Source organism: Corylus avellana, chromosome ca3 (assembly GCF_901000735.1).
Source record: "Corylus avellana chromosome ca3, CavTom2PMs-1.0".
Lineage (NCBI taxonomy): Eukaryota > Viridiplantae > Streptophyta > Magnoliopsida > Fagales > Betulaceae > Corylus > Corylus avellana.
In genome coordinates, this window is record NC_081543.1 from 31,380,059 (window position 1) to 31,446,782 (window position 66,724).

The following is a 66,724-nucleotide window of genomic DNA, read 5'->3' on the forward strand; positions in this document are numbered from 1 at the left end:
TAGTTTTGAAGCCCAAAACGGTGTAGTTTTGGAGCCTAAAACGACGTAGTTTTGGTTGAGGGTATAATGGGCACAAAATATCGGTTTAACGGTGAAAACTAACAGAGGAAAAAAAAAATGATAGAAATTGAAAGTTCAAGAGGGTAAAGTGAGAGAGTTTAAAGTACAAGGGTATTTGTCAAATCAGCTGAAAGTTCAGTGGGGCTTACTGAAGTCTCCCCAATATATATAATTAAAAATTTTAAATCATGTGAGAATATATATATATAATTCTTCTTCATTTTACATGTGAAATAAAAATTTTCTCAAATTTTATGATTTATATTCCGTACAATTATTTTTTTTTTATTTTTCTTTTAATCTTTATTTAAATCATTATTTTGAGGATTGCGTGAATAGTGAGTACTAGACTACTCGCCATACATCATGTCATTATTTAGTTTCACATGAATCACATGCATGCCTGATTGATCCCGAAATTCATGGATACTGCGTTTACTTCTTTCAACTACTAAGAGCATTCCCAATGTTTCTTTAAAAAAAAAAAAAAAAAAAACATTCTCAATGGAAGAGATAAATGTTACTTTTATCTAAAATGGCTCTTTAAATGTTTAAAAAATCTCCTACATTTGATTAGCCAAAAGAAAATGTAAAATAGATATTTGATTGGAAGAGTTAAAACAAAAGCTAAATGTAACAGCACTTTTCAAGGGAGCTATTTTATTTTTCATTGTTTCTCTCACCTGTTTTCTCATTTTCCCAAATATTTTCATATTTTTTCTCTGCATGTTCTCTTTTTCCCAAATTTTTTTCCTTTTTTCCTCTCACATGTTCTCTTTTTTCCAAAAATTTTCGTACTTTAATAATATTTTAATATAATAGATAAAAATATAGCTAATCGGATGTAGAGACATTTAAAAATGGCTTAGCTAAACTAGATAAAAGTAAGTTTTGAGAAGCCATTTTACATAAAAATATGGCTCCTCCATTGGAAATTGTCTAATTAATTTATTATATGTTTCTAAGGGCATGTTTGGGATAATATTTGAGGGATTTAAAAGTATTTTTAATACTTAAAAAGTCTGTTTGAAGAAAAAAGTACTCATTTGGTAAAAAAATTAAAAGCGCTTTTAAGGATTCAAAAAGGTTAAAAATTGCTAAAAATCACTTTTGATAAAAGCTTAAAAATGAAACTTTTGCCCAAAAGCTCTATTTCTCAAACGCAATCCCAAACAAGCTCTAAAGGGTAGCTCAATCGGCTATGAATCACGTCTCATAAAACAGAGATCAATAATTCGAATCCTCCATTCTTCTCTTATGTGGACATATATATATATATATATATATATATATATCCTTTCAAAGTTAAAAAAGTTATTACGTCACTTGTTATTCTACCTACCTCTTTCAGGTACAATATATGTTATATTCCAAAAAATTATAAAAATACAACTATACTCTTTTATATATATATATATATATATGAAGAAGAAAAATATCGCTAAACTAACCACAGCAAGCCATAGGTCCTTTTTTTTTTTTGAATTTTTTATTTTACAAAGAGGTATTTTTGTCATTTATGCTTATTTCATTAGGATTTAAAAAATAATAAAAATAAATAAATAAATAGATAAATAAAAAACAGAGTGATTATTAAAAGGGGCTAATAGAATAGCATCGGTCATTTTATAACTTTTTGAAGGATAAATATAATCTTCCTAAATTTATGAAGTATGGAACCCACTCCCATATCATTGCCGCACCACTTGCTCTGTGGCGGATCCAGGAATTCATTTAACGAGGGGCGTCAATAAAATAATAAAATATAATGATATATTTTTTTTTTTTTGTTCTTTTTATATATTATATTTTTATTCTAATATGGTAAATACAATAAAAAATAAAATAAAATTATACTACAATATATGTATCACAAAAAGCATATGTATTTGACTTCATAAATATTGATAAATTGGTATATCAGTTACTATGTAGGCACTAGTACAAAAGTAAAGGAAAATATAAAATATAAAATGTCTAAAGTTGCATTATACGTACGCTGTCTTAGACAAACAAAATGATGAAAATGAAAGATATATCTCAATTAAAAAGCTTAAATTATAACCGAAACAAATTAAGGGTGCTGTCATAACCAAGACAAATTAAGGCCTTAATGGCTTTAATTATAAACTTTACTCTCAACTTACTCGATTGGGTTATGACAGGAAAATGCCAAATGTTTTTCTTTTGACATATTCACACAAGAGAATGGGGAGGATGGATTCGAACTAGTGATCTCCGCTTCATGAAAATGTCAAATATTGATAAATAAACATTAAATTTATTGACTTTTTTTTTTGGTAATATCAAACCAAGAAACCGAAACAGCCGAAGAGGGAAAGATTAGAAAAAGTCTGAAAAACATCAAACACGTTACAAGAGAATGAGAGAAACCAAGTTCTTTGACTTCTTGGACAATTGAGTCATTGACAATGCACAGAAAATGTGAGAGAAACATCAAACACGCAATGACCGACGCACAGACATCAAACAATTAAAAATTAACAGTACGCTGCACATCGAATTGAATTAAAAATTAACAGTACGCAACAAACCAAAAAATTAAAAATACCATAATCTTTTATATTATATTGCTTTAACTCATCCCCATATTATATTATATCTTATCATATCATAATCTTTTTCTTCTTTTTTTTCTAATCATATCATATCATATCGTAAATTAAATTGCTTTAACTCCCATCTTAATAAAATCTCATACAACTAAATTTTAAAGATTTGAGATGACACACATGAAATAACTAACTCTACACGTTATTTAAATTTTGTTTAAAGATATATTAATATCGACTTCATATATATTGTTAAATACATCCACTTTAAATCATTGTCACGAAATGAATATCATCCATTTTATTAGAAATAGATAGCATCATATTCCTTGGTAGCCAAAGGTGCTAATTTACATCCGCTATGGAATTTATTGCTAGATGAAATTGGTCTTAGCTAATATAAGGTATGCTTTGAATTTTCATCAATTTTTTCTTACATTACCATCAAAGGTGGTGGTTCAATGGCCAAAGGAAATTTTCAACGTGGTTAGGCATGTACTAGGGCGTGGGTTTGAATATCCGCAATGAAGAATCCTCACATATGCCTGATTAGTATTAGTCGCTTTGATTCTCATTGATGCCTTAGTGAGGCTGGGTCAGGCTATAGCTAAATCGGACTGGAATGAGCACCTACGATTCTCACCGTCTAGGCCCTTCCTATGCAGCTCCCAGCGAGTAGGTACGCCTAGATAGGATAGCCACAATTGGTCTCCCTGGCCTACCTTTTATTAGGAAAAAAAAAAAGGTGAAAGTGAAAGTTTATATGGGTCTATCTATCCCAACAAATATGAGGACATTTTTATAACTATTTAGACATATGAACCTCATAAAAACTCTTACATTAATTTGCTGTTTAAATTACTATTAATTAAACAATAAAATTGCTCGATTTCTCTATGCAATAAAGCGCGGAAGAATAAAAGGCAATTGCAAGGAGGAGTGACCTAAGAAACTTTAACTTAGGTATGGTTTTCCAAGCTCCATGATACCTAAGTCTCCCTTTATTTAATGTCTATCCATAAAAGGTAAACTTCTACCACGAGATGTTGATAAAAACAAAAAACAAAAAAAAAGCAATGTTATAACTTATAGGCATGGGGGATCCGTGTTTCCACACATATTTGCTTCTCCATAACAATTGTAATGATATAGATAATGAATTGGCGGTGTGAATTCCACATAATTCCGACAGTCCCATAAAAAAAGGGGTATTGGAGCTTAACCTGAACGAGTAATGCTATACACGCTCTTATTTTTACATTTTCATTCTCACATGTTTGTGGCTTTTAAAATTAACATTAAATCAAAATTCTGAATGATAATTTTCAAAGACACGTCAAAGAGTATGAAAATGAGAAAGTGTGCAGTATTTAATAAGAGATTTTTGTCCGTTAAATGGAAGTATGTTGCTTTTGCTGCTTTGGTCTATATACATGGCAAGAAAAGGAGGTGATGTTTAGATTGATTTGAGATTAGGGGTTTAATCTTGTTCAGGCTTTCTTTTCTTTTTTTTTTTAAATACATTCCATTGTATTAAAAAGAAGATGGGTTACAATGGTCAATGGAACAAAAATTCAATAGGGGTGCACATTCAAACCAAACAGTTTACCACGCAAACAATGTCAATTTGGTACGGTCACATCAATTTTGTGAGGAAAATAAAAGTATAAGAATGTAATTTGATTGAGTCATGTGAACTGTGCAGCATTGGCCGACTAGTTACAGGGTTTATTATATCATGATATTGCTGCAACTTGTTAGTAATTAAGCTTTGTATTTAAATTCAATAATAATTGGGAACCAACCGCTGGTATTAATTGCGTACATGTATGTGCCCCTTGAAATGGAAGTCGGATTATCTTTCTTTCTAAACAAGATTGTTAAAACGTATTGAATGGGTCACACCTTCTCTTTCTATGGGTTTCTCAGGAAAGTGACAGAGTCGGAGAAGGAAAATTATAGAAAATAAAGTCAATCAACCGGTTGTTATCATTACCCTTTTTTTAATCCATTAATTCATGCTGGGAGTACGGATTTACCCTTGCCATCACTACTTATATCAGACCTACCCCTGTGCTGCATATATACTCATTACTCACAAACATTTGCAGGAAATTAAAAGTGAGTATTAATTGATTATTTTGGTCTGGATATATACAAATCAACCCATTAAATGGGTTTATAAAAGAATCACAACATGAAAACAAATTAATAGTAATCTCATACACACAACATAACTCAGTACGCTAGGCCGCTACCACCAATTCAATTATCAACTTTCCCACATGGAAAAGTTTCTCCTTAATTGGCAGGTGTATTTGCTGTTTCTTTTGTATTGTTAATTTTGTTCTCTTGTTTGTTTCCAATCTGATCTGTAAATAATAATTTTTAGTAGATTAAGAAAGACAGTAGAACATAATTAATAGTTAGAGGAAAATATACGTATTATTTCATCGTTCCCGAAGTAACACGTGGTTGTTTGGTAATTTCGTCTTAAATTAATTTCCGGCCACCACGACGTACATTCATGTTGAAGTTAATTTTCCAAGTAAAACACTAAAAAGGCGACACGGTCCATGCCCTATGCGACAAGTAGAAAGAAGCACACAAGTGGCCCTCATTCTCGTGGCTAGCTTGTTGCCTAAATCATTAATATATATAATATTAAATTGGGAGTCAAGATCATATAGTGTCGAATACAAGAAAGGTCATCACAAGAATCATCGCATAAATTAACCATAGCTACCCGCTGAACAATTTCCTAATACTATCAAAAAAACAAGGATCGATTTCCAAGGCACACAGCAGAAGATGGAAAACGGGCATGGAGGATCTGCAAAGACTGCCGGGAAGGTCATCTCTTGCAGAGGTAAGAGGTTTTTTCAGCTGCCATCATGTTTTTCTTGTCTACAGTCTACTAATAATGTCTGCTTCTCCATGGCGGTGGTGGTGGTGAAGCTGCTGTTGTACATGGCCCGGGAGAGCCTTTTGTGGTGGAAGATGTACGTGTCGATCCCCCTCAAAACATGGAGGTGCGGATCAAGATCCTCTTCACCTCCATCTGTCACACTGATCTCAGCGCTTGGCAAGGCGAGGTATATATATATCAGAACATTCGAAAACTTAATTATTCGCCATTACTCTGTATATGACCCCACAATTTTGTTTGATTTTTGTTGAAGAATGAAGCACAGAGAGCATACCCACGAATTCTGGGGCATGAAGCTTCCGGGTAACAATCAATATGTTTGATACATTTGTTGCATTACTAGCTATAAGTTTTTGAGGTTTTTCACGATCGAGTTTCGTCGTCGATCGATACAGGATTGTTGAGAGCGTGGGTGAAGGTGTGACGGACATGGAAGCAGGGGACCATGTGGTGCCAATCTTCAATGGAGAGTGTGGAGACTGCGTATACTGCAAGTGCGAGAAAACTAATATGTGCGAGAGATCTGGGGTGAACCCCTTCAAGACGGTGATGGTGAGCGACGGGAAGAGTCGGTTCTCCAGTAAAGAAGGGAAGCCCATCTTCCATTTTCTCAACACCTCCACTTTCAGCGAGTACACCGTGCTCGAATCCGCCTGCGTCGTCAAGATTGACTCTCAGGCTTCCCTCAAGAAGATGACATTGCTCAGCTGCGGTGTTTCTACCGGTAAGAACTAACAACCGCCTCTTTCTTTTTTTTTCTTTTTTTTTTTTTTTTTTATTTTTGTTCGCGTGTGGGGTTTATAATTTAATTAAATGAGATGACTTTGAACAATAATTTATTAATTTTGTGTAGGACTCACATTAAATTTGCCGTTAAAAACTTCTAAAATAATAATAATTGTCTGCATCTTGCTATCCATACCTATTCCCTATTCACAAAAACTATTATCAATTTGGCTGCGAATAATTGTTTTAGGGTATGTAGTTGCGTTAATAACTACATATGCATTCTCTTTATATATAATATATATTTATGTTTTTAGTTTTGGAAGAAAAAAAAATTTAATGTTTGAATTTTGGAATTTTTTTATTTATTATTTGCTGGATTTGTAATTCATTTTTGATATATTTGTTGGGTTTGTAGTATAGTTGGATTTCTGTGCTATAAAACTCTCTTAATTTGTTTTGATTTAATTGCCTAAGCTATAAAACTCTATTGATTTGTTTTCATTGAATGCACTTAAATGTTCTTTATTTTATTATTATTATTTTTTCAAATATACTAATAGATATATCTGTAATAACCGCGCAAATATAAATACCTAAAGTGATAGCCTTACTATGTAGATGCGAATATTGCTAATTCGTATTTTTACTCTTAAATTCTGTTATTCGTCTAAAAAATTCTCAACTCTTATGCGGCGTCTTAATATATGTGTATAAGACTATATAAAAAAATCTTAACTTATTTAATTATAAAAATAAGATCTTTCAATCTTATCCGTTAATTTCGTAAACATTCACCATTTATAAAAGCCTTTTAAATGCAATTCAAAGTTCAAACTTGGCAGCTTGCTCCTGTCAATAGGTCCTGCATCTCAGGGTCAACTTGTCCAAGTGCATCCTTTCACGCGATCACTTTTAGGTTCAAGATATTCTTGAATTTCTAAAATAATTTTTATAAATCGATTAAAAAAAAAAAAACTAATGATTGTTTTTACATTAAATCACTCTAATTTTGGTTTATAAATATTTTTTTTTATGCTTAAAATATGATAAAATCTTAGATAAGATTTATAATAGGTATAATTGAGATAGAGATCTTCAGCGAAATTGTTCAGATTTTTAGCAATTCGAATAGCAAATATCATAAAGTAAAAAAATTTTAAACAACCTGTTCATTGTTAAAACACGCGGGTCTCATAAAAACTCTTTCACATTTAATATCGTACTTGCTAGCCGACCGAACGTCAAATTACTACAGATCTGGGATATGTATTATTGTATCCAACGTGGTAGTGAGGTTGAAAGAATGCAGGATTGGTACCCAAATGGCACCATCTTGAAAGATATTCTATGGGTCCCTTGTGCTTTGAAAATAGTACAAGACCTCGGTCAGCTCCTGGGGGACCTGCATTAATGGTTTCCCTGTCGGTAGGCTTACAAACCAGAAGTTTGGTCCCTTCACCCTTGTGCTTTGATATCTGATATCTCTCACTTTCGCTGTGATTGTGCATCTGAAAATCATGGCCACCTGATCAAAGGAGTTGGAGCTGCATGGAACAGTGCCAATGTCAAAGCCGGCTCAACCGTGGCAATTTTTGGTTTGGGTGCTGTGGGGCTCGCTGTAAGTACAACTTATTCACTTCAATAGAAATTTACACAAGTAAATTTTGGACTGTAAATTTTGCTTGAAATCCCTCCAAAACTTTTTAACAACTCCGACATTAAATATGAGATGTGTGTGTCCTTCAACGCGAATGAAGAAACAAGAATGATGTTTATCCAGGTTGCTGAGGGGGCACGGGCACGAGGAGCATCGAGAATAATTGGTGTTGATATCAACCCCAACAAATTCATAAAAGGTATTTAATGCTTTCTTACTTTTATTTTATTTAGGGTCAGCGCCGACCGAATATGATGTTTTTGTTTACATTTGTGTGTGTTCGTGACAGGTCGAGTGATGGGAATCACGGACACTGTAAATCCAAGTGAAATCAAGAAGCCGGTGAATGAGGTTAGTGAATTTACTATAATCACAAATTAAATTAGGGGATAAAATTGGGTTAGAAATTTCTCGACAAAAGAACAAAAGAGAGAGAGTAGACTTCAAAGATGACATATGTTGGCTTGTGGGGGTGGGGTGGGGGTGGCAGATTATTAGGGAAATGACAGGAGGAGGCGTGGATTATAGCTTTGAGTGCGCAGGCAACTTGGACGTTCTAAGGGAGGCATTCTCGTCAACACATGAGGTACATTGAATTCTACTTTGTTTTTTGTTTTTTTTTTGGTCTTTTTCAAAGCTGTCTTATTCTGAAAAAACATTGGTCTATTGATGAGCAGGGATGGGGATTGTGTGTGATATTGGGAATTCATCAAACCCCAAGACTTCTTCCTCTCCATCCAATGGAATTGTTCAATGGTCGCATGATAATCGGTTCTGTCTTCGGAGGCTTCAAAGGGAAGTCCCAACTGCCTCATTTTGCCAAAGAATGCATGAACGGGGTCGGTTACTCTAAATACTCTCTCAATTTTAACGTCCGCTTGGTTAAGCAATTTCAAAATGTGCAGTTTTAAAATATCTCGGGGGCCAAATAGACGGGCCATTAATAAAGATAGTTCCCATTTCTAAACCATCACCCTCACGTTTGTGCCATTTCGGTTATTTTCAGGTGGTGAATTTAGACGAGTTTATTACGCACGAGCTTCCATTTGAGAAGATAAACGAGGCATTTCGGCTGCTCGTGGATGGGAAGTCATTGAGATGCCTTCTACACCTTTAAGCTAGCCTTTCTTGCAGGCTGACATAAAGGGCAATCAGAGGGAATTTACAGGCGTGCCTATTCTACATTACTACTCCAAATAGACCATATTTCGAGTCTTTAATAATATCATTTGGATGTACTATTTTACAGTACCCTCCTTATTTCCTTATTGTATTTTGAATTAATCATATCATTCTATGCTGGCTATTTTTGTTACTTTCCAAGTACTCAAACTCAACATAAACTTAACTATGACTGTTAAAATTGACTTATACAATCTTATAAACATGTTTCAACATAATCTAAACTCGACAAGCGACAATTAGAGCTGACAATTTTTAAAATGACTCACAAACCCAACACAAAATTAACAAGTCATGGTTTAAAGGTCTAACCCCTTTACTTAAATAAGTGAGTTATGATTAACCTATGTAATCTCATATTCATGACTCAACACAACACAAACTTGACACGCCAACACAAATTACCACCTCTAGTCCAACTACTCAAAATTTGGCAAGTCTATGTCCTGAAGACACAATTAACAGCAAGTCCCCAGCTTGCATACCATTCAGATCAGTAAAGTAATTTAAGACTACTTGATACATAATATAAATGGTTAGCACAAGCAATAGTTCATAGACATAATCAAGCCATCAGTTTAAAGCAACATAAAGCAGGGTGACAAAGATCCTCATAAAACAATCAGAATTAAGAATAAGAGAGAAAACACAACTTTGCATGTGCACAAGAAGCCAGCCATATATAACTGGCAAGGTATTTTTGAAACACCTAATCGGTGAAAACACCACTTTGTTAGTGTCACAAAGAGACTATTAATAGGATCGTCATGAGTCAGAAACTTCTGTATAGGGTTTGATCTAGGGAAAATCCCAATCCATATCAATGAGCGGTATACATTAAATCTCCCAAAGCCTCGGAGGTTCTGTCCAACTCTATATGCTAGGATGCTAGGACAAACAAAACATAATCCCCATGATAACAAAAGATCGCACGGCATTGAAGCAGAGGACAAGTATACATACTAAATAGACCAACCAGAGATGGAAAGCATCTTTACATGGTTTGTGTGTGTGTGTGGTTAAATATATATATAAACTGCAATGTTGAATCAGTCTGGGGTGCCAAAGATGTTCAATGCATGGGAAGACGAGGAGCACGAGGGCGGACAGGTGTCTTTGACGGGCTTACCCTGGATTTACACAACACCAAAAATCAATTAGATAAAGAAAGCCAAATCATTATACTGCAGAAGTTTTAAAATGAAAAAAGGTGGGGAATGAAAGAGCAAGCAATCAGACCTTATTGGCGAAGAACCCAGAACCACACCGCTACAGTTGAGAGCAGCAATTGCACTTTCAGCCTGCAGGCAGAATAATATATTACATCTATAATTCCATACATTGCAACAATCAATATAGAGGTCAAGGCAAATTGAGAGGTCTTCCTCAAGAAAGTCATTGAATTGTTTAAATATCATCCGGAGCTCGGTTGATTACATTGCAAAAATCAATATACAGATCAAGGCAAATTGAGACTAAATATTGCATGCGACTTAAAACCCACTTAAATAATCAATTTTATGGTCATTAGCGATAGAAGGCAGGCAGTCACAAAAACAATGAACAACATGACTTGTGCATGTGATCCTTACCACTTTAGTTCTGGTCAATAGCAAATCATTATATTATACCAATAGTACGCCAAAGATAACACACATGCACATATCAATGCAAACATGGGACTATGTTTTTATATTGTAATTTTTAAAATATATTCTCTCATAGGAATATATCACTCCCAAGATCCCCGCATTAAGTGGGACCAGATTGGGTAATGACCCTTTTAAATATAAATCAAAACTCCTAAATGGGATTCAACCTCTGACCTTATTATCCTTCGCCCTTTATTTATGGGTAGGGGAGAAATCATATGGTCCAAAAGCTAAGGGCAAAAGTATCATCTCAGATTAAAAGGTATAAAATAAGCAGAAATAGGGAAACCAACTATACTCAGTGCAACAGGTCATATTTGCCTTGTAAATATCAGAAACAGACTTGATAATCCAGGTTAAGAACAGACAGAAAATAGTACGGTTAATGAGCTTGCTCTTGCTCAAGTTAAGAAATATGGCATTCTTTTAGGTCAATAACATATAATGTCTATTTAAAGAATTGTGCCACTAGTGTCTAGTGTGCTTGGGACCACAAGAGGGATCACACTATCCAAATTGCATACCATGAGGGCAGTAATGTTTTGAGGTAAACAAAGTAAGCTAATAAGCAAGGCAGAGAATATGCACGCCATTGAATTTATTGTAGCCAAAGTGGATTATATCTTGCCAACACATGGATGAAAACTAAGTGAATATGTAGGCCAAAGTATGTTGTTTGTGCACCAACAAATGATTAAGATACTTCAATATTGCACGCACCATTTCATTTTACCTTCAGCTTACCACAATTCTGGACTGATAGCACCAATTAATTTTTAGTGTCAGTCCACCTAATTTATCAAATTCGATTACTCGTATCTTGGTCCGAATTTATTCCCCACTATAATTGCCATAAAGCTCATATAATTTTCATGACGCACAAAGCAACCCATAGTTTTACCCCACTTAGGAGTGGAAACCACCATTTTACTTTTCCATGATATTAATCGCGAAAATTATTTATCACCTGACAAACTTACAGCCAATAATGTTTTGGCAAGAAAAAATATTGGTGCAAACAGAACTATGAATGCATTCCCACAACATCCTTTAGAATCTTCACACCAACTAGAACAAAATGTTCCTCTAAAGATACAAAGGAAAGCCATATCATTTAACATCTAAGAGCACTAGCATCAACTTCTCTTTGACTTTTCCTAAGTTTAGGGCACAAAACTACTTTTTACTTCTCTATAAAAATGTATTTTACAATAACTTCCTTTACCTTTCCCTATACTATTAAAATATTATTTCTTTACAAAATACAAGTTTTCTACCTACCTTCACTTTTTTTTCACAAAATCCCAACACAATCCCCAATTAAAGACAAAAGGATAAAAGAGGAGAGAGGAAAGAGAAATGTTTATATTAAAATAATGTATTGGGAACCACTTTTGGTTCCCTATACATTGGGAAACACTGTAGCAACCCTTGAGGATTTGTTAAATGTACGGAATCTGATATGAGTAGGTTTTTGTGGTTTTTTTTTTAATTTTCCCTAAACATAAGGGAATGGCATATAGGACATCTACTACTAGTGCTCTAAGTAGAAAATAGCACAAATTATATACTAAAACTGTGAGTAGGTAGAATATTATATACTTATCTTCCTACCTTCTAGAGAACAATCTACCCATCCTACAACATGTTCAAAGCTTAGAATAATAAGATCATCTCAATTAAGAGTTAAGAGTTTACCCTTAAAGATACATGACTGTTGAACCTTCCTAAAACAGAAATTACCAGTATGGACTACAGACATGCATTTTTTTAGGACAAACAATACAAACTAAATAAAAATAAAAATAGTTAATCACCAATTTCTATTATACCTTGATTTTACTATTGTTGATAAACGGTATACCACTAAATAAGATGCGTAATCCACAAATACTATCGTTGATAAACATTATTCTTGGCTGCTATAATAAAAAGAAAGAATTTTGATCTGTTTTATGAAAAACATTTATCAATTCATTCCCAACAAGACGAAAAGCTTATTATCACTAAATTATAATCCAACCTCAACCACAAGTCTTGCAGAAAATAGTTTGACTCTCACTCCAATCCTAATATAATCAAGATTAATTCAAGGTGAGTAGCAACCAATGTTATCAAGAGCGGTCCTGATGATTTTCTCATCCACATAGCTCAGAACAATCTCTCTCACATCAGAGATAAGTATAACTCAATCTAATCTCCTAATCCAACACCCCCACCCCCCCGCGCGCGTCCACCAGAGATATTTTCCTCAACCATTGAGAGGATTTACCCTGCGTTAGGATCTAGAACTAGACATGGGTACAGGACCCTTTACATGTAAGACCCATTGCTCATGCAATTTGGGATTCTCATTTTGGCCAACCAGCCATGGAAGCTTTTACTTGGGGGGGTGCTCTTGAACCAGTAAATATCGCTTATTCTGGTGTTTATCAGTGGTGGTATACAATCAGTTTACAGACTAATGGAGATTTGGTCATTTAAAAAGCCTCTATTTCTTTACGAACACTTTGCTTAAGCTCCAATTGCTTTTAATGATTAGGGGAAAAACAACATATGGGAATGAAAAAAACCAGCATGCACTAATAAAGAAAAAGAGGCAATTACCATCACAAACTCAACAAAAGCAATACGAGTGGAATGGTGATAGTCCCCTAGTAGCCTCAGGCGATAAACCTGCATCAAAAAAGTTGTCCTCATTAACGCATTCCTTACAACTGATGGTCAAAACGTTGAGAATATACAAAAGTTTCAGAATCACGACAGTGATAATCACAAACCTCTCCACAGACCGTTTCAAAAAAGAGTTTGACATCAGCTTGAGAAACCTGCATAAAACAATCCGTACAAATTTGTAATATGGGTTTCTGCAGACCACACCATGGGGCACATTCAATGATAAACTACTGAAAAATCACCTTCTTGTCAATATTTGTACAATAGATAGTTCTTGCACACATCTCACGCTCATCTTCAGTCTGAAATCCGAAGAACTAATCAAATCAACACATACTCATGTAACCATGGATAATGAAAAATGCATTAGTTAAAATAGCTAAGCCCTCTCACCCTTGGCAAAAAAGTTGGATTAACTGGTGCAATAGCTGTTTTAGAAGGCAGCACTCTCACGGGGTAGAATCCAAGCACCGTCCCCGCCAGTTGTAAAGCAGCCCTTGCACCTTCTGCATAACCAACAGAGTAATTGATTCGAGTGACCATCACAATTTCATTACCACGCTGGAAACTCTTTAACGATGCACCACAGAACTTCACATTACCTTCATCAGTAAACTCAACAAAAGCAAAACGAAGCACAGAACTGGGGTCACCACATATTCGGCAGTCAACAACCTTCACACATAAAAAGAAATACTTCAAGACCACCATTTCAACCATCCTATCAGAAAACCGTTAGTAGAAAAATAAATCCATTACCTGTCCACAATTGACAAACAGAGCTGCAAGCTGTTCTTCAGTAACCTATGTCCCAAACAACCAACACATCAATCTAACACACTGACACACACACAAACATAAACCCACCAAAGACAGATAACAATGGCAACCAAGAATTGATTCTATACCTGTTGATCAATGTCAGACACATAAACAGTCCTCCGAATTGATTCCTCTCGCTGAGCCAAACTCGTCCTTGTGTTCAACCTCCGTTTCCCTTGATTATAATTCTTCCTCTGAGACAAACACGCACCAAGAAACCTCTACACATAAATGCTAAAACCCAGAATCTTAACATTAAAACCTGAGAAAACAACACCCTCAACTCAACTAAACACAAACACAAACTTATCGTGCTACAAAAAAACAAATACTCCAAGAAAGCTATCATTTTTAGGCTCTTTGTCCTTCATTTTCTCAAGCACCAAACAAAGGGTCAAGCTCATACATACCCGTCGGCCATTGTTTCCGTTAGCAAAGCCATTCCTGTCGCTCCCGTGTATCACCAAGCTGTTACCGTAAAACCCACCATTGTTAGCCAGTGATGGAGGCACAAACTCCTCGGCCATGGGGTTGAGCTTCGAGAACAGGTCCTGCAATTCCCTCATATCCCGGTTGAAACTCTCGCCGGCGTCCCCATTCATCGACGAATCACCGCCGTTGGATCGGTGGGCCCCGATCTTCACATCGAAGCTCTGCTGGGTCTTAATGTACAGCCCCTGATCGTGATGGGGGTCGATACGGTGTCGCACGAGGCCGTGCCTGGCCTGATCGTGACCGTTGGATGACGGCCCACCACCCGATTCCTGCGACGCCGCCTCGAAGCTCCGGCTAGACGAGCCCACGCTCAGCCCAGCATTTTCAACAACAGCCATTGATTCACTCACACACAGTTCTCTGATCTTTGATCATAAAGAAGAAAACCCAAATTACAAAATTACAAAAATAAGTCAGAAATGTGTTCGAAAAACAAAAACAAAAAAATCAAAGCTTAAAACTTTTAAAAGCTCGAATCTTACTTGGGGATTTTTGTTTTTGTATATTTTGTGGAGGTTTTGTTTTTGGGTTTCGGAGTGATTGTGTGAGGGAGAGAGAGACCGAAGAGGTTCCTCGGATCGAGGTGTGGATCTGCTTCACATCGTCCTAAGAATGGCGACGATTGTTCGACTCAGATACTGCTTTGCTTTGAGAGAGACACAGAGAGAGAAAAAGAGAGAGACTATACTTGGAGGATGGTATGTACTATCCTTCAACATCTACATGTATGCATGTATGTGTGTGTAGATGAGGAAGCTCTGGGTGATGGTAGAATTTTCAACAAAATGTTAATTATCGTTTTTAACTCATTAATAAATCTAAAAGTATTTTAATATTTATAACTCGTAAATATTCTTTAATTATCAAATTTTTCTTGCAAATCACTCTTTAATAATTAATGATCTAAGACATTCAATTATTATAGTTATTCCCAATTTTGCTATAAATATTTTGTTAGTTAATATGTTTTGGGAAGGTTTTTTTATTAAAAATAAAATTTTAAAACATAAATGTAAAACTTATTTTTGTATTTTTAGTAGTGTTTATGTTTAGATTGTTTGTTAATATTTTGGTTTTGAGAAGAAAAAAACAAAAATGTTAACAAACAAAACCAAATTACCCCTAATATTCAAGTAAAAGCATTGTCGTTTACGTCTAACTAACTTTATAAACGTGAATACACATGAATAGTAAGAGTATTTATCTGGCTCAACAAAATAGTTTTAAAAAAAAAAACAAGTTTAGTTAATTCTTAAGCGAAATTTTTTAAAAAAAATATTTTACATTTAGCTCAACAAACTAGTTAAAGATTTGTTGATATGCTATTGTAGCTGTAGCTCAACAAATTTTTAATTATTTTAACAATGTCAATAATGATTAAAAAAATATTGTTCTCTCTTCTTTGTAAATAAAAATAATATTTTAAATGAAAAAAAAAAGTGAATAACTAAAAAGTTAATTTTTATATACATTGTTTTAAAATAAATAAATAACTAAAATAGAAAAATGCAGTTCTTCAACTCAAATTTAGTTAAAGATTTAAATAATTTAATTAAAAAATGACAAAAATTTCCTTTAAATTTGTGTGGAGGAAATATATTTCAACCCATTTAAAATAGTGATAAATTATTATAAATATTTAAAATGTTAGTCTAAGTTAATAAATTATTATTAATGATATTAAAAATTTATTGTGCGTTTTAAATGCTTATAAACACTTAAATGAGTTTGGTATATATTTTTTTCAAAAAAATTTCTGTCCTAAAAAAAAATAATTAAATATGAAGAATTCTACTGGTAAGATCCGTAGCCGGTAGCCCATACCCGTTTTGGATAGACACGAGCGTGAGTAGAAGCGTGAAGCCTAGCGCTAGAGCCTAGTGGCAATGTTTCGTGATTTTGAACAGTCGGGTGTCGGGTACCTACGTGGCCCGAAACAAAAAGAGCCGTATTCACAGCAGTCAACTTTTTTGGCAGCCACTGCCTTTTGGCTTTTCTTTCCCATTTTTATTCTATTTTATTGATATAATCTGCTAATCAGTTGAATGCCTTTATGATTAAAAAAAAAAAAAAAAATCAAATTGAAAAGCTGAGTGACAATGTCAGATTCCTAAAATGGAATAAGTAAAAAATCATATTTCTATTTTATTTTACTGAAATAATATTACAGTATTTTTTTTTTACATGTCGACATAAAGAAAATGAAAGATAATTCAAGCTAATGATTTTTGTTTCATAGGGTGTAATTCCCAGTCGATTGAACTAGTTCTTAAAAACACTGATGTAATAGTGTTAATCAACCTTTATGTTAAGAACATAACTATAATATGAGGAGAGGAGGAGACTAAACTAAAACGTTAGCATTTTTGGAGGTAAAAAAATTGATTTTGGGAGGTCCATTTCATAAAAATGCATAAAATTTAAAATAAATGTTCAATTTTGTGTGCCATTTCTAAAATTTGGTGGGGGCAAAGACCCCTCAAAGGCAGGGTCGGTTCTGCCCCTGGGTAGATCAATCTTTGTTACCAAAAAAAATAAAAATTAAGGATAAACGGGCATTGCTACATTAACCCAACAAAATCAAAATAAGATGGAGTGTAGTATTTAGCATTTATCTTCTCAAATTACCATATTGGTTTGTCTAGGTAAGATTACTATGCCCAAAAATATGTGTTTGCATTATTCGGGCCTTAGAGTTTGTAAGTTACGAAAATTTTAAGAACACTCTCATTTTACTCCAATCTTTTATACTCTCTAGCATGGCAATTGCCACGTCAAGCTCCCAAAAAATTAAATGACATGTCACTTTCACTTTAGCTTTGAAAAATGCTCGATCTTTGAGGATGGTTACACTATTTCCAAGCTATAAGAGTGGTAGTGACAATTTTTTATATGAAATTTGGTTGCCATGGTCCAACCACCCCCTTATGTGGTGGGTGAGGGTGGCACCCATCAAGACATAAGGGCAAATTATTTATTTGACGTGACATGCTGCATAAGAAAGTAAAAAATGGGGAGTAAAATAGGAGTCTTCTTAGCATTTACTCGTAAAGTTAATGTGAAATGGACAGGACATGTAGATACTGTTGCACACGTACAAATTGATGTTGGACAAGGGAGACTATTTAGTTCTTGAATGATGTCCACCATTGTTGTCACTAATGAGAATGAAAGATTTATATTGGTTTCATGGCCACGCAGCAATAGTTGTGAAGATGTTGCCAATTGGGCTAAAATGGCATTGTTTAGGGTGCTGATTTTTGGGACATTAACCAAGTAAGCAAAATATGTGGAGAGGAAGGCAAGAAGGTTAACTCCATAAGATCTTCTCTATTTCACATATTTAATATGAGATATATGTTACCATATTATTTAGATTTTTAATGACATGAGATCAAATACAACAAAATCTTAACGAAATATATATATATATATGATCTCTCGATTTCACCTATTTTAAGACTTGAAACCCTAATATACGGACTCGTATCTAATATTTGCATGCCAATTTTTTCATGCCTGAGTTTCACACTCATTTTATATCGGTTGATGTTGAATATTTTAAGTGACTTTTTTCAAAAATAATTGACATAAAAAACTACTTCAAATACCATGTCAGCCAATATCTCACCAATATGAATGAATGCAAAAAGTAGGGTGTATATATATATATCATTCAAGCAACAACATGAAATAGTACAAGAAAGTATTCTTAATTTGCAAATATTTATAATTAATAAGCAGTTTTTACTTTGGGGTGAAAGGCAACTCAGCAATTTATGATTTAAATATGGTTGATAAACCCTACAATTACGAAGATGATGATATTGGATAAAAAATTGTTCATGTGTTTTCATTTTCGTTGCCCTCGATTCCTCAACCAATAATGGCGTTATTTCCCATCTTGCTGCGTATGAGGTGCCAATGGAATGTTAAGAAGCTAGCAATTAAAAAAATAAAATAATACAAGTGAAGATCGAAGAAGCACATTGAACATTATATGGGTTTGCTTCCAAGATGAAGCAATGCATGATTTTGACAAAAACAATACATAATACAAGTAATATATTACCCCCACACCAAAATAAAATAAAAATCTAACATACCAATATTGGGTATGTTTATTATTGTGTTTTGAGTTTTTTTTTTTTTTTTAAGTTTTATAATGTAATATAAAGGGGAATATATATATATATATATATATATATATATATATATATATATATATTTGTGTTTTGACTTTTGATGAGTGTTTTGGGTTTTGGGTTATTTCTAATGTTTCTTAATGTTCAATAATAATTCATGTAAATAAAATAATTATTTAATCAACTAATCATTGATGTTTGGGTGGACAAGCTTAGGATGTTTTTGTTGTACCCTATATTGTAATTTGGTAATGAGACATGTATGTATCTATCTTCCATCTAAGTTGAGATTAAAAAAATAGCATTTCTCTTTGAGAATATAAGTATATTTTGATATGTCCATTGGAATCTATGTTAAGCTCAATAAACCTTAGGACTATGAGCTAACATTAAAACATAATGCAGAAAAGCTTGGAAATGTGCTCAAAAGGTGTTACTAATAAAAGAACAACAGGTTGTAAATATAAACTTATTGACCTAGCTAGCACATAAATTATTTTATATATATGTTGCATGATGTATGCATATATAATGAGATGATTTCATTTATAATACTGAGCTCTACGTGTTTAAATATGTTTATGAAGATGAAACCATGTGACCATGTGTGTTTACATGCTTTAAATGAAAGTATGTTTTCTTGAAGGATAGAAAGAACAAAATTAAAGGATTTATGAAATTTATGGTAGGAATTTTATGGGAAATGTAAGGTTTATGTTATGAATATGTGAGTTTCCTTAGTTTAAGAAAGGTTGTATGCTTGAGAGTTGAGAGTTGTATGTTTGATGCCTTCGTTTGAGTAAGGTTGTTTGCTTGATATGTTTTATTCTAAATATGTTATTGTTATTATGTTATTATGCTCTCTATTAAGAGAATGACACCTCAGTTTGAGCCAAAAAAAACAAGTGATATAAAAATACCATATTTTTATCTTTTTATATCCCTCGTCAACAAAAAATCTCTATTTTACCTCGTCTCCTTTTTTTTTTTTTTTATTCTTTCTCTTAAAAATAAAAAAGAAAATTCTTACTATACTATGTCACCGCCGCCGCCGCACGCCACCCTCAAAAACCCAAATTCCATCTATGCCTTATTTTTTCATGTGTGAGGTTGAGTTCTTACCTCGTTGTCTTGTTTTTTCATGTGTGAGGTTGAGTTCTTACTTACGAAAAAATTAAAAAGATGAAAAATGAAAGAAGAACGAGAGGATGTGTGGGCCGTGTAGCCACCCTCTTAAAATATTTATATAAAAAGTTGTGAAGTTTTTGAAAAAGAAAATGCGTACGTGTTGTGTTTTAATTTGAGAGATCAAAAATAAACCCTATAAACATCTCAATCCATTACCATGTTAACAAAAGGATGTGACCAATAATTTCAAGTTCCGTCTAAAGGATATTAATATTATCCGAATTAAGATTCTCAACAATTTCTAAGACATGAAGATATAAAGAAAAGATTCAACAATTAATCTCAAATTAGAGTAATGCTATAAGTCTTCCTAAAGTCCTTTTAGAGTCATACAAAATGTGATGTGACTTTTAAAATCACTGTTAAATTTGAGATGTGATTTATTGACTTTTGATCTATTAGTGATTTTAAAAGTTATATCACATTTTGGATAACTCTAAGAGAACTCTAAGAAGACTTATAACATTACTTTTTAAATTAGGTCAAAAGAATATTAATAGTGTCAATTCATAATTCTCTAGGATTGTTAAGATATAGTGAAATACGGAAAAAATGTGACAATTGGGAAATTCTATATATATATATATATGAATCATAAAATGTTATTACAATGTGATGTGACTTTTAAAATCATTAATATTATGGGTGTTCAAGCGGATTGGTTATAACATACCTGCCAACCGATAAGTGATTATAACCGATAACCGATAACTGCTAACCAATTTGGAAGTCGGTTATTAAAAACCGCTAACAGACTAGGGCAGTTGCGGTTAACAGTTTTAGGGGTATGAAAATGCAGTAATAACCGATAACCGTCTTTATTTATATATAATAATATAAATATATATTAATAAATATCAATATTTATTATATTTATATTTGCTTTGCTTCCATTTGATTTGTATTTTGTAATATGTATCCAGATTTGAGATTTGTCTTTTTAATTTTTTTCATTTGAATTTGGATTAATGGATTTGGGCTATGTTTTTTGGCTAGAATTTATTTAGTTATGTTTTTTTTCATCTTTTTTGGAACATTTTGGCCTTAAACTCTTAAAATATGACAAAAAAATAGCAAATTAAAGGCCCAAAACACTTAAAAAGCCCATTTAAACAAAAAGCGGTTATTGGATTGAATAACCGCTAACCGGTTATAAAATAACCGATAACCGCCTAGACGGTTGCAGTTATGAAAATGCGGCGTTTGAACACCCATAATCAATATATTAACTTCTAATAATGATAATTTTAAATTCAATAATAATTTTAAAAGTCAAGTCATATTTAGGATAATACAAGTCATCATTCTAACATTAGTCCTGACAGTCTCAAGCTAGGGTAAATAATATTAATACTATCCGCATTAAGATCTTGTAGAATTATTAAAATATAAATATACAACCTCCATAATCATCTAAAATTCTTAAGGTGTGTATAACTACTAGATCTAATGTTATCAAGTCGGGTATAAAACGCCTCCAAGGGATAATTTAATGGGCTAGAGACTACGTTTCATGAAGTAGGAGGTCATTAGTTCAAATATTTATCTCTCATTTCTCTTTCATTGTGCGGACATGTAAAAAAAAAAAAAAAAAAAAAAAAGTAGTCAAATATAAATGATGGTAATAATATTTGAATCACGATGATATAAACCATTATGAGAATGCCGTATATGTCTATCTAATATTTAATATTATATATAATAGCATAAACTATAATGCTAAAAGGATGATTAAGTCTTCTTAAATGTGATATAACTTTTAAAATCACAATTAAATTTAAGATGATTACTATTAAATTTTAATTTATTAGTAATTTTAAAAGCCTCATAATATTTGGGACGACTAAGAAAAAACTAGCATTCCTTATAGCATTACTCATTCCATCAAATATTGTGCCATTAAAATAGTACTTTTGGTTGTTAGGTTGTTTCTAGGTATTTTTTAAGGGAAAAAAAGCTTTAGTGGCGGCGGTGCGATCTTCCGGTGGTTCCTATGGAGGAGAAAAATGACATGTCTTTGGTCGTATAATAAGTGTTCAAAAACGACATATTGTATACTCTTAAAAAAACAATGTTCAATACTATAATATATATCTTATATTCATTCAACAAGCGTGACCAGCACTCATAGTTAATCCTTGTATTGATTCTTATTAAATAAAAATATATACATATATATAATGCATGGTTAACTAGTATTTTTATTAAAAGATTTTTTTTTTAATTTTTGTTTAACACGGAATGTATTACTATCGGTAGTACCTGACACCGGACAGTCTCATTTATTTAGCGTAAGAGGCCTTAACGCAAGGTGGGCCGGCTGGTCCAAGCCGAGCCTAAATACACAGTGAGTCAAACCGAGACGGACGCCAAAACAAGCCCACAATCCGAGTTTCCCCAAACTCTCTTTCGGTTCCGCCGATCTGTGCGCGAGAAAGCCGTCTCGTGTGGATAGAAACCGGAATTGGCCGAAGTCTCTCTCTGTATCTCTCAATCGGTATTCATAGCAATCTACAACACATCAACGAGAAATCTCGGGGTTCCATCAGGTACTCACGCGTATTCTATATCTAATATGACTCATTTTACTTAATTTTGGGCGAGAATAGAGGAATTCAAATTTGGGGATAGGTTTATCCGTTTAGGACTTTGAATTGTTGTGCAAATTGGAGGGGCATTAGGGTTAGTGGGGTTTTAGCTGTTATGGGGCGGTCGCACAGGTACCAGAGCACCGACCCACCAGACGACTGGGTTGATGAATCGTGGACCGTGGACTGCTTGTGCGGTGTGAACTTCGACGACGGTGAGGAGATGGTCAATTGCGACGAGTGCGGCGTGTGGGTGCACACGCGGTGCTCGCGTTACGTCAAGGGAGACGATATCTTTGTGTGTGATAAGTGTAAGGGAAAGAATGGTAGTAATAGGAATGATAGTGAGGAGACTGAGGTTGCGCAGTTGTTGGTGGAGCTTCCCACCAAGACGGTGAGAATGGAGAGTGGTGGGTATGGGTCCAATGGGCTGCCGGCTCCAGCACCAGCGCCAGCACCGAGGCGGCCGTTCAGGCTTTGGACCGATATCCCGATGGAGGAGAGGGTGCATGTGCAGGGGATTCCGGGTGGTGATCCGGGTTTGTTTGGCGGGTTGCCGTCAGTGTGTACGCCGGAGCTGTGGAAGTGCACTGGGTACGTGCCCAAGAAGTTTAATTTTCAGTATAGGGAGTTCCCTTGTTGGGATGAGAAGAAAGAGGGAGATTCTAGGATTGAAGAGGAGAATGAGAACCAGGTTGATAAGGGTGCCGGCGTTTTGTTCTCCTTGTCGAAGGAGAGGGTTTTTGCTGCCCCTGTGGCAGCTTTGGTCGGAATGAGAGGAAGGAGCGAGGAAGAAGGTGGGTGTGATAGGAAGGTGGCGCCTTTGAAGGAGATGAAGACGTGGGATAGTGAGGAATTAGATGCTAGACGCGTGCAGAATGGTGGTGTGAAAAAGGAGAGGAGCTTACTTCGACCTTTTGTAGTACAATCGACCAAGCGCAAGAAAGAAGATTGGGGGACATCCAAAGATCGGAGTGGGAAGAAGAAGGCTAGAGCTGCTGAGAAAGAGGCAGATGCAAGGAAGAGAGGTTCACATTCTTCTAAAACAGGTGATTTGGTGTACCCTGCAATGCTTTTGGAGTGTGTATATATTTGTGTGTGTATGCATAATGTATATTTTATAGTACAAACCAGTGTTATCAATTATTTTCTAGCTTTACATTAATTGCAAAACTTTTGATGGTGCACCACATCTTGCAGCGGTTGACATGCGCTTGTTGACTTCAATTTTTTGTTTTCATTTCTATTACTAGCGTTTACACCCACCAGTGAATTTTATGAAGACAGAGGTCCGAAGTTTATCAAAGATGACATTAAAAGTATTAAGAACAAGAGTTTGAAGGATGCTGTGGTTCCAGAGCACGTACCAGATGGTTATCTTGCAGTAGACAATAATGTTGAAGAGCTTAAAAACAACTTACCTGCTACTAAGCACTCTTCAGAAACCTTACCTTCTGACTTGCCTAGGTGTGTGCTTTCTTCTGGAGCTGTTCTCAAGGAAGAAAAAGATGGCCATCAAGTACCTACAGCGGTTGAGAGTTCTCCAGGAACTGTTGTTGGTGTTGCATCATCGTTAGAAAATATTGATGCTGGTGGTGTTCCTGTAAAAGAAGAGGTATGGTTCATTGCTGCTCACTCATATAGTGTAGTAAAAAGTAAATTTCCATCTTGTACTTAGGGTAATTTCGAGTACTTTGTCTGTAATATTGCAAAGCAAGGTAGTCTTGAAATTAGCTTTATATTGCTATACTCCACTGCCCCTACTGCTAAACCATTATTGGCCTATCGCCAATGGTGCAGGTACCACTGCCATTCCCGGTTACCTACATGAGGTAATCACCCAGAATCTGACTGTCCAGAGTGTGTTAGAAGCAAGGCTGTAAACTCTGCAAAATAGAACTTTTACATTAAAGGTTTCCTGATACTGGGTTTAAATTAGGTTTGACAGCCAACATCCTTTAATAGCAAGGGTTTGGAATTTAAAGGGAGCTGGATGATAATGGTCTGGAAGAGTTTTGAAAGTTGAGTTGATGACTAGTTTATGAAAGTTTATGTAATTAAAGCATCATTTATGCTGTGAAGTTAAAGAAAGTCAAAGAAGATGGATAATTTAGAGGTGGAGTGAGGATGACATGGGAGATCAAATCTAGGGTGTTTATGCGATGTGTTTTGAGGGGAGGTTAGTCACAGGCAAGTGGGAATGTGTGCATGCGCTATTGGTAGTACTTAGTTTTAATCATTACTTTGTGACTTTGAATGTATTAATATGTCGCTTATATTAGGTAACACCTGCAAAGCAAGGAAACCAAGTGGATTTGGACCATACCTATTAGACTGCCATTAAATACTGACCCAAAAAAAAGGAGGGGAAAAAAAAAAGAATAGGACCCCATTCATAAGTGACAAATGTTCAACCGCAATGTAGGCTTAAAACTGTAGTCGAATGAAGCCCAACCCTGTTAATGTTAAAACCAAAATTTTTAACTCTCTAAGCTAGTTATAACTAATACAAGGCTGTGTACATTGAGACCAGAGGTTTTGGCATTGTTCAAGCTGGCTGACAGGCCTGATTGCATCTTCATTAGCTGTCATTCTTAAAAGTTGTATTTTTGTTATTGTAGTGAAAAGTGTATCGTGGAAGCCTCATAAGCAATTGATTGATTCTGGTGATTATTTTTTTCCTTAGAAATGGGTTCTGAATACAACACACATGTTGTAGTTTTGTTATTGTAGTGAAAAGTGTATCGTGGAAGCCTCATAAGCAATTAATTGATTCTGGTGATTATTTTTTTCCTTAGAAATGGGTGAATACAACACACACACACACATGTTATCTGTGTTCATGTATGCCTTTGTGAGTATGCTTTATATGCTTTTAGACAACCTATTCTTTTGGGATGGTATCTCTTAGAATAGAGATCTATGCTTATCAAAAAAAGAATAGAGATCTATGTCACATTGACTCATGTTTGGTGTTGAGTGCTGTATTTTTTTTTTTTGGGTGTCTGATTTTTCCACTATTCAAATCTTAGGATATGGGATTTACCTAAAAAGGATCCAAATATTGGATACTGGTATGTGGACCTGCCATATCCTGTTTTAAGTAATTGGTAGTATACTTCTAATCACACCTGTTACATGTTTTGCTTAACTAAATTTTATTATGTATCTCGTGATTTAGTGGATGTAGCAACTCTAGTGCAGAAACAACTTTTAACCTTTTTTTTTAAAAGTGAGTAGTCTAGAGTTGTAGTTTTTAGATTCAATTGCTGATGCTTTTTACAGGAATCATTTAATGAAGCCCTGTTTCTTGTACTTAGAAAAATAGGTAAAATAGAAAAAGTTTTCCCATGGCAGTAGACTTGGCAGTTATGTATAGCCAGTTCAGCAATGAAAGTTTTATGTTCTTTGCTAACTTTCTATCAAAGGTGTCTATAGCTGGTTGCTTAGCGTGGCATGATGTGGTACTTTGTGATAAAATTTTTTGTCTTCCCCAAAAATATTATTTTTGGGTTGGAAGCAGCCACTGTTGTGTTGACCCAGGTACCTTGGGACAAGTTGCGGGGTCATGTATCACAGATAGGATTGGTTTGTTAGTGTGTTAGTGTCTATCAGCGTGTGTGTGGGTACATGTGCTGTGTTTGCGTGTACGTGTTTGTTTGTGTGTGCACATGTGTATGCTCATATTATATGCTTCTAGACTTCAATTTGAGTGATACTTTTGTTTCTTAAAATAGGGAGCTAGCGAGGAAAATGATAACTTAGAAAATAGTGCAGAAGGTTCTGCTAGACCTGTTGTGAAGCCTCCCATTGCAGATCTGGCTAGTACTGCACCAGAAGTTAAGGACAATCAGATTCTTCATGACTTTAATGGTGACATGTCACTGACCTCTGTACAACCAAGCGTTAAAGTAAAAACTGAAGAAGATGATACGAATTCTAGGGGGATCTTGAATACTCAGTCTTCTCCTCTAGGTGATGCAAAAGATACAGGAATATCTTCTGATCAAATGTCTGAAAATTCTAAAGTGAATGATGCACCTTTAAGCTGTTCACAATCCAGTGACCATATCCAAGATGCGCAATCGAGTGACCATAAACAAGATGCTGAAAGAAGTTCAGAAGCGGTCAGTGATTACCATATAGATAAATGTGATGAATTATCTGGTGGTCCTTGTCAGCTTAAACGATTGGAGGACTCAGAATGTTCTGTGGCAGTTAAAAAGATTCCTTCCGAAGCCAAACATGTGTTGGGATTTGCTGAAGAGTGTTCAAGATCTGATGTAACTATCTTAAACTCTTCAGCACAACCCAGCCAACATAATATGGTAGTATCTATTGGAAAATCTTCTTCCACTTCATCCACCATTGTGCCGTCCAAATCATCCACTAGTGACGACTTTAAACCTGCAGATACTCAGAATCCAAACCCTATCACTATGCAACGAGCAACATCTGACTGCAATGTTAGAAATAAGAAAGATCGTGCTTCCAGTGATGTGGTCAAGGTTGAAGAAAAGGATGACTTGCCTCGGAATACCGTAAAAGAGCGTCCGAAATCTTCTGAAAATTCTGCTTTGAAAGCATCACACTCGAGCAGGATTTCACATGATTCTGTTCCAAAGCGAACTGTATCAGATTCTAAAGATTCTGTCCTCCACTCATCTTCTAAATCCACTTCAGCACAGAATATTGTTCCTAGTACTGGCTCCGGTGAGTCTGCTGGATCACTGCACCATCAGAAGTCTTTACATGCACAAAATAAGATTCCAGCTTCAGGTCAATTTCAAAGAGTTGAAAAGTTTAACCATGCAAATTTTCCGCCATCATCTAAGATGAATCAGAGCCATGGACCTTCTGGGCATCCTCCAGCTTCAAATTCTCCTGCGATCCTTAGCGATGAAGAGGTGTGAGCAGATGTTTCTCATATTAGAGATTTCACTGGATTTTGTGTTTGATCCATCTGTATTTATCTTATTTTCCTTTTGGTTTTTGGCAGCTTGCTTTACTTCTGCATCAAGAACTCAACAGTTCTCCTAGAGTACCTCGTGTGCCACGCATGCGCAATGCAGGTAGCTTACCTCAGTTGGCTTCTCCAGGTGTGACAAGCATGCTAATAAAGCGTTCATCTAGTTCTGGAGGAAAGGACCACAGTTCGGTAAGATGTGTGGTGTTTTTGAACTTCGAAATTTAATGAAAAATATAAAGCACTCTCTTCTTTCTACGTAGTTGAAGTCTTTGTCAACATGAATAGTTAACGTGAGGGTGGCTCTGGTAATTGATCTTATTATTGATACATTTTATAGGTTTCTAGAAGAAAATACAAGGATACATCCAAAGATGGATTCCGGAGTTCTCGAGAGATTGATGATGAAGCTAAAAAGATGGACAGAGTGCCATCTTCTCCTGATCGGAGGAGACAAGACGTAGTGCATAAGGCGGATGCTTCTACCAAGAAGGAGGAGAATGGATCCCCAACAGGGTTGCTTTCTGTTAAGAAGAATATCCCTTCCGCCTCCACAACTACAAACAGTGGCCCATCTTCCTCCACTGAGGCTAATGAACGCAATTTGTCTTCTATTCGCAATTCACCTAGGAATACCTCTGATGATGATACAGGGGCAGTTGGGGGTCCTGTTCATCGCACTTTACCAGGTAGCTGCCTGTTGGGGGGGTATTATATTTTCATCAAGTGTTTTGGAAATCTCTATTTCAATAGGATCAATATAAAATGAAAAGCATCTTCTCCTATTTCTTTTTTATTTTTGTGCAGTTTTCTTTTCGTTGTTCTCTCATCCTTTATATCTATATGTAGGCTTGATCAATGAGATTATGAGCAAAGGCAGGCGCATGACTTATGAGGAACTCTGTAATGCTGTCCTGCCGGTATGTCACTTCTATTGCTGGCTAATTTTCTATGTATTTGTTAGTTTGCCTTTGTCAATTTAGAAGAAAATTAATTCCCATTCTTCCTCCACAGCACTGGCATAACTTGAGGAAGCATAATGGAGAGCGTTATGCATATTCAAGTCATTCTCAGGCTGTTCTTGATTGCCTGAGGAACCGTCATGAATGGGCTCAGTTGGTTGATCGTGGTCCCAAGGTATGCATGGAAATTTTTTTTTTTTAATAAGTAATTAAAATATCATTAAAAACAAAAAGCTAAAAGTGCTACTCAGGTACACATGGAGTATACAAGAGAAACACCTAGCTAGGGTATGCATGGAGAATTCTTTCAACAGTATTTAATATCCTGTGTGTGTGGAGTGCTTAATTAAAATCTGTCATCAATGCCACTGTTGAAACCACTAGTTTAATGGGAAAATTGTAACCCAAACTTTTAGTAAATGATGAAACTTGTTGTAAAATGGCCTAATTGGCTTTCACCAGTGCTTTAATGGTAGTGACTGAAACTAATGAGCAAATTTGGATCCTGAATGTCCATTAGTTGTTAGCTTTGCATGTCATCTATTTGCAAGAAATTTTATTCCCCTGAAAATTACAACATGGCTGCAACTATTTTAGTGATACCTTGTAGTGTAGGTGGTAAAAACCGAGCTTCCCATGTGGCCTTTGTGGTTAGGTCAGGATTTATGCTCTTCTAAGGCTGGCTTAGCTTGGTAATAATGATGATAATTTTAAGAGTCTCAAGAAGTGTTGGGAGAGACAATGGAGTGGGTAAAATCAGGGAGTTAAGTGTGGAAATTTTGATGTAAGCAGGTTCGAAGTAGTTTAAAAGTTTGTCTGGACTATAGTTAAGTAGTTTTGATTCCTAATACCTTATATATGAAAGTATAATTCAGTAGACTTGCACTCTGTCAAAACTCTTCTGCTTTGCTGCTTGGCTTCTTGATGATTTTATTGCCTGAATTTATCTGCACTCAGTATCATTTCTCTAAATTTGAGTGTACTCTATTTTGTACTAGACAAATTCAAGCAGGAAAAGGCGTAAGTCAGATGCTGATGAATCAGAGGATAATGAATATGGCAAAAGCAGATCTACGAAGGAGGTAGAAGGTAAGAGCCTTGACTCACAAAGAGAAGAGTTTCCCAAGGGCAAGCGAAAAGCACGAAAACGCAGGCGATTGTCTCTCCAAGGGAGGGGAATAAAGGATGTGAGAAAGTCAAGGAAGGCTGATTTGCTCACTGATGATGATGTTGGACCATTTTCTGATTCTAGCGAGGAGAGTATGTTCAGCGAGGATGAGATTCAGGGAGGTGGGGCATGTCCTGCAGGGAGTGAGGCCTCTGCTAGTTTAGATGATACAGGGACCTTGTAATTCTAGATTACTAAACATTTAAAAAAAAAAAAAAAAAAAATTCTAGATTGTTTAACGTTTGGTCTTTCTGCTGATTTCAAGGGTGGTTCTTGAAGTGGCGACGACTGTGTTGGATGGCCAGACAACCTGTCGGCGAGAGCAGTCCAGCATCGTCAATGTAAATTTGTAGTGACAGAGCTGGCTATATTGAGCCACCATTGTCTTATGGCCTCAAAAGGATGATGGAGGTCCATGTAGAGACCTATGATGATATCTCAGTCAGAGCGCTCTTCCACCCTGTTGTAGTTGATGACTTTTGTGGCCAGTGTTAGTGTTGCTGGGCAAGGGCAAGGGCAAAGTGCTGGGTAGATACTTGGTGCCAAATTTGATGTGATTAATGTATATTTATGTACATATGACTTGTATTCTGTGACCCATATCCTAGAAGCATTTTTGTTTTTAGTAGATTTTCTGAAATTTAGAAAAGCAGTATGGTATCTATCAGCTATTGTGTTGGTGAAAAACTCTTTTTCTTTTTTCTTTTTTTTTTTTTCTTTTCTTGTTTGTTAAGCTAAGCTCGAAGCACTGTTTGTTAACCCTTTTGTTTTTCTTCAACAAACAATTTAGAAGTAGAAATTATTCTTGGAAGCACAAAAAGTAGTTTCCGTCTTTATTTATGGGGAATCTGCCAATCGCAATTCGCAAGCTTTAGTTTATCTTACTTTTACATGGCTCTGACTGGCTCTGGCTGGTCATGAAATTTCTTTTCTTGTTAGTTACGTCAAGTCGTCAAGTGATCGATCAACTTCTTTGTGGTGTGAGCAGCCTGGATTTTCTTTTCTCTTCTTTTTCTTTTCTTGTTGGTTACGTAATATTGCATTACCCCAGTGGTGGGTTTGCACAGCTGTGTTTGGTGTTTCTTTGCTCATTTTCTACCCCTGCCTGAGCACTCAGTTACCACACTACGGTGGTTGTTTTCACCGTCTTTAATTAATAACTTCGCCAAATGCATATTAAATTAATATTTATTTTTAGAATATGTAATTCTTGCACATATTTTTAAAAAATACGAATTAAAAAAAAGCTCAGTTGTTCACCTTATAGGCCAAGTTAGTTTAACTAAGCTATGGCCTTCAACCCGAGTTGGGTATGGTGGGGTTGGGGAAGTGGCGTCGTGTCATCGCAGTGGAACTATTTCTGATTTTCTTCTGTGTTGCCATATATATATATATATATATATATATATATATATATATATATCTTGATTCTCACCTTTTGGGCTAATTTTATGTGTTTTCTTAAGAACAAGGAAAGGAAAGAATATACTTTCCCCAACAAAAGGTTCTTAATAGTATAACATCCCATGTGTAGTTGACGAGAAAAGCAAACTAGATCCATTGCTTTTCTGCAAAATGATAATAATAATAATAAATAAATAAATTCATTGCTTTTCTTGTCCCTTTTTTATTTGTATATATAACATGGTGTACCATATAATAAGCCTCTAAGAATTGGGTCTTTTCAACTAGTTAGCCGATTTAAGAAGGTAAAGCTTTTTAGGTTCATCGGAGCTAGTTTAACCAAGAATGACAAGTGTACAAGCATTAAAAATAAGTTACATTTACTATATCTTAGTTCTTGCCACCTAGACTATTAACATTTTTTTTTGTACATGTCCGCACAAGAGGAGGGAAGAAGAATCGAATTAGTAACCTCTGCTTCATTAAGTGTGGTCCCAGCCGATTGAGTTACCTCTTGGGACTACTGACATTCTTTTATTCTTGATACAATGCTCATAATCATCATCTACCCATTGTCATCCATTGCCATGTGCTTTTTGTCATTTGTATTTGCCAATTTTATCATATCCCTCAAATAACACCATTTTAGTACAATTTCAATCATCATTTATTTTTCCTATATTACAGCATCACTTCTCTTTCTCTCTCTTTTATATATATATATATATATTAGCATACAACCCATATCATAAAACACTTGAAATTATTTTCATTTTTATATCAATTAAAATATTTTTTAAAAATAAAAAAATAAACTCTCAAAAAATATTAACAAACATTGCCTTATGGGTGTGAATGAGGTATGCATATGCCACCACACCCGCACCACTAATTTTGTACTGCTGGATCTCTGCCACGTATAGAACATCCAGATCTACCATATTATATAATGGATGCTACTTGATTGATCAATTATGTATATCATTTTGATGATTAATTTCTTGACTAACATTCACTATCCATTTTATAGGTTGTAAACACCATATAATATCTTCACGAAAAGGTATTCAATTTCAGAATCTATAGTAAATGGCTCTAACTAAATAAAAATAAAAGGCTCTAACTAAATATGCATTACTACTACTTAATAATTAATATTATAATATCATTATGATAAGATTAGAATCCTTAGATTTTATATAATAATTAATTATAAAGTAGATTTTTAAAAATTTGAAACTCTAATCGTTTTTCTATCAAATGCTTCAAATTTACCGTCTTTTAAAAATTATTATATTTCATTAAATTACATATTAAAGTGATAAAATCTAAATCTTTCAATAAAAAATAAATTAAAATTTTGAGAACTCTGTCTTAAAATTATAGTATAACATTACGCGGTGTTAAGTACCATCAACGTGTCAATTAAAAAAAAAAAAAAAAAAAAACCCATCAATTTTTGCTTCCAATTTTTTATTTATTTAAAAAACACATAAATAAAAACAGTCAATAAGTCAATAATAATAAGTATTATGGAAATAATAGTAATATTTGGCATTTGGGCCTCCTCTAAAAGAGTAATGTTGTCTCAAGGAGTAGTTCAATAGGCTATAAATCATGTTTCGTGAAATCGAGGTCATTAGTTTGAATTCTCTTTCTCATTCTCTTGCGTGAACATATAATTTAAAAAAAAAAAAGCCAAAAATTACTATTATTATTATTATTATTTTTTTATATTTTTAAAGGTAATATAACTTTTAAAATTACTATTAAATTTTAAATAAATTCTTAAATTTTGATGCGTTAATAAAATTTAGATTAAATGTTATGCGAACGTTCCTTTCTTGGAGGCTTCAAAAGCGTACGTGACTCAAAAGATAGGACACGGTAGTTGAAAAGACTGTAAGATTTCCCTTGGCTTTTGATCCTTTCTCTCAGCCCTGCAATCTAGGGTTTTCCCAAAATCCAGTAATCTTCCAAAATCCTTCAAAAGATTCAATCTTTATTGGCTATTTTTTTTTCTGGGTCTCCGATCTCTCTCACCCACCAATTCTTCTAAGCTGAGGTTCGTCCAATTCCTCAAATTTCACGCACCCTTTTGGATCAAGGCATGCTTTTGTGTATATTCCCAAATTTGGGATTTTTATTGGAAGGTTTTGGGTCAATGGGGCGCGGATTTGATCGTTGATTTCGTTTTGGATTTGAGATCTTCATCCAATTTTTCAATTTGCAGGTTTTGTGATTGATCATGACGATTCCTGATTCGGGTTTTATGATGGAAAACGGAGCCAGTTGCTTGCCGCACCCGCCCGAGGAAGAGAAACGGATCGTGACGGATTTGATGAACAAATCAGAGGCTAATTTGAAAGAAGGCAACCTTTACTACGTCATTTCCAATAGGTAAATTTTTCTTTTTTGGGTTTTTCTATTATGCCCAATCGAAATTTTTGTGTGGCAGTGCATTTTTTGATGTCTGTGTGAGGAACACTATGCATATGCTGCCCTAAGCTTATTATTTTCATGGGCATTATCATTTTTTTTAATGTTTTTGGGCATGATGAAAATTACATCTACTACGTCATTTCCAATGGCTTTTCTTTTTGAGTGTGTTTTTTTCCTTATTATTTCTGTTTTTGTATAGTACCCTATTGGAAACCTTGTATGGCAGTGCATGTTTTGATATTTGTGTGTGGAAAAGTATGCATGTGCTGGTCTAAGCTTATCATTTTCTTGGGCATGATGGGCACTACGATATTTGAACACATATATATATTTTCCTGAGCTACTTGCCATGAAAATTGTGCATTTGGGTTTCCTATGGTTGAGTTTGGGTGTGCGTTAAGAAATGATGGGAATTTTATGAAGATTTCTATGATTGGTGTGGTTTATAAAATGCTTTAGTGGATGGTGTAAGGTGTTAAAGGTTGTCCTTTTTCTGGTTTTGGGGCTTTAGCTTGTTGGGGCAGATTGTTATTCTAGGAGTTAAGTGCGGGCATTGAAGGTTTTACATGGTAAAAATGACGAGTTGGTACTTTTGTAGAATTTTCCTTTTAAAAAAAGAAGAATAAATTTAAACATTCTTTGGACATGCTTGATTTTGTACGCAATGGTCTTCTTCTTCTTCTCATTCGTTTCATTCTTTGCATGTGGGTTACTTTTTTCTTGGATGAATTCTTCTATAATTATATTTTCTTGGATTGAATACATTGACTAGATGTTGCAAATTGCTAGGAATAATTAGTAACCAGTTCAGCTGCAACAGAGTAAATTACACAATATATAACTCTTATGACATATTAAATGCGGGACATGCATTTGGTTATTGTCCAAGTACCTGTAATACTGCCTGAGCAATTGGTTGGTGTCACTAATAATGCTTGCTAAGTCGCTTTTGGATTCTCTTCATGTTGATTTTTTTTCATAAAAGGATCATGTTTGTAAATACAATTGCTCTGGCGTTTTCTTTAGGTGGTTTACAATCTGGCAGAGGTATGTTGGGCAAGGCACTGCTGAATATTCAACTGATGAGCAGTTATCTGATTCTCAACATTCGAGTGTGGTTCCTTCAAAAATGGCAGATAGACCTGGACCAATTGATAATTCTGATATAGTTCTAAACAGAAATGATAGTGAGTGCAGTGACTTAGAGCTCCTTAGAAACTTGCGGGAAGAGGTGGACTATGTTTTAGTTCCTCAAGAAGTTTGGGAAAAGCTTTTTGATTGGTAATATTTATATTTATGTTTTTCTCTGATCTAAATACTGTTGCTGTCTGATTCTTCCTATCTTTTTCTATTTTGAAGGTTATTTGTTGATTTGAAGAGAAAATAAGAAAGATTTCGTTGGAGGAATACTGTAATGGTAGTAATTCAAGGAAAGGAGTCACTAACATACTTGTCTTTGTTGTGCTCAGGTACAAAGGAGGACCAGCATTACCAAGGAAGTTGATTTTACAGGAGGGTGTTAAACATCGGCAATTTAATGTGGAGGTTTACCCACTTAGTCTTAATTTGGTTGATTCAAGAGACGACAGCCAATCAGTTGTAAGGTTAAGCAAAAAGGTACTCGCTTTTTCTTTTTAATGTGTGTTGGCTGCTATATTTCTAAGTCGCTTTTACAATGCTTTTGATGTGTTTGGAATGAAAGATGGTGTGGGTGTCTGCATGAATGGAAGGCTTTGATAGTCTTCCCTTTTTTATATTTTTTATTTTGACAAGCAATTGGACTGTTAATTTGTGCAAGCTTAAGAACTGGATAGATTTTGGCTTTTTTTTTTTCTTCTTCCTTTTAAATTAGTGTTTTTGCATTTGTGACTCCTCTCTAGTGAAAAAGTGATAAAGGGCTGTTCACCTAATCATATGATGACCATTTATGTGAAGTTGATTGCTCTTGTAACTTGAATCAGCTCAAGACGTGTTTAAATTATCAGTTTCAGACTTGGTTATGAGTAGTGATTGAATAGGTATTGGCCTGTGACATCATTTTATTTCTTGCTTTTCTCCCTATTCTTAAATCACAGAATTGGTAAGTTAAACTTGACTTGTTTGTTGAGGTCTGTGAGAGGTTTTCTGCAATCTAGTGAGCCTGGAGGATGTATTGCCATAGGCCTTGAACAGTTTCTCCTAATGAGCTATTTTTTGTTTGCCTCTTTCTTTATGATTAGAAAGTAGTAGTAAATGTACTTTACTGCTCTTGGGCCAGTGTGTTCTTTAGCTATTCTGTTAACATAAGCTTCTTCATTTGACTATTTTGGTAAATTTGAGATGCTAATTGACTAGAACTTGATTTCCTGCCAGGAATTTTAACTGAAGAGGCATTTAATGGGAAGTAGACAAACATTTGGTTTAGAGGATCCTTTAGGGGTTTGCTATCCTTTGAATTATGCCCTTTTGTGGCTGTTATGGTCATTTTGAAGCCTTGCATAATGTCATTGGCTAGTCACACACCATGCATAGATTACTCATTATTTTATTTGTGTTTCAGGCTTTTATGTGGGAGCTTTATGAGAGGGTGTGTGCACTTAAAGGAGTAGAGCAGGAAAAGGTGCTTATTTTTGAGTTTTTATCATTTGGTATCAGATTTCTTTTTCTTTGAGTTAATATAAAGTTAAGTTCTTTTTCCTTTTCTGTTGGTTATTGCTTATATAACAGGCTCGTATTTGGGACTACTTCAATAAGCAGAAACAGGTAGAGTTAAATATTAAAAACCGAACGCTGGAGGAATCAAACTTGCAGATGGACCAACATGTGAGTCCCCTGGCAATGTATTCATATTCTGGCTTGAAGTTTCAGTAGATATTGCTGTAATGATTTTATTATTCTTATCAACTGATAATAATTACTATTTTCTGTTATGGCTGCTAATGATTAATTGCATCGACTGTTTATGCTATTTTTTTAGCATCTTGTTTTTGTCTAAACTTCAACTGCTTAAGAAGTGGTAACATTGTGCAAATTGTGTTGACTGTAAGGCAAGTTGTTTAGCGTCGTGTTTTGCTCTGAATTTTAGTTGTGTTGGAAATGGAGACATTGCATGAGTTAAAGAAACATTTATTGATTTACAAACTCATCTAATGAGTCTTGAAGCCATGACTTAACGCACCATCTAATTCTTACTGGGGCAGGAGGTTCCATTTGAATTAGATCTCATTTGCAACACTATCAGGTGACTAGATAAGATAAATGTGTATATTGAAAAGAGAGAAAAAGTGATGAATGTGATTCTGTACAGAAGTGCAGTGAGATTCTAGGAAATGGTAATCCACCTTTTACTAATAATATGATTTTTTATTCTTAAAAAGTTTTTGTCATTCTGTTAACTGCACGCATATTACTTGATGTCATGTAAGTTCTATGTTTGTATTAGCACTAGGCTGGACGTTTCACTCTTATTTTTCATATCAAGATCTCTAAATTTGTGTTTTTGGTGGTTTGCTTTGACTAAACCATAGCTGCATTGTTGATGCATCCTTTTCTCTGCAGATCCTTCTGGAGGTGCAAGTTGATGGAAACGGTTCTTCTCAATTTGGTAGGGATTCAACAGGAAATGAGTTAGCTTTGGTACCCCTAGAACCTTCAAGGTCATCTGTGACAATTGCAGGGGGGCCGACCATGTCAAATGGGCATTCAACCAGTTATAGCTCTAATATGTATCGGGGAAGTAATTTGAGCACAACATTCAGTGATATAGATGACAGATATGATAGTTATAACTCTGTGAGAAAAGGAGAGCGGGGAGGATTGGCAGGACTGCAGAATCTGGGAAACACTTGCTTTATGAATAGTGCGATTCAGTGTTTAGTCCACACACCCCCTCTTGTTGAGTACTTCTTGCAAGATTACTCTGAGGAGATCAACACTGAAAATCCTCTAGGAATGCATGTAGGTCATTTGTTCCTATCTATGCTTGCCCTTCTGCCTGTTCCTATCTATTTACTTAAAATTTATAAAATTTGTTGTTGCTTTGCAGGGTGAGCTTGCACTTGCATTTGGTGAGTTACTGAGAAAATTGTGGTCTTCAGGGCGGACTACAATTGCTCCGCGTGCGTTTAAAGGGAAACTTGCTCGATTTGCTCCACAATTTAGTGGTTATAATCAGCATGATTCTCAGGTTAGTACTGCAAAATGTCAAAATACTTAACTTTTCTGCTGTGATTGTCAGTAGATATCATCCATGTTATATTTTCTCAGAGAGAGTTGTATTTTCATCCATTTATGATTTTGTGAAAAGAAAGTAATGATCATTCTGAGGAAAAATCATGGAAAACCATAACAGATAATATTCACTTAGTTATGTGATTAGTATCTCAAGTATTCTAATTATTATGTACTTACATCTAGATATTTTGATTATTTGAAAAAAATAGTTTATTCTTTCGGAAGTGTTAATTTATTACTTGAATCTGATCAATGGGGTTTTCTAGTGGTATGCTGCACCTATTTATCCGATAGTTACAAGGAAATGACTTTATTAGTAATTATATGTTGTTCTATACATTAGGGGTTCTCTTCTATACTTACTGTGTGCTAGGGTTGTGCCCCTTTGCGTTTTCAATGAATTTGAATACTTGCATATAAAAAAGAAATGTAATTATAAGTTGTACTTTATGCCACATCTAAGATGTTTGGACATCTTGGTTCTTAAGTGTTGTTACTAGTCAATTAATTGTTGGCTGCCCGTCCCATTGAATGTTGAGAAGCCATTTGGAGTTCCTTTTGTTTATTTTTTTACATGACCTTTATGTTTGCTCTTAATTATGAGATTGCTTCTCTCTAGGAACTTCTTGCCTTCTTACTAGATGGGCTGCATGAAGATTTGAATCGTGTCAAACAAAAGCCCTACATTGAAACGAAGGATTCAGACGGTCGACCAGATGAGGAAGTTGCAGATGAGTGTTGGAAATATCACAAGGCCCGGAATGATTCAGTTATTGTAGATGTTTGCCAAGTAAGCAATTCTTTTAATTTATGCTTGTTTCATGGGAATTTGCGTTTATGTTATAGTTGCTATATGATTTTCCCTAGAAAATTTAAATTAATAAATCATAGTGATGTAGTTAGTTGAACCTTGCTGCGTAGCCAATATGATCTACCACATCTAAAAATCCCTTGGGGCCACAAGGGATTGTTAACCCCAAGCTTCAACACCTTACAGGTACAAACAATCCCTTGGGGCCACACCTCCTGGTGAAAAGCCAGCGATTTAACCAGTTCTGTGTAGGAAAATTTCCTAGGGTGCGGTGCACGGGACCATGGTTTACTCTGCAGGGGTGGGTCCGAAGGGCACTGCCTTGGAGAGGTTCCCCGACATTATAAAAAAAAACTATGTTCTTAATATACAAGGTGCTGTTTTGGGATTTTTTTTATCAATTAGAATTCTTCAACCACCTCAATGAATTCTGTTCCTCCATGATCTTGTATTCTTTTGTACTCAAATCTTTTGCTTACTCTTATAAAAAAAGTCTTTTACTACTAAAAAAACCCATTTCAAAACATCTTTTTTAAGTATATTAGGTCTCCATTTTGTTGTTACTTTTATGAACAAATAACCTGTAGGTTTGAGTAATCAATAATGAAAAAAGTTATAAGTTCTTATAGCATAGTACAATTTTAGGATAAAATTTTGTTAGACATTGTTTTCTTTGAATCTAAATAATGCAAATTTTTTCTCAGGGTCAATACAAATCCACACTAGTTTGCCCAGTCTGTGGCAAAATCTCAATTACTTTTGATCCTTTTATGTACTTATCATTGCCACTACCTTCAACTGTCACCCGGACAATGACAGTAACCATGTTTTATGGTGATGGAAGCGCTCTTCCAATGCCTTACACAGTGACTTTGCTTAAACATGGTTGCTGTAAAGATCTTATCCAGGCATTGGGTACTGCATGCTGCTTGAAGAATGATGAAAGCCTTTTGCTTGCGGAGGTAAAGATATCTTTAGCTGATTTTGACCCTTTTGTTTTTTCTAGTACTAACTGTTTCACTTATGATTTAATTCTTGTGGCTGAGGGACTTGATTTTGATTTTCTAGGCTTATGATCACCGGATTCATCGGTATTTTGAGAACCCTTTGGAACCATTGTCTTCAATAAAGGATGATGAACTTATTGTGGCCTACCGACTATCCAAAAAGGGGACGGGAAGAACAAAACTCGAAATTATCCATCGAGTGCAGGATAAGTAAGCTTGCTTCCTTCAATTTCTGGAAATTTCGTTTTCGGTTTGGTAATTGGACGTTATTTTTAAGTACTTTGGTGAGTCCCAGCTTTGATGGCACATGGTCTGTATGAGCTGAGCTGAATTGAGTTATGTTTGACACAGCAGAAGATATTTTTTGTTCCACTTATAGTATGAGCGAGGCCTCATTAGAAATAAGACAAAATTGAATGTTGAGAAGGATGATACATGGGTGTGATATTGATGTAATATGATCTGTATGATTATCTGTTATTTTCTCCACGATCATTTATCTATTGCCTTTCTGATCAGGTATACAAGGACTTCGATTATTGTACAAAATTTATGCATATTTTTCTTATCAGATATTTTCAAAACAACCCTGGTGCATTGGTTTTAGTAGGTGGCTACATCGTAGAATGGTGCAACTCAATTTTTCTAATACAAATTTGTTTGGGTGTGTGTGAGAGAGAGAGAGATGACTAGTGCCATAGTTCTTTCCACATATGCTGATCAAGCTATTCATTCCCCCCCCCCCCCCCCTTTTTTGAGGATCAATTCTTCTTAACCAAAGCTGCTGATTGTGCTGTGCAGATCTATATCAGACAATCTAAAGGCTGTTGGTAGGAAGCTTTTTGGAACGCCTCTGGTGACTTATTTGGATGAAGATCCTCCAAATGAAGCTGAAATTAGTATAGCTGTTTCTAGAATGCTATCACCGTTGAGAAGAACATATTCTTCTTTATCTAAGGCTCATAGCAGCAAGGAAAATGGCTTTGTTTCAGAAGCTATCGATGAACCGTTGGACACCTACAATGCTCTTTCTGGACCAGGAGACGAATCAATGGACAACACAGAATTAGAGGGAACATCCAGCAGGGACTTATCCTTCCAGCTCTTTTTAACTAATGCAAATGGTTTGAGCTGCAACAAGCCTATCGAAAAGGATTCTCTCATAAAATCCAGTCCACTTGTTAAGGTTTTTATGGACTGGAGTGATAAAGAACATCAATTATATGATTCTAGCTACCTCAAGGATCTCCCAGAGGTTCACAAGACTGGGTTCAGTGTGAAAAAAACCCGGCAGGAAGCTGTCTCTTTGTTTTCATGCTTGGAAGCATTCTTAACAGAAGAACCTCTAGGGCCTGATGACATGTGGTATAGTACTTTTCCTTATAACTGCCTTTAGATGACATTATTAGGAATTATCCACCAATGCATTTCATGTTTGGCACTTTTCATACCTCATCGTCCTATCTTATAATTTTAAAACTGCAGGTACTGCCCAAGGTGCAAGGAACATAGACAAGCGACAAAAAAACTTGATTTGTGGATGTTGCCAGACATCCTTGTTGTTCACTTGAAACGATTCTCATATAGCAGATATCTAAAGAACAAACTTGACACTTTTGTGAATTTCCCCATTCGCAATCTTGATTTGAGCAAATATGTAAAAAGCAAGGATGGGCCATCTCACATGTACGAGTTATATGCCATCAGCAATCATTATGGTGGTCTTGGAGGTGGGCACTACACAGCCTATGCCAAGGTAAAGGATCTAGTAATAACAATCCTTTTTATTTATTTATTTATTATTATTATTATTATTATTATTAATTTCTATATATTGAATCTTAAGTGAGAGATGCCGAGTGAGATACCATAGTACATGCCATCTCAGATTTTGCTTATAAATTGTATTGGATATGATTGGAAGCTGGTTCTTATGCATTTACTTTTACCGATTGTGCAGTTGATTGATGAGAATAGATGGTACCATTTCGATGACAGTCATGTTTCTCCTGTCAATGAAGCTGAGATCAGAACTTCGGCTGCTTATCTTTTATTCTATCAGAGAGTTAAAACTGAACCAAGGTCAGAAGCAGGAGAGACATCGCGGGCTCACATGGATTTTTGAAGGCAATGACTCTGTTCATTTTGCTGTTTCATGGATTTTGAGCTTCCATTTTACAAGGTTTAGCTGATTTGTTGAGGCACTATGTCCATAGAAATGATGCTATTGCTTAGCCAGGCAAACCTGAGAAACCAAGGCTTTAGGATACGGATCACTGAGATTGAAGTGGACATGAGCAAGGTTTAAGGGAGCAGTTTCAGAAAGAAATTTGGCCAAGTGAGAGATTAAGGATAGTTGCATTTATATAGTAGAAACTTAGGCTGTTATTAGATTCCTGAGTAATGCTATAAGTCTTCCTAGAGTCTTATTAGAGTCATCCCAAATGTAATGTAGCTTTTAAAATCACTCTTGAATTTAAGATGTGATTTATTAATTGGTGATTCTAAAAGTTACATTACATTTAAAATGACTCTAAGATGACTATAGGAAGACTTATAACATTACTCTAGATTTCCTCATGTTTTGTGCTATCTGGGTTATGCAAAGAGTGGCTGCAGTTAATTCTTCTCCTTACCGCTTGTTCTCCAAAATGCCCTTAATCTGATGTATCCAACTATGGTGCTTATTCTATTGAAAATCATTGTGATCATTCCAGTTCTGTAAGGCGTTGAAATGGGAGAAAGCTTTTGTACGGAGAAAGCTTTTGTACGGACGCCCCCTTGTATGATCAAGTTTCAAGACAAATATGAAAGAAGAAATAAATAGATAGCATTTTTTGTTATTATTTATTATTCCATTGAAGTCACATCCTCAGATTTAGATACCGCGTGCGAGGTTGCCCGAGCTCCCAACTGCTTGGACAGGCAACCTCGCACCCAACTGCTTGGGCAGCTCGAACAGCTTGAAACTGGCAAGGAAAATTTGGTGAGTCACACCAACTGTGGGGGGGGCCCAAAAGGGGAAGAAAGGTGCTTTGCCCAAAAGTGGAGGAAAAGTGCTTTGGAGAGCATCCAATTCCTAACTACTTAATAATTAACGCAATGAATGATGCCCTAACATCTTCTGCTAACAGCAATGGAAAAGGACACAACAAACATCTTTTGAATAATATAAGCTAAGGCTATTCTATAAAATGCGGTCCATCTCTTTAAACCTACCAAACTCTTCATCAACAACCATTGCCTAACGCCTTAAAATAATTGTTATACCGAGACAGATCCGCCTGCAACAACAACAAAAAAGAAAGCGGAGAAAGCTACAGCTCAGTGCCAACGAAAAAGAGGAAAAAGTACAGACCACCACCAAATGATCCAACCACAATCCTCGATCAACCCTACGCTACCCTACACTCCATTATTGATCAAATCAAAGAAAATGTTAAAGTGGGGGGGGGGGGGGTGGTAAAAGGGCCCGATTGCATCAGGCTTTTCTGTGTAGGCTCCCCCCCCTCCATTGGGGAATTTTCATGTCAGCACTTTGGTTTGAACTTTGATGAAGATGATGATTCCCAGAACATAGTCGCGTACAAGCAAAGAAAACAAGGCAGGATTTTTGAGACCTTTTCCTAAGTCCGAAGCTGCCTCTCTGTCTTGTTTTATTCTCTTGCTTTTAACGGCTCTCCTCCTTTTTTCTAGCAGCATACTAGGCGGTTGAAAGCAATATCCAACGCTCCCCGCTCGTCCCACTTTAATAGACAACCAATTGCATCATCATATACACGAAGAAAAAGAATAGCGGGCCAATACCCAATTGCCATCTTTCCTGAAATCAATCAAAAGCCACCACCATTACTCTCAGTTTTAAAAACAAAACAAAACAAAGCATTTAAATAAATCTGATTCTAAAAATCTAAAGTCAATTTCTTTTTGTATAAAGTTTTACCCCAAACCCTGTTTATAAGAATTTAAAAACCCAGTTTCTATTCGTCAATCCACAGAATATCTAACTTGTGAGATTGGTATCGTTTTCTGTGCACCATTATTTATTTATTTTTTCAGTGCACACCGTGGTGTCCCCGTCAGTTCCTAAAATATGGTTCATGGAGCTTCTTATCTTATCTGAAAAATTGGAACTGGACCACTAAAACACTGTGCACATGACCTTTTGTCCCATGTGTGTGTCTCTTATCTGAGAAATGAACATGGGGAAGAGAGTCTCTACGTCAGTGAGGAGATTAAGGCTTTAATTTAATATAACATTGTTTCATTGCATCTCCTTCAAACATGGCTTATATTAAGGGTTATTTGGTAATTTAAAATTTTTTTAAAAAAAAACTGGTAAAAATTAATTAAGTGATTTGAAAGATTCTACTTAAAAATTAGTTACTCACCATAGAAGAAGAAGAAGAAATGGACAAATAACCGGTAGAAGAACTCGCCGGCGTGGAGGGTTGGGTACCGGAAGTCCCAGGAGAAGAGCCACCAAAAGTGGTAGCATTGCTAGAACCGTCGTTCATGGCAATCCCAAGCGAGTACGCGGGCGTCCCATCGGGCTTAAACAAGCCGTAGTTCCTCTCCGAAGTAGGACCAGGCTTCATGTTCTCGTTGAACAAAGCGAAGACGTAGATGTTCAGCTCCGAGCTGGGCCTCATGGGCGTGCCCTTCTTCTTCGGCTCCGTCATCAGCTTAATGAGATTCCCATTGTACTTCTTGGCGTTCTCCGGGGAGGCGCCGGCCTCGTCCCCGTCCCCTCTCGACGGCCACCCCGTCTCCGATAGGTGCACCGGCAGCTTCTTGTACCCCAAGGCACCCAGCGCCGCGTACACCGCGTCAATCTGGGCGAACAGCATGTTGTCGTAGTGGAGGCTCGTGGAAGGGTCCACCACACCTGCGTTTTGCTCGAACAGCACGAATTCTAGCGGGATCTGTTCAAATCATGTGGAAGAACCAGCACACTATTTAGCTACAATGGAAGCCTTCCTAATTTTAAATGATTAGAAATAATTAATAATTAAATAGCATATTTTAAAATTACTATTTTTTAATTAACAAGAAATTCAAACGGACTCATTATTAATTAAATAATCATATTAATATATAGTTTAAATAAAATTTCTGTCCTTGTTTAATATGTTATTAGATAATCAATGTTCTAAAACTTAAACAGCCAAATAACATGATCATCGCTCCAATGCAACTCAAGGCCATTTCTCAAAACTTAAATTAGTAGGAAAAAAAAGTTAAAAAAATTCAATCTTTTAATTAGAAATATTCAGACAGAACCTGCTTGGGACTCGCTTTGTAGGCGAAGAAAGGGTAGGCGTTAATCAAGAATGGCGAGCAGGTCTTGGAGTGGAAATTGAGGATGGGAGCTATACAGTTTACCAGATCCCGGCGAAAAGCTCCGGCGGATGGTGGGTACGAGGTCTCCAGAATGGCCAACGAGTGTGCGGTGGTCACGCTCACTTGCTTGTCCAAACCCAGGTTCACGAGCGCAGTGTGCACGTTCTGCATCGCCGGAAGGAGGTTTCCCGTGAGGGAACTGTCGTTGAAAGTGAGGACTTCGTTGCCGACAAAGATGGCGGTGATTTTCGTCGCGGGGAGGAAGGCCTGGACGTTGGTCTTGACCCAAGCTTGGGCCTTGTCCGGGTCCTTCATCTTCGCCAAGTACTCGTTCCCCAGACCCACCATGAATTCCACGCCGGAGTTGGCAAATGCTTTGAGCACCCGTGGATCTGCGTCGTACAGCTTCACCTTTGTGGCTCCAATTGATTTGACAAGCGGCACTACGTTTTGTGGTAACGGCAGATTGTTGGCTATTTGGCCGTAGTTTACCCCAATTGAAGCCACCATTGCAGGAAACACAACAATGCCTACTACTACAGAGACACCCACATGAGAAAAATTAAAAAGTCAGCAAATTTACCACACCAATTCCCCAAACCAACCCAAAAGATTCAAAAATTTTAAGAAACAAGAGACGCCCACAAGAGAAGAATGAAAAAAGATAGCAGATTTACAAAACAAATTTCCCAAACCAAACCAAAACTACATAATTTTTGAGAAACAGAGGATTATGTTCATGTTAAGTACCCGAGATGAAAAGCAGTGAAGACCAGTAGTGGAATGTAGTCAAATCCATGGTAATGGGATCCTTCTCTAGCAGGAGATGGAGATGAATGAAAGTCGGTTGATTGGTAGCGAATGAAGTGCTCCGAAAGAGAGATCCACTGACAAAGTAAGCAAATGTGGCTCTTAAAAAATAGTAAAGGTGTCTCTGCAGATGACGAATGGTTAGTAACCACTGCGAGTGTGAATGTGAGTGTGGGAGAGCCTCTCAATCTTCACAGCTAAAAGGCAGTGTGTATACGCAACCGAGAAAGCTACAGGCCAAGAGAGAGAGAGAGAGAGGGGCAGAGATGGGGGAGTAATAGTGTGCACCCGGCGCAGAATAGCGGAAAGTTGGGCAGTATTCGTTGAAGCTGCCTGATTATAGTGTGATTATTATATATTAGGGGGGAGTGAGACTGTGTGACCCTGTCATTTTTGTCGTTTTTGTTAAAGTAGCAGCAGAGACTCACAGAGGCATGTAGTTTGTGTGCTCTGATTGATTTTTTTGGTGAGGGACGGTTATGATGGAGGTTTGTGGGGCCCAAGAGTTGTTCTCCGACAATCTTCACATGGTCACCATTCTCAAAAGATGAAGCTTTTTGGGGAAACAAACGTTTTCTCTCTTCACTGTAATGTGTATATATATATATTGTTTCTTTTCATTCCGAAAGAAACGATGAAACGAACAGCATAAGATACGTGGGATACATGCAAAGCAAAAAAGAGACGTTTGTGCCTTTCGGTGGCTCTTTATGATTTTATCATTCTGATTGATGACTCCCAGCCGCTGATTCTATGGGATAACACCATTTGTACAACTTAATTGCTGATATCATACAACATTAGCAGGTGTGTTTGATATGTGACCTTAACCGTTTACTAATGCTTGTTCCATAGTTATGATTGCTTAAATAAAAACAAAACCTCCAAATAAAGAACTACAAAGTCGTGTATGAGTGTTTGGGCCTTGACAGATGGCTTGGAATTGGTCTTTCATCATTAATTGCTGCTAGTTTATTCTCAGCTACTTAGTTGGTAAATTAGGTGAGGAGAATATTGGCCATTTATCTATTTGCTGCCATTTTTCAGAAAGTATTTGGAATAACTTTTTTTCCGGAAAGTATTTGGAATAACCTTTAGAGTAGAGGTAATGGTTGGAATAAATGGTCGGACAGCCTAAAAGTTATTTGATCAGTCTCATATGAGTCTTCTTGTATTACTTGTTCAAATTGCAAACAATTAGAGTAAAATGAATCCCAATCAGCTACAACATACACTATTTTAACACAAAAGAAATGCGAGATTGTTTCGGATGAGAAATAAAGAGTAAACTCCTTTTAAGGGCGTCCGGGGTTTTGCTTGCCCTGTTTGCCTCCTTGGAGGCGCTTGCTCGTCTTGTTTTTTTTTAAAGCAAGAGGTAAAAATTATGCTTGGCATGAATGTGAAGCAAGAATTTGCTTGGCATGAATCAGTATGTAGGACAAAAGAGACACTAGTATAGACAACTTTTATTTACTTACATAATGCTTGAAATTATTAAGCAAGAACTACTAAAAACGGTTCTACACTGGTTCATAGCAGCATATGTTAGCTGCATCAATTTTTCTACACAGCCTTAAATATCACTAACCCTTATAAGCAGCACTTACTTCTTCACCAGGCATGTTGCTTTTGCTGACACGGGTCAGAAACTTGAATGAGGTGAAGAGCCAACAGTGCTACTATGATATAGTACTTGACCAGATCTGTTAGTGTACTTTATTCAACCCGATGCTAGTAGGCCGCGTGCTCAAGGAGTGGCAACATTTTCCTTGGCAAGAGGAGCAATTTCCTCCCCTTCAATTCCAGGTTCACTGCCGTCAACATTCAGGCTCAGCAGCATCTTTTCCCAAAGTTTGGCTGGCCCCTGCATCAAAGGATTCAAACCAATGCACATTGTCAGTTAAATCAATGAAGCAGAGAAAAACATTTACATTAAATCAATTCTTTGTAGTGCTTTAGCTTATGCAATTGAATTTTTCTCAGCAGAATGCGAGTAAACTTTTCGAGTGGAACAAGCTTTCCTCAAGGCACTAACCTTCCATGAAAGATCTTGGGCCATGCCATTCTGAATCATCTCTTTCAAGGCAGGGGTGCCATAGGATGCGAGAGCTCTCTTGACAGATGTTGCTATTGCAGTTACATCAGCTGGATCAATTTCATCACACTGAAAGCATCCAAGTTACACAGATTCATCATTTTCCATACAAGAACAAGGAAGACAGCAAGTGTGAGCACTTGCTGCCACAGAAAAGCAGGAAAAGTCATTTGCTTACCACAACATTGAAAGCTCCCATCTGAAATCCAGTAAACCCTTCTTTGACAGTGTCAACAAGTCCACCGGTTGAGGCAACAATAGGCACCTGTGGCAAAGTTCCACCCCATGAACCGACAATCAGTCTAAGCCATACAAAATTTGTCAAGTGAGATCATCATGGTAGCTAAATGGAAAGAAAGGCCTAAAGCTTTTTACCGTTCCATATCGCATGGCATGCAACTGAATGAGACCACATGGTTCAAATCTACTTGGGATCAGCATAAAATCAGCGCCAGCAATAATCATATGGGCTAAGGAGACATTGAATTTTGCCACTCCCCTTGCCTTTTCAGGATATGATATCTCCAGCTGTTCAATTTGCTTCTCCATTTTCTTTTTGCCAGTTCCCTGATTGAAACAACAGATGCCATTATCAAACTCAACTTTATGCCTTTCACAACAGCTATGATTTGCAAGACAACAATTATGAATGGATACTCACAAGGACTATGATCTGAGCATGCTCCTTAATGAACTTTGGAATAGCTGCCGCTAGAATATCCGAACCTTTCTGCTCTTCTAGTCTTCCAATGAATCCTATCAAAGGGATATCTCTGTCAACAGGCAACCCAACTTCTGCTTGAAGGGCTTCCTTCAATAGAGGCTTTGCATCCATAACCTGAAAATTGTAATACCAATAAGTAGAGATTTTCACCGCCAAATATCCTAGGAAGCTGCAAGTTTTCTATAAGTTACTTACAGTTGTGGCGTCATATTTAGGATCTAAGTATTTGTCTGTGGCTGGATTCCACTCTTGAACATCCATTCCATTCGCAATACCACTTATGCCAGTCTTACGAATGATGTTATCCAATTCCACACCTTTTTCAACTCCTGAAATAAGTTCCTGGGCATAGTATGGGCTCACAGTTAAGACCCTATCTGACTCTATTATTCCTGCCTTCATGCAATTGATTTTCCTTCCCTTCACTGGCTTCTCATACCTGCACAAAACATTTAGCAAGCGGAATAATTCAACAGATCCTTCTCAGTTGGGAAATCCTTGTTTTTTTTTTTTTTTTTTTCCTTTCTAGGCAAGATAAAACTTCATCACATAAAAAGAAATACACGTGTTCCAGGGAATTACATACAAAACCAGAAAAAGAAAAAGACAAAAATGAGCCTTTAATAGATATTCCAACCCAACCAGTACAAAACTAAATTGAAGCAAGAAAATCTGGAAATGGATCGAATCCTAGTCCAATAACTTCTTAGCACAAAGGCCAGGAAAAGGGCCACCATGGATGGTGGTTTCCTTGTTCTAATGGAAACAAGAATCACTATAAAATACATACCCATCAAAAAAGTCGAAAGAACTCTTGAATTGTTCAGGCAAATTGAGAAGTGGGAAGTCTGGAAAGCCAAATCTGCCCTGGTAGGCTATGTTGTGGATGCAGAAAGCAACCTGCCATCATTTATCAAGCTGTGTCAGCCCCAAGGAATGAAAATTCAAGTTAACTACAATTCCATTTGATGCACTTCAAAGCAAGGGCACCTTACCTTGGCAGTTTCGAACATGCCCCTTGGTTTGTACATGCTTTTTAGGTAGCATGGAAGAAGAGCAGTGTGCCAATCATTGGCAATGAAGACAACATCCTCGCCTGCAAGAGGCAGAAAAGAGTATCCTTAATGAAGCTATTTATTGACAGAAACTTAACAGGTTTTAAGAATGAGAGAAGGGGTCCACACCATATGGTCCTGAGAAGTATGGATTTGTGTTTAAGTTCAGAACCCTTGGTGCCTCCAGAGCAGCCTGAATGATAAGAAGGGAAAAAGGGTGAATTTGAGTTATACCAAAAGTCAAAGTTAGAAGTATGAGATCAAACATTGTGCTAAACAATTAATCGCCAGTACATTAAGCAAGTTAAATTGAAGGTTTGCCCTAATTGACCCATCAAGTAATAACTTCCAGGCTATTACACAGTGTACGGCAGCTCTTTTCCAGTTTATTGCAAGAATACAAACAAAATTTATTCAGTTCAAATTTCTGCAGCAAACATTTTTCCATCCACCTATAGCCTTAAGAGGTGATAGATAATTCAGAAAACTTAAACATCTGTGAGTGCACTTCACTTGGCACCTAACTTGACCGTCATATACGAACTCTACTATGGAATTACCATGATGAATTTGCCGTTTGAAAAGTCGATTTTAATGCTTTATTCAATTTTCCCCCCAATGCAGCGGCTGAAGACTGAAACTAGTAAATAAATTAAAAGGAACAAAGGATAAGTTACCTGGCACAACAAGCTGAAACGAAGTAGGTTATCCTGGTAATCTAATCCAGCTCTAGGACCATAGATTTTGGATCCAGTTTTGCCCCATACCTTAAGCATTCAGAAACTTAAACATTAGATGAATATTTAATCCATTTTGATACTACAGCGAAGACCCAAGATTTTGGTGCTAAATAAAATTTTAAACCTTCTCAAGGAACATTGGGTGATCCACAAATACTCGATCAACTCCTCGTTTGTAGCAGTGGAAGAAGCGAACAGTTTCAATTCTGTCCCCAACTTTTATCTGCATATGAGAAGGCAATCAGAGGAAAATTCATATGCATAGACATTTGACTGAGACATGATCCCCATGAACAAAGGAAGATTCTCCCAAAACACAAGATAACTGTGAATATTTACCTCAACTTGAACATCAGTGTCCCATGTATCTTTGTACTGGTCATAGCGTGGAGAGACAGTCATAACACGGTGCCCATTAGCCTACACATTAATTAGGCATAATAGTCATTTAATACCTTATCGAACAAAGCCCAACTAGTACCAGAAAAGCTAACAAGCCGAAACAGTTTCAATTGCAAATCAAGCAATGAGAATAATCAAAAAGTGAAAGAGAAGTCCACTTACCGCCATAGCTGGTGGCAGTCCTCCAAGAACATCACCAAGTCCACCAGTTTTGCTCCATGGACCAACCTCGGCTCCCACGAAGACCAAGTTCATTCCTTGTCCGCATATAACTTTCCCAGCAGGCCTCTCGTTCTCAGTGTTTTTTACTTTGTGCCCTGCTTGCCTGGCAATTGCTTTTGTCTGGGTTCTCATCTTTAGCATATCCAACTTGTTCAAAGATCTTAACCCATTATGGGTCATTGCCTGGTTCCTTAAGCCTATCTGTGCCATGTTTGCTTTAGTTTCTGATCCTGAAGTTCCATGACTGTTGACGGGTGAAGTTCTTGACACAAAGTGTGAGGCGATCAGAGTTGCCATTGATAATGTCTTCAATCTGCCACAAATAGCCAAAGTAGTTTACAAAATGTTCTACAAAATAAAAGAAATTTCAATAACAATTGCTAATCCATAAAATGAACTTCACAAACAAATTCAGATGCTATCATCTAGCTGGGAATTCCTATCTAGTGACCTGACTTCATCCATGTATACAATTAGAGATACTTAAATCATTCTAGCCACAATCTTCTCACATCTCATCCAGACTCGGTTATTAATCATTCACTTGACTAATTTATGCCAAACGTTCTCCTGATTGTTAACAGGATTCCTTTAATTAACCAGCTTTTTTTTTTTCCACATAATCGGAGATTGCTTGTAACAAATACATAATTTATTATAACAGCAAAGGCTCAGTTGGCATTTCAACCTTCATTCCAAGTTTCCGGCTCGTTTGGCAACATTTTTTTTTTTTTTTTGTTTTTTTAGCAAAAGGCAAAAGCATTAACCAACGATTCATCAAACAAAACACTTAAAACTACTTTCTCTTTCACCTTTCACGTCACATCACAACCAAAAAGCAAAAAAATACTATCCAAAAACTTTTATTAAACGAACCCTACATATTTCAAGAGCGAAAACAGAGCCGAGCTGACTAAGCAAGAGTTTTACAGGCATCTACCGGGTTTTGATCATCGACTAACAGTCAATATTTGGACTTAAAGAAGCCTCCTATTCTATCTAAATCATGCTCCAAGACTGGTGGTCCAACTCCAACTCATCTAAAACTAAATGATACACTCATACACATGCTAAACAAATCAAATTTAAACATAAACCCATGATAAGAAGGAGGCTTTAGCATAAGTCAGTAGTAACAAAGCTACAAACCAGTGAAGAAGATGAGATAGACCAAAGATCAGTACATGGTACCCATAAAAGTACTTGCTATATATACATATGCTAAAGCATTAGAAAGTGAATTTAAACATAAACCCATGATTAAAAATAAGCATTAGCATAAGTCAGTAGTAACAAACCTACAAACCAGTGAAGAACATAAAAAAGGACCAAAGATCAGTAAATGGTATTGGTACACATAACAGTACTTGCTATATATAAACTAACAAATCCAGAAAATCTCTCAACTTCATTTATGATCATCAACAAATTAAGAGCATACTTAGGAACTGATTCCCCAGAGATTCAGTCAATCAGTTAACAAAAGCTTTAAAAAAGAAAAAAAAAAAAAAAAGATCACCCACTTACACGAGTGAGTCCCTCAGTCTTTGCTACTGATAGTTGTCAGGTCAGCTTTGGATGTAAATGTTCACCGAAGATCATGAATATGTACTGCCACCTCGACCCTCGTGCCATTCCACGTGGTAACCATCGGGCAGTTGAGTGCTCTCTCCAGTTCCCAGGCACCTCAAGAATTGGTCAGGATGGGCCCAGAGGCTGTGTTTGAGGTCATTTTCATGTGGGAAGCCCACCTCGAGGTAAATACTTCTTTTCGCAACGACATTAGTGGCACTAAACGACATTGTAGTACCTTGCTTTGCGGTTCAGATTGATTGACTGGTGGGACTAGAGCGGGGCTCATTTTAAGGAAACCGACAAACCATCACAGGAGCTTTTTCCATTAAACTAATAATAATAAAAAAAAGGACGGTGGAGAGGAGAGTAACTTGTAAAGATGTGACATCTCTGTCGTCTTTCCGATTGAGTAAGTAATTGAATTACCAAAAGTGCCCATCACTGAACTTGTTGATTTTTTTGGAGTTGCGACATGTGAAAATCATCATTAATTGTGGATAGAGATTACTATAATTTTTTTTTATAAAAATTAACCATTTATATATAGATAATCACGTAATAATCCGCATGATACTTATCACATTTATGAATTGATGAGTAAAGTCTACTTAATTCCCTCAAATTATTATTTTAATAATAATTTACTCTTTAAATTATTAATTGCGATAATTTATTTCCAAAATTATCAAAACAATAACAATGTATCCCAATTTTTTTTTTTTTTTTTAAAAAAAAGGACTAAATTACCTTTACTAAAATAAAAAACAAAAATATTAAAAATTAATTTTTTTTAAAAAAAATTTAAGAATATTTTTGTCTTATTGAAAATTCTATAGGGGTAATCTCATCATTTTGCTAGCATTGTAGGGTACATTATCATTATTTTGATAGTTTGAGGGGTAAATTATCGTAATTGATAGTTTGATAGATAGATTGTTATTAGGGTTGTAGTTTGAGGAGGTTAAATTGATATAAGTATTCATTTAACACTTATTACATTAGTAATTAAAATATAGATTATAGCGTGATATTCATTTATATAAAATATGGACGGCCACATAAATTTGTAAAAGGTTATAATAAAAATTATAGTATACCAATAGCATCCACTTATGGATTTGTAAAAGGTTATAATAAAAATTATAGTATACCAATAACATCCACTTATGGAGTACCTATACATTAGGCTCGTTAGCCTTTAGAAGTGGTTATTCCAGCATCTCAAACCTTTTTCTAATCTCTTACGTCTTCTTTGTAGATTTTCTTGGATCGACATTAGGTGTGCACAACTTATGTGGTAAATAAATAATATATTTTTGGATGAATATACACGAATTAATATGGAATCAAAGATATTATGTTACACATTTTAAACCAAAAGATGTAGTCAAAAGAGTCCTTATGAGATGAGATGAGATGAGATGAGTGGTTTTCACTCGCTACTTGGTAGTATGTGAGTGAGGGCCTATTTGAAATTGCGTTTGAGAGGCTTAAACGTGCTTTTAATACTCAAAAAGTCCGTTTAAAAAAAAACGTATTCGTTTGGTAAAAAAATTTAAAGTATTTTTAAGAGTAAAAAATGCCTAAAAATGGTCAAAAAGTACTTTTGATAAAAGTTTAAAAATGGAGCTTTTGCCCGAAAACTCTTTTTTGACTTAAAAATTCTATTTCTCAAACGCAATCTCAAACAGACTCTTAGTCAAATGCCTGAAAATGATGAAAGTGCACCACCCGTCGCTCACGTGCGCTTTTGCCTCTAGATTTTCCCAAAGGGTGTTGGGGCTGAGCTGCCTCGATCGTTATTGCGGCCAAAAGCATATGCGTCGGTCCACCACAAATCAGTGAGAGAGAGAGAGACACAGGTTTTGAGGTGATTTGATGAAAATGCCACCTTAAATATTTTAAAATGTCTTAGTCATAACTCATCATGGGTTACAGGCCACCGTGACCTTTGAAGGCTACCAAGAGTCGATCGATTTTTTTTTTTTTTTTTTGAATCACTGCCCATTTCATATGCAACTCCACAATGAGTGAATCAGTCCACAAATTGAAAGATTTATTAAATGATTCCCGTTATATGTACATTTCATTACAAAGACTAAAGGGTTTAATGACATTTAAATAGTCTTTTTAACTGTTTAAACGTTACCATTCGCATGTAAATAGTAACCACATTATAGTAGCTTGAGTCACAAAACGTCGCTAATTAGAGGGGTGGCTGCCGGAAAGGTCATTAACCCTCAAATTTTTGTAGCGTTTAGATGCAATATTAAAATAAAATTTGAACCATAAAATAGATTTTTTCCATTTTCACCTATTCTATTTTGCTCATGTTCTGATTCAAACTTTAGATAGAACTCACTCTTAAAAATCAGTTTACAAAGAGATGATGTCTAATAACTTATATATACATGATTAAGATTGTGCTTAACTCATGTGAGACACTAAAATTGTAACATACTATTACACTTCCGCAGCCAGCATTCACGGCGGCCCACTCTATCGACACTGACTTGATAGAAGCTATTTCTCTTTTAGCGGCCCCTCTCACTTAATTCAGCCCATAGTTCTTTCCCTCCATGATTCGAAACCGTGATGAAGTGTTTTGCTGTCATACCAAATGATATAAACTTTAGATATAACTCACCCTTAAAAACCGACTTACAAAGAGATAGTGCTCACGTCAATAGCTTATATTTACATGGTTAAAATTGTGGTTAACCCATGTAAAATACTAGGATCGTAACATGTTCATTGTCCAAAGGTCCTGAAACTTTTAAAAAATAACAATTTATTTGATAATATAAACAACCAAAAACACAAAACACTTAAAAACTATTTTCACTTTATATCGCATCGGAACATTAAGCCACTTACATCTAACCAGCCATTTACCATACAAATGGCCTCTTTGCCATCTACCAAAAGGTCTACCAGCAGGTCCAGCCTACCAACTTGTTGCAATCATTATGCATAAAGAAAATGGGGGAGGTTTGTAAAGAAGGAAGATTTAGGGAATCTAATTACAACGGCATTTGCCTTAACCCACCCCTTTGCAAAAAGACGCTCTTTGACACTTGATCATGTAACGCTGCGCCCCGCACCAACCGGTATATTCTTTTTCATGTCTTCGTATATTCATCCACCTCTATTATTTAGCACAATTTTTTAGATGGTATTATTAATTAATTAATTAAAGTTAACAATTAACGATAAGATTAATTAATAATTAACAATGCAACTAAAAAATGCATGGAAAATTGAAATATCACTGTTTCTATTTCAGACATCGTTTTTCATGTAATTACAGTTTGTTCTTTAATTATTAAGTTCAAGGACAACTGAAGGACGCACAAACAATCATATTTTAAGGCAACTGATGACCGCACCCAAAAGCTAATCAATTCAAGTTGAAATTAGATTCTTTAGGATTGTGACACTTAATCAATTAAAATTAGCTTGATTAGGATTTAGACACATGTCTAGAACCAAAAACAAGCTTCCAATTTTAATCAATTTAATTTTTAACTAAAATTAGACCCAAACTAAACCTATCTTAATCCAACTCATGCTATTTAATAGGTAAGACCTTTTATTCTTAACTCTTTAATTTCATATCGAAAGTGCAGTCATGTAATAAATTGTCAATCTAAAATGTCTTGTCATATTTAAATCATGTCAAAATATAGTTATAACTGCTCACTATCCGTTAACCTCTTAAGACGATTGCAGTGATTTTAGGGATAGTAAAAGTTAGCGGTTTTAGGGGTAGTGCAAAGCGGTTATAACCGCTAACTGTCTTCATTTATATATAATAATATAAATATATATTAAATATTTTATATTAATAAAATATATTAATTTTTTCATTTGTATTTAGATTTGAGCTATTTATGACTATGTATGTAACATATATAATGTGATAGGTGATGTTTTGGGCTAAACCTTAATAAAAAATATTGGCCGACTAAAAAAACATGTTTTTTTTAGAACATTTTGACCTTAAACCCTTAAAATAAACCCAAAAAAATAGGCCAATTAAAGGCCCAAAACACTTATATAGCCTAAGCGGATGCGGGTTTGAGCACCACTATATAAAACTATATAAATCAACCTTAATCTAACCCACTAATTTTGTATTGAATTCATGTCAAATCAACAATTGTTAACCCTAATATAAATTACTCCATTAGAATTTGATAAAATAAATAAATAAATACTAGTCAAAAAAAGACAACTTTCGTAAAACACACAATTGAGAAGCTGGCAAAAGGTCAATGAAAGCATGAAGCAGCCAACTATACACCACCTGCATCCAAACAAACATTTAATCAAACAGCTAACATCTAACTTCATTTAGAATGGTCCCAACATTCATCCATTGACAGACAATCAATTGCCTAATGACAACTCATTAACATAATAAATTTTGTTTATGAATAATATTAATTATGTAACATACGAGCGAGGACAAATAAATTTCACAAAAAACAAGAGAAAACTCGAGAAAAACTGGAACCTCACGCTATTGGGCTCAACTTCAATGATATTTTACATCATCAATTAACCGATCGAGAGAGTAAAAATTTAAAAAAGCAAAAAAAAAAAAAGGAACCCAATAAACACGAAAATGGCCCAAGCGATTAATGGGAATAAATCCTTATGCGAAGCCTCAATTAGCAGATAAAAAACGCAGACAAAAATCACGGTTTTATGCGGTCATCTGTGAGCCGTGACCAAGGTCTCGATGAACCTGAGGCCGTCGAATCTCGGCGCGAATTTCTCCTTATTTGACGAGCTATGCGAATGGGGTGCGCAGATTTTCGCCGAAGAAGATGAATTGGAAGAAAATCCCTAAAAAAGTTTTTGAAAAATAATCAAATTTAAACACTTTCGACGACATAACAACCTCAGAGAAAGAGAAAAAAAAAAAAAAAATTATGGAAAAATCAATCATGGGAAAACGAAACAAAGAAATAAGAAGGTATTTCAAAGATTGTGGCTTGCATTGAGGTTCAAAATACCTTGGAGGACCGGGGATGAAACGAAGGGTCAGGATCTCCCGCGGAGGAAGAGGAGCCAAGAGCGACGGTTGACGCGGCCAGCACCGACGCCACGAGAGTACACGACCCCTTCATTCTCGTTCTTATTTCTCTGCCTTTACCGAAGCTTTGTGAACAGGAAGAACAGTACCGCTCGGGGCTCCGACGTCCCAATGGGCGAAACCCGAAGCGTCTCCGGATCTCGACCACACTTCGTTATCGCTCTCTCGCCGTTTCACGCTTTCAGGCTTCGGGGGTAGTTTTTATATGAAGAATCCAGGGCTTGCTTTCCACGCCTCGCCCTGATTTAACGGAGTTTAATTCTAGTTTTAGGTCCGGTCCTCCCTTATTTATCATGTTGGTTTTAATTAATTTAATTTGCTTAAAATCAAACCTGTCCAATTTAGAACAATTACGTAAACTTTTATCTTTCATTCTTCTAAAACCATATTTTCCCACGTGTAATGTTATAGACTATCTTTTTATTTATTTTTATTCTCATGAAATTGATGTGGCTTTTAAAATCACCATTAAATTTTAGATGAATCATACTTGAATTTTGATCTAATGGTGATTTTAAAGATACATCAGTTTTAAGAGGATAAAAAGATGGTCCCTAACATTATTCTTCCGCCACCCTTTTTTTTTCAAAAAAAAAAAAAAAAAATTCCTCAAAAAATACAATAATTTAATTTAAAAATAAAGAGTAAGATTAGAGGAAATTTATATGAAAAATATATTAAACCAATAGCTGCGGCGGGTTTGAGCGAAAATAGAATAAATGTGAGCCGTTGAAGGAAAGGTAAGTGGGTGCAACAGTTTGGTGTAGAATAAAATGGAAGATTCTTTGAGAGAGGGGGATAAAATGGAAGATGCTTTGATTGGACTACAAGTTAGGATGGGCTTGGAAATTCTGTGTTTTGCCTATTTTGTTTTGTTTTACATTCATTCGATTTCTTCCTTCTCAAGTTAATGCCATCTAGAACTACTTAAAACCCATCCAACTCTAAAAAAAGAAAAGAACAAAAAAAAAAAAAAAAAAAATAGATAAGGTCAACCAATAAATAAGGAATGAGCTTTGAGACAAGCATTATCATAAACTGAAGTTTCCAAACAAAGATATGTTTGGTAACCGTTAGAACAATTTTGCATGGAGTGAATGCGGTTTACTACTTGCAAAACAAAAAAATTATAGAAAAAAAAAAAGAAAAAGAAATTGTTGGGTGTGTTGGGAGAGAATAACTCGGATGCCTAAATTAGGTTACCCTCCCTAATTCTCGGGCGTTAGTACTACACAAGAATTTTGGATAATGGGCATTAATGGTTTAGTCATGCCTTATTCTCCTATGATCATGGCTAGTCTTATTAGTGAGTCGTCTCATGATCATTGATGATGAGAATAATCGTGTCTTAGTACTAAGTGATTGTGCTGAGCCTCAGTCGTAGATTTGAGATTCCCGGTGATGAACCCAGAACTGTTGGCGATAATGTTAAAAGAATCTCAATAATGGAGTTTTGGGATGATAGGTCACACTAAAAATCAATAAAGATAAATTGATAATCTTCACTTGGAGTGAGAGTAACCACAATACAAATCTTCACTTAGAGCTGGAGGAATACTACAATACAAACATTTTCTTCTCTACCTTTCATCTTCTAATGACACACATATATAAACTTAAAACTATCCATTACCCATGTTAACAAATATTGACATTAAATGATAAAGTTAACAATTGAAGTTCAGAACTACCATCCACGTCTTATCATATGATGATGAGGTGGATGTTGAGTCCTATGAGACACTATCATGGGATTCTCAATAACAGGATACTAAGAGATCTTCTGTAGCGGATCTACCCAATTGGGTCGAAACTTGCCCTTGTTTGATGGGCCTAGCTTTTGGACAAAAAAAAAAAAACTCAAGAAAGTAGCAAAAAGTCCTCCCAATAACATTATTATTAGTTCCTTGATCAACGGAGAAGAAGCACTAATCAAGATAATCAAACGGCTCTACAGGATCAAGATGGGGTATTCAGTACAAAATCTGTGACTTTAAACGACTGCCATTGATAGTGGCAATCAAAGCATAACTTTTCTTTTCTTTTCTTTTTTTCTCAATTTTCAAGTCAAATGTGGAAAAGGTCTCTCCATGACTCGGTGCCGACCATCCATCCACCTGCACCGCACCTTCTTCCAGTAGTAAACCAACGCTGACCGTCCTTGACGGCTTCTTTTAAGATTGGAAAAGTCTCGCAAACCGGGGTCCACCCCTCTTAGCCTTACACGCCTCTGCAGTTTCCAGTTTGAATGAGAATCTGACAAATTCCACGCTTTTTCGCTTCCAACGCTTCCTAGAATTACAAACCCAACAAGGAATCCTAAAACTAAAACCCCTCCTATATAAACCCAACTCCCTCATAAGCAATCATAACACAATTTTCAGACTAATTTCTTCCTCATAGATAGATATAAATATTCCTCCAATCCTCTTACAGAGCCGCCGCCGCCATGAATTCCCTCTTCAGTTCCTTCGACTTCTTGTTTGCGGAGTTTATGGGTCAAGCGGTGAGGGCCTCCTTCCCTTCTGCCCCCAAGGGCCGTACTACTGATGCTGCCGCTAATAGTAGCAGCGTGAAGTCGCAGCTTGATGATGGGGCTGTCAGGAAAGTTACAGACAACGTGAGCAAGAAGCAAAAGCCGAAGAAGACGCTGAGGTTGGCGCCGGAGTTGGATGGGCTCAACTGTTTCGAGACCATCGTCTCTTCTTCTTAGTTCTTAGCCTTTTGATTTGAATTGAATTGCGCCGGCCGGCTGGCCGGCCGTCCGGCCATATCAATGTGTTGGTTGTATGGCTGATGCGTGATATAGTGATAGGGAAAATACTAAAGTTTTGAAATTTTAATTCTTGTTCATTCTTTCGATCTAATTGATTCAATGGTTCTGATTGATTAATCTCAGTTTCTTGTTTCTTTAATTTTAATTCTTATTCATTGATCCACCCAACAAGGAAGAACACCATCACTTCACCGACTCCACCGTCTGATTTCTTGCTAATTAGTAATTAAAGTTTCTTTTCTTTTCGTCTATTAATTATTGTTTTTTTAATTATTTTGTTTATCTTTTTGTGTTAATACGAATCCAATATGAATACTTCAACCAACCAACCAACCAAGAGTTGGGCCTTTGTGCTAATTAACCTCGCAACTCCTCAATAGTACCTAAACCATCCATGGGCCCATAATTTACCAAATTTTTAATTTGTAATGTTTCTTTATCTAATGGCACAAATTCAAATTAACCATTGTTAAGATTGTCCAAAGTTACTAATACGATTTTAGTGAAAAGTAAAGAGAAACATATCAACGTGAACATCTTATATATTAGGGAAAAAACTTCAATTTACTTCCCTGAATTTCCAGCAGATTTGACAAACTCTTCATCAACTTTCAAATCTCTCACTTTGGACCCCTAAATGTAAAACATATGTTTAAGCATTGTGGTAAAACAACCGTTTTTTCAGTTATTTAAACACATTCGCGTAAAAATCAGATAACCCTTTTTTCAGTTTCTTTTCCCCACAAAGTGTAAACATCTCATTCTACAACAAACGGTTCCAATTTTCTTATGATTTTCAAACAAAGACAAATCATACTGGAGAAAGTGTTTGATGAGGAAACTTTTGTTAAATTGGGGAAAAGAGATATCTACCTACGCCAAGCTTTACAGACCTAATCCTTTTGATAATGGCACAAAGGTATCCTCTCTTTCTCTGTCTCTCTGTCTAGCTGTTAAGATTTATTTTCATTTTAATGATTTGTTGGGAATTTTTGTTTTGTGAAAGAACTTTGGTCAGATAAAAGTACGGGCGGTGTGATAATATAACTTTAAACAATTAAAAAAAAAAAATGTTAGGTGCTCTTCTAGTATTTTTTTAGTGTCCTCCCAACTGTGATGTGGCTTTTAAAATTACCGTGGAATTTGAGATTATCATTATTGACTTTTAATTTATTGGTGATTTTAAAAACCACATTACAGTTAGGAATACACCGGAAAAACACTAAAAGAGCACCTAACATTTCCCTAAAAAAAATATATAGCAAATAGCTAAAGTTTACTATACATATCATTGCAAAATTAGGATTGAGTGTGTTCACTGCGACTTTAAAAAAAAATTACAAATCTCGAGTTAATGTTAGTAAATATTGAATAACAATTTTTTTTTTTTTCCAATGAAAATAATTTAAATTTCCTATGACTTTTTCATTTGTGGGAAAATTCAAATCATGTGGTTTTGAGGTTTCATCAAAATGGATTATTATTTTAAAAAGGGTTAAATACTAAAAACCCTCATAAAGTTTGAACTCTTTATTTTTTGCCTCTTATGTTTTCATTTTTATCACAAGCTATTTGTGGTTTTCATAAAGACAGAAATAGTACCTTTGTTAAAATTCTGTTCAAAACTTAACGGAACGCCACGTCAGCACCAATCATTAGCCTCTACGTTGCATATAATTAATTTTTTGATTTTTTTTTTTAAAATTAAAAATTAAAAATTTTGAGGGCCACCTCTTGGCCATTTAGGCCACCCCCTTTGGCCATGGGGTGGCCCGGCCACCCCATCTGGCCGATTTGGGGGTGGGGAGCCACCCCACCCCCGTGAATATAGAATAATAGAAAGATTGGAAGGTCACGTGGTCAACTTTGAAGACTGAGTGCTATGTTTATGGCAAGTGTGGGGCATTTGGAATAGAGGCAATTGGACTAGTGGATGTGTGAGGAAGACCCCATTGCAGTATGAGAGGGTGAACAATGACAGTGAAGGGAGCAAAAAGAATGGAAAAACCAGACTTGGCAGATTGGTCAACTGCTCGTGAATAAAACTGTAGAAATCAATGCTTGGAGCCTGTTAAGTGAGCGAAATGTCTCGCGAGCAAGTTTGGGCTCGGCTCAATTATTAAATGAAGCGTTTCGTGAACACGAATCCTGGCTCGAATATTAAATAAAGCTAGCTCGGCTCGACTCGGCTAAGCTTATGAGCAGCTCGTATAAGGCTCGAATTGGTAGTTAATCACATAATTCCTCATATTAATATTAAAAATTGATTTATTATTATTTTTTTCCTAATAGCATCATTTTATAAAATGATGCATATCTTTTCTCTTCGAAACCAAGTGCTTTGTTGTATTGACTCGAGCTTCATACTTCGTTAGCCAGACTAAGCAAATGTTCATATGCAAACTGGCTTCTTGAGCCATTTAAGAGTATTTGAAGTTTAAATTTATAATAAAAAAATAAATTAATAAATTAAATTAAATATAAGAGTCAGCTCGTGAACTGGCTCGGCCCGGCTCGATTTATTATGAGCTCGAGCTCGAGCTCGATTTTTTGGCTCGTCCATAAGCTCGGCTCGAGTTCGAGCTCGAGTAAAATTTAAACAAGTCGAGCCCAAACAAGGAAAGCTCGTTCAAGCTTGACTCGTTTACACCCCTACTTGGAGCCTTGGAGAATTGTTCTTGTGTAACTTGTGCATCTAGCCGTGGGGTGGCTCCCCGCCCCCAAACCGGCCAGATTAGGTGGCCCATGGCCAAAGGGGGTGGCCAGCCACCTCCAAAATTTTTAATTTTTTTGAAAAAATATAATTTTTTAATATTTTTAATATTTAAAAAAAAATCAAAAAAGTAATTATATGACAGTGGCGGCTAGTGATTGGTACTGACGTGGCATTTTGTTAAGTTTTGGACGAAATTTTAACTGAGGTACCATTTCCGTCTTTATGAAAATCACAGGTACTTCCTGTAGGGAGCAAAAAATAAACAGTTCAAACCCTATGGAATTATTTAACCCTTACGATAATAACAATGCTCGAGAACTAAGGGTATCATTGGATAAATAATCAGTGTATTTGCGCAAATCCATGATTCTAATTTTGTGATAATTAAATATATTGTATACAATGCCTTTTGAATTAATATTTTCGAATGCTTAATACATGTCATTTCTTTTATTCACTTTCAAGAGTTTGCAATACACTTGCCTTCTCTCTAAAATTCATCTCTCACTTTTCTTCTAAACAACACTAAGAAAAACTTCAAGAGGAGAGAAGATCTCTTGCCTTCTCTCTAAAATTCCTCTCTCTATTTTCTTCTAGACAACACTAAGAAGAACTTTAAGAGGAGGAAAGATCTTCCCTCCTCCCCTTTCATGGTAACAGTGCTCGATGTCTTCTTTATAGGCTCCATCTATCTTCGTTTCTGGCTGGTTGCTCTAGATCTAGTTTGCAATACACTCTATCTTCTCTCTAGAATTTCTCTATCTTTTTTCTTCTAGACAACACCAAGAAGAACTTCAAGAGGAGAGAAGATCTAGATCTAGGTGTTCGGTGTCTTCTCTATAGGATCCTCTGGTCTCCGTTTCTAGTGGGTTGCTTGATCGTCTTCTTCGGTTAAGGTGTGTCTTCCGAAGAGATGTAGTTGATCGGTGTGGGGTTTACATCAGCCGGATTTTTAGTCATGTCCTAGATCTAATCTGTATGATCTGTTCCTTAAAAATTGTACATGAATTAATAGAAGATTGATGTCATTTTTATGACTTTGTAACCTTTTTTCAGAGCTGTATGATCTGTGATGTAAGAGTGGTATGCTCATAAAATTTGATAAGTTCCATATTTTTTAAAAAAGAAAAAGGAAAAAAAGGAGTTTCCAATACACTGGAAACTCCTTTTTTCTTTTCTTTTTTTTTTCTTTTTTTCTTTTTTTTTTCCTTGCCTCGGAAACAATAATTAAAATTTTGTAAGCCCATGTTTAACCGCCGGAACTAATGCAAAGTATAAGAAACCGTTTTGTTAAAAATAATTAATCAAAATAGCATAGACTTAAACCAATAATTATATATTTTAAAATCACTTAAATAATTACAATTATTTGACGTGCTTATTATTTTACTGTACATATGATATTTGAAATCTGAGCACAGTATCTTCAAAGGTAGCTATAAATATTATTTTTAAGCCTTAAAAAAAAAAACACCTCATTTACCAAAAAATAATTATAAGAACTATTTCAAAACAATGCCACTAAAACTATGAGTAACGCTAGGGATTATTTTTTTATCCTCATAATGCCTCGTAATGCTGGTGTAGCTTTCAAAATTACCATTGGATCAAAATTCAAGTATGATTCATCTAAAATTTAATGGTGATTTTAAAGCTACATCAGCATTAAGAGGATAAAAAGATGGTCTCTAGCATTACTCCTAAAACTATAGCTATAGTCCTTAATTACGTTTGTAAATATTAATTATAGGTAATTACTTACCATTATCTAAAGTGCTTTTTACTTTTGGGATTACAACATTATATATATACGGTCTCTTAAATAGTGATTATTATTTTTTAAATAATCACTTAGCATCTCCTCCTAGCTAGCCTTACACGCCTCTGAACTGAAGTTTCCAGTTTGAATGGAAAATCTGAGAACTTCCCACGTACGCTTTTTCCGCTTCCAACGCTTCCTAGAATTACAAACCCAACAAAGAAAGGAATCCTAAAACCCCTCCTATATAAACCCAACTCCCTCATAAGCAATCATTACACAATTACATTACAGATTAATTTTCCTCATAGATATCATATAAATCCTCCGATCCTCTTACAAAGCCGCCGCCGCCGCCATGAATTCCCTTTTCAGTGCCTTCGACTTCTTGTTTGCGGAGATTCTGGGTCAAGCCCTGAGGGAATCCTTCTTCCCTTCTGCACCCAAGGGCCGTACTACTGCTGCTGCTGCTCCTAGTAGCAGCGTGAAGTCGCAGCTTGATGATGGGGTTGTCAAGAAAGCTACAGACAACGCGAGCAAGAAGCAACAGCCGTAGAAGACGCTGAGGAGTTGGATGGGCTCAAGTACTGTTTGGAGACCATCGTATATTCTTCTTAGCCTTTAGATTTGAATTGCGCCGGCCGTCCGGCCACGTCAATGTATTGGTTGTATGGCCGATGCGTGATATAGTGATAGGGAAAATACTAAAGTTTTGAAATTTTAATTCTTGTTCATTCTTTCGATCTAATTGATTCAATGGTTCTGATTGATTAATCTCAGTTTCTTGTTTCTTTAATTTTAATTCTTATTCATTGATCCACCCAACAAGGAAGAACACCATCACTTCACCGACTCCACCGTTTGATTTCTTGCTAATTAGTAATTAAAGTTTCTTTTCTTTTCGTCGATTAATTATTTTGTTTATCTTTTTGTGTAATACGGCAAAAGCTCATCTGAATCCAATATGAATACTTCAACCAACCAACCAACCAACCAAGAGTTGGGCCTATGTGCTAATTAACCTCGCAACTCCTCAAAAGTACCTAAACGATCCATGGGCACAAAATTTACCAAATTTTTAATTTGTAATTTTTCTTTATCTAATGGCTCAAATTCAAATTAACCCTGGTTAAGATTGTCTAAAGTTACTAAGCGATTTAAATTTTAGTGAAAAGTAAAGAGAAACATATCAACATTATGAATAATTGTAGGATTAGATTATAGTTTCTAGCATTATTCATTAATACTAGAGACAAGTGTGTTAATGAGAGTAGAATTGTACAAGAGAGAGAGAGCTCTTGAAGTATTTGAAGTTATCTTGTCCCTACTTTATACTAAGTAGATTAGTTTAATAAATATCTTAGAGTAATAGTAGTTTAATTGCTTAATTAAGGAGACTTATCTAGTTTCAATTATTATCCATTAGTTAGCGATTGTATCTTTATCTTTCCATTGTATTTAAAAAATGTTTTAGATTTTCTCAAAATCTAAAAAGTCTAACTTATCTCATAACTTAAATTCTATCATCGCGGCTTGATAATCTTGTTATACCACCACATCTATGATCTTGTGGAGGTCGGGGTTGAAAATTTCAAGCCGATGGAGTAATTCAAAAATGATAAGAAATTAACTCCACAGATTGGGTCAAAACCTTTGATTGCTTTTATTGGGGAAGGATTTGAGAATGTAGAAGAGTTGAAACATTTGAAGGTAGTTTTGCTTCATCTGTTGCGGG

General features: G+C 35.8%; 7 protein-coding genes across 11 annotated transcripts; 3 read left to right on the plus strand and 4 right to left on the minus strand.

Annotated features, from left to right (window-relative positions):
- Positions 1-5,315: 5,315 nt before the first annotated feature.
- On the plus strand, positions 5,316-9,249 carry LOC132174846 (alcohol dehydrogenase-like 3). Its single transcript, XM_059586549.1, has 10 exons — positions 5,316-5,502; positions 5,592-5,728; positions 5,816-5,865; positions 5,958-6,286; positions 7,827-7,909; positions 8,072-8,147; positions 8,238-8,299; positions 8,439-8,534; positions 8,626-8,787; positions 8,955-9,249. Exons 1-10 carry the CDS (start codon positions 5,445-5,447, stop codon positions 9,063-9,065), a joined length of 1,164 nt encoding a protein of 387 aa, XP_059442532.1. The 5' UTR covers positions 5,316-5,444; the 3' UTR covers positions 9,066-9,249.
- A 480-nt stretch (positions 9,250-9,729) lies between these two features.
- Positions 9,730-15,494, minus strand: LOC132176337 (polyadenylate-binding protein-interacting protein 11-like). The gene is made up of 11 exons (XM_059588515.1): positions 15,258-15,494; positions 14,691-15,140; positions 14,367-14,474; positions 14,218-14,262; positions 14,061-14,133; positions 13,852-13,964; positions 13,701-13,760; positions 13,563-13,610; positions 13,390-13,458; positions 10,370-10,431; positions 9,730-10,260 (listed from the first exon to the last, which is right to left on the minus strand). Exons 2-11 carry the CDS (start codon positions 15,111-15,113, stop codon positions 10,203-10,205), a joined length of 1,059 nt encoding a protein of 352 aa, XP_059444498.1. The 5' UTR covers positions 15,114-15,140; positions 15,258-15,494; the 3' UTR covers positions 9,730-10,202.
- Positions 15,495-22,474: 6,980 nt separating this feature from the next.
- LOC132176338 (uncharacterized) lies at positions 22,475-30,459 on the plus strand. Its single transcript, XM_059588516.1, has 8 exons — positions 22,475-23,745; positions 23,950-24,311; positions 26,434-27,603; positions 27,696-27,854; positions 28,003-28,351; positions 28,512-28,582; positions 28,677-28,799; positions 29,623-30,459. The coding sequence occupies exons 1-8, from the start codon at positions 22,812-22,814 to the stop codon at positions 29,974-29,976; spliced, it is 3,522 nt and encodes a 1,173-aa protein (XP_059444499.1). The 5' UTR covers positions 22,475-22,811; the 3' UTR covers positions 29,977-30,459.
- Positions 30,460-33,054: 2,595 nt separating this feature from the next.
- On the plus strand, positions 33,055-42,514 carry LOC132176339 (ubiquitin carboxyl-terminal hydrolase 9-like). 2 transcript variants are annotated; one of them, XM_059588517.1, is made up of 14 exons: positions 33,055-33,261; positions 33,430-33,596; positions 34,665-34,919; positions 35,108-35,255; positions 36,178-36,237; positions 36,345-36,440; positions 37,176-37,574; positions 37,663-37,803; positions 38,470-38,640; positions 39,366-39,623; positions 39,730-39,878; positions 40,470-41,033; positions 41,154-41,424; positions 41,629-42,514. In XM_059588517.1, the coding sequence occupies exons 2-14, from the start codon at positions 33,445-33,447 to the stop codon at positions 41,791-41,793; spliced, it is 2,829 nt and encodes a 942-aa protein (XP_059444500.1). In that variant the 5' UTR covers positions 33,055-33,261; positions 33,430-33,444; the 3' UTR covers positions 41,794-42,514. The 2 variants fall into 2 exon arrangements, with proteins under 2 accessions (XP_059444500.1, XP_059444501.1); XM_059588518.1 differs by having other exon boundaries at positions 33,057-33,164.
- Positions 42,515-42,805: 291 nt separating this feature from the next.
- On the minus strand, positions 42,806-46,158 carry LOC132176340 (glucan endo-1,3-beta-glucosidase 11). The gene is made up of 4 exons (XM_059588519.1): positions 45,762-46,158; positions 44,952-45,547; positions 44,060-44,593; positions 42,806-43,491 (listed from the first exon to the last, which is right to left on the minus strand). Exons 1-4 carry the CDS (start codon positions 45,808-45,810, stop codon positions 43,417-43,419), a joined length of 1,254 nt encoding a protein of 417 aa, XP_059444502.1. The 5' UTR covers positions 45,811-46,158; the 3' UTR covers positions 42,806-43,416.
- Positions 46,159-47,255: 1,097 nt separating this feature from the next.
- On the minus strand, positions 47,256-52,689 carry LOC132173938 (granule-bound starch synthase 1, chloroplastic/amyloplastic-like). 4 transcript variants are annotated; one of them, XM_059585622.1, is made up of 14 exons: positions 52,587-52,689; positions 51,000-51,372; positions 50,775-50,855; positions 50,560-50,658; positions 50,373-50,462; positions 49,825-49,888; positions 49,636-49,736; positions 49,431-49,540; positions 48,836-49,079; positions 48,578-48,754; positions 48,292-48,483; positions 48,095-48,181; positions 47,857-47,985; positions 47,256-47,685 (listed from the first exon to the last, which is right to left on the minus strand). In XM_059585622.1, exons 2-14 carry the CDS (start codon positions 51,354-51,356, stop codon positions 47,569-47,571), a joined length of 1,848 nt encoding a protein of 615 aa, XP_059441605.1. In that variant the 5' UTR covers positions 51,357-51,372; positions 52,587-52,689; the 3' UTR covers positions 47,256-47,568. The 4 variants fall into 4 exon arrangements, with proteins under 4 accessions (XP_059441605.1, XP_059441606.1, XP_059441607.1 ...); XM_059585623.1 differs by lacking the exon at positions 52,587-52,689 and adding an exon at positions 52,358-52,456; XM_059585624.1 differs by lacking the exon at positions 52,587-52,689 and adding an exon at positions 52,209-52,227.
- Positions 52,690-57,048: 4,359 nt separating this feature from the next.
- On the minus strand, positions 57,049-57,963 carry LOC132175986 (uncharacterized). Its single transcript, XM_059588085.1, has 2 exons — positions 57,659-57,963; positions 57,049-57,488 (listed from the first exon to the last, which is right to left on the minus strand). The coding sequence occupies exons 1-2, from the start codon at positions 57,770-57,772 to the stop codon at positions 57,354-57,356; spliced, it is 249 nt and encodes an 82-aa protein (XP_059444068.1). The 5' UTR covers positions 57,773-57,963; the 3' UTR covers positions 57,049-57,353.
- Between the last annotated feature and the right edge of the window lie 8,761 nt (positions 57,964-66,724).

Excerpts from the sequence above, each read along its gene's own strand:
- LOC132174846 (XM_059586549.1), top strand. The coding sequence starts at position 5,445 with ATGGAAAACGGGCATGGAGGATCTGCAAAGACTGCCGGGAAGGTCATC. Across the intron at positions 8,300-8,438 it reads TCAAGAAGCCGGTGAATGAG|ATTATTAGGGAAATGACAGG; the intron begins GTTAGTGAATTT and ends TGGGGGTGGCAG. Across the intron at positions 8,788-8,954 it reads CCAAAGAATGCATGAACGGG|GTGGTGAATTTAGACGAGTT; the intron begins GTCGGTTACTCT and ends GGTTATTTTCAG.
- LOC132176337 (XM_059588515.1), bottom strand. The coding sequence starts at position 15,113 with ATGGCTGTTGTTGAAAATGCTGGGCTGAGCGTGGGCTCGTCTAGCCGG. Across the intron at positions 14,263-14,366 it reads TGTCTGACATTGATCAACAG|GTTACTGAAGAACAGCTTGC; the intron begins GTATAGAATCAA and ends TTTGGGACATAG. Across the intron at positions 13,611-13,700 it reads GTACAAATATTGACAAGAAG|GTTTCTCAAGCTGATGTCAA; the intron begins GTGATTTTTCAG and ends TGTTTTATGCAG.
- LOC132176338 (XM_059588516.1), top strand. The coding sequence starts at position 22,812 with ATGGGGCGGTCGCACAGGTACCAGAGCACCGACCCACCAGACGACTGG. Across the intron at positions 23,746-23,949 it reads TTCACATTCTTCTAAAACAG|CGTTTACACCCACCAGTGAA; the intron begins GTGATTTGGTGT and ends TTCTATTACTAG. Across the intron at positions 28,800-29,622 it reads TGGTTGATCGTGGTCCCAAG|ACAAATTCAAGCAGGAAAAG; the intron begins GTATGCATGGAA and ends ATTTTGTACTAG.
- LOC132176339 (XM_059588517.1), top strand. The coding sequence starts at position 33,445 with ATGACGATTCCTGATTCGGGTTTTATGATGGAAAACGGAGCCAGTTGC. Across the intron at positions 35,256-36,177 it reads TTGTAAGGTTAAGCAAAAAG|GCTTTTATGTGGGAGCTTTA; the intron begins GTACTCGCTTTT and ends TTTGTGTTTCAG. Across the intron at positions 37,575-37,662 it reads AAAATCCTCTAGGAATGCAT|GGTGAGCTTGCACTTGCATT; the intron begins GTAGGTCATTTG and ends GTTGCTTTGCAG.
- LOC132176340 (XM_059588519.1), bottom strand. The coding sequence starts at position 45,810 with ATGGATTTGACTACATTCCACTACTGGTCTTCACTGCTTTTCATCTCG. Across the intron at positions 45,548-45,761 it reads TTCACTGCTTTTCATCTCGG|TAGTAGGCATTGTTGTGTTT; the intron begins GTACTTAACATG and ends GTGTCTCTGTAG. Across the intron at positions 44,594-44,951 it reads ACAAAGCGAGTCCCAAGCAG|ATCCCGCTAGAATTCGTGCT; the intron begins GTTCTGTCTGAA and ends TGATTTGAACAG.
- LOC132173938 (XM_059585621.1), bottom strand. Across the intron at positions 49,080-49,430 it reads TCTTTCGACTTTTTTGATGG|GTATGAGAAGCCAGTGAAGG; the intron begins GTATGTATTTTA and ends TGTTTTGTGCAG. Across the intron at positions 48,484-48,577 it reads ATGCTCAGATCATAGTCCTT|GGAACTGGCAAAAAGAAAAT; the intron begins GTGAGTATCCAT and ends TGTTTCAATCAG.
- LOC132175986 (XM_059588085.1), bottom strand. The coding sequence starts at position 57,772 with ATGAAGGGGTCGTGTACTCTCGTGGCGTCGGTGCTGGCCGCGTCAACC. Across the intron at positions 57,489-57,658 it reads TTCATCCCCGGTCCTCCAAG|GGATTTTCTTCCAATTCATC; the intron begins GTATTTTGAACC and ends AAACTTTTTTAG.